Source organism: Rhamphochromis sp. 'chilingali', assembly GCF_963969265.1.
Source record: "Rhamphochromis sp. 'chilingali' genome assembly, chromosome: 6".
Classification (NCBI taxonomy): domain Eukaryota; kingdom Metazoa; phylum Chordata; class Actinopteri; order Cichliformes; family Cichlidae; genus Rhamphochromis; species Rhamphochromis sp. 'chilingali'.
In genome coordinates this window covers 29809733-29881821 of record NC_137933.1, presented here as the reverse complement: position 1 = coordinate 29881821, position 72089 = coordinate 29809733, and the positions used below count along the sequence as shown (strand labels likewise).

The 72089-nt window shown below is 39.2% G+C and overlaps 1 protein-coding gene and 1 long non-coding RNA gene across 5 annotated transcripts; one reads left to right on the top strand and one right to left on the bottom strand.

The window, feature by feature from the left end:
- Positions 1 to 38594: 38594 nt before the first annotated feature.
- Positions 38595 to 44100, top strand: LOC308398829 (uncharacterized protein). 4 transcript variants are annotated; one of them, XM_080885657.1, is made up of 13 exons: positions 38595 to 38761; positions 39499 to 39524; positions 39834 to 39919; positions 40068 to 40100; positions 40197 to 40286; positions 40698 to 40769; positions 40878 to 40966; positions 41079 to 41181; positions 41437 to 41539; positions 41613 to 41665; positions 41771 to 41849; positions 42767 to 42960; positions 43069 to 44100. In XM_080885657.1, exons 2-12 carry the CDS (start codon positions 39518 to 39520, stop codon positions 42772 to 42774), a joined length of 723 nt encoding a protein of 240 aa, XP_080741783.1. In that variant the 5' UTR covers positions 38595 to 38761; positions 39499 to 39517; the 3' UTR covers positions 42775 to 42960; positions 43069 to 44100. The 4 variants fall into 4 exon arrangements, with proteins under 4 accessions (XP_080741783.1, XP_080741782.1, XP_080741785.1 ...); XM_080885656.1 differs by lacking the exons at positions 38595 to 38761; positions 39499 to 39524 and having other exon boundaries at positions 39531 to 39919; XM_080885659.1 differs by lacking the exons at positions 38595 to 38761; positions 39499 to 39524; positions 42767 to 42960; positions 43069 to 44100 and having other exon boundaries at positions 39531 to 39919; positions 41093 to 41181; positions 41437 to 41504; positions 41771 to 41853.
- Positions 44101 to 51741: 7641 nt separating this feature from the next.
- On the bottom strand, positions 51742 to 54135 carry LOC308397854. The gene is made up of 2 exons (XR_013971851.1): positions 52530 to 54135; positions 51742 to 51897 (listed from the first exon to the last, which is right to left on the bottom strand). It is a non-coding gene; the product is annotated as an uncharacterized lncRNA (long non-coding RNA).
- Between the last annotated feature and the right edge of the window lie 17954 nt (positions 54136 to 72089).

The window sequence follows — 72089 nt, the reverse complement described above, 5'->3', positions numbered from 1 at the left end:
AAACTGCAGACATCAATTTTGCATTTGACATCAATTTAATTTTCAAGGTGATTAATTTTTATTTGCTCTCTGAACAAGACCTTGTATAAATACTAGCTTTTTATGCACAGCCATACAGCTTGTGAAACATCTGCTTATCTTGTTGAATTCAGTTGGCTAAATCCACATAGAGCAGTGAATTCGGGTGGTAGCAGCACAGATTACCTGATCACAGCCTCACAGAACTAGTTTTATAGGACATATTTCTAAGTAATCCTTTTTTTACACATGCCACCCCAGTACCTGCTAAATCCCACTTTAAACCCTGCGTAACATGATAAAAAATCCACACAAATAAAAGTTAGTGCTTGCACCTACTGGCATAACCGTGCTGTGCCCTCTTCTTGTGCAGCAGGAATTGTCTCTGAGCTCACTGATCACACCTCATGCTGCATATAAGAACAAGAAAGCACTCCCATTTTTTTTCTCCTGCGATGTACTACAAGGCAGTTTGTCTTATCATCGATTCCTAGTAGTTATTTGCGGTCACTCATGGAGCCTTCTTGTGGCAGCACAACCACAGTGCTATAGCTGAGCTGCAGTTTCATAATTAAAACACACTCACACTCACACAAAGTGGGATTTCAGTTAGACATATACCAATAAATATGTAGATAAATATGTATGAAACAGTCCTCATTACTTCTTAAAGTCTTTATCCAGAGGGCTGGTGTGACAGAACAGGATTCAAGGGATCGCATGAGATGGAAGAAGATGATCCACTGTGGTGAATCCTAAAGAGAGCAGCTGAAAGAGGACAAAAGTTTTATATCTGCATAACTACTTGAAGAAAATGTGTCAACTGCAAACTTAACAACTACAAATCCTGCGTACTTGAACAAATCAAATAATAGGCGAACTCATTACACTATTGATAGGTTACTTACTGAACTTCCAGTCGTAGCGATGGTACCCTGGTGAAAAAAATTCATTTTGACTTAATGGTTTGGTGCTTTCTCTTGACAGTTATCTCAGGAAAGTGACACATTACAAGTTGCTTAAGTGTCTCTCTCTGCTCTCACTTATCATTCATATTTTATGCAGTTGTGTTACAAATTGGTTTTCCTGGGAAAATTGTGCCACCATGCTGTGTGTGATATGAAATGATGGCATATTAGTACCTCAGTGAGGGTAACCTCTGGAATAGCTTTATCTTTTAGGAAGATGGCAAGTGGTGTCTTCTGGTGATTTGTGTCCTGGTCTCTTAACCATCACTGGGGCTAAGCTGAAAAATCGTGCTAAATGTTTTTAATTCACTTTGAGTTACGCTATAAAAATGAAGCTAAAGCCTCAGAGTTTAACTGAATACCACATGAACTTTGGTAACAAGTGCTACACAAAGAAATGTTCTTTTTGCTGGAAGCAACAGCAACACTTACACTGTCTGTGCTGATGCGTGCAGAGATATCCTCCGAAAAATCCATGACCTCAGGTATTCAGTAGCCTGGGAACTAGAGAGGTCATGATTCGTTTGGTCAGACAGAATATGTCTGACCCACCTCCTGTTAAAACAGGTTTCCATCTATTAGGCCTATCAAAACCATTTAATGTATGTAAGTATGTGTAGCAGGCTTAATACAGAGATATAACCATGTAATCTTTATAGATTTTTTAGTTGCTCAATTACATATAGTAACACATTTTCTTGCTCTGATTGGTTGGAGCTTGATTCAGTTGTGTCCAGACTCGTGTCCATCTGGAAATCCAAACAGAGCTTAAAGATTACTGATGTCACATTTTTGTAGCATTGTGAGGGGTATTTACTAATTGTAAACAAGAACATTTGGCTTTAAAGTTGAACATCACTCTACAGGTTTCGTGCCCTAGCTGGCTCTTTATAATGGAAGCCCCGCTGACTAGATTGCTTTCCTCGAGGCTTTATTATCAGTAGTTATTTTTAAAAAGACCCGACCAAGAAACTTTTTCCTTCACAGTGGCTGACTGACACCAAATTTTCCAAGTCAATTTAACATGTTAGCAGCTCAGGTTATAGAATTGTAAAAACACATTTAGAAAACCATCTTGTGACCTGCCAGGCTAAAAGTGAGACAGCCTGAGTCACCCACCAGAGCCATAAATTATACAGCATGTGGCTAGTAAATGGGATGATTTCATGCCCTGAGAGTAACCAGTGACTTTGCTTAACACATTAGAGAACATTTTATATAAATTTGAGTTTTGATTAATTTTATTTTATTAGTAAAAAGCATGTGCATGTGGTAAAACTGTCTTATTACCAAGTTACTGGACAGTTCTGAAAATGTGAAGAGCTGCAAAGGGAGAGCATCAGATCAACATCTACTTAACACATTTCCACAGATAGCAAGACACTTCAAGCTTGCTGACAGAGCTGACATGAGTCCTCTTGATAATAAGGATGTGGGCATATACTGTTGACAGGGTGTTCCATGGTTGGAAAGTTTATTTCTCTTCCACTCTGCTGTCAGCAATCGCCATCTATATTTAATATTTCCATTTCCCTCTAGTCTGCCCTCTTGACCTGTTCTTGGGTAACTTTCAAAACACCCAATCTTAAGATAATACCAACCTCTCTGGATGACAATAAAGAATCAAGTGACTAACTAATTGGTTAATAAAAAAAAAAGATTACACTCTCCTATGTTTGTATTTCTATATCTAACATATGTAAACCTAAATAACAAGTGGATGTTAGAAACACAAAAAAGCGAAACCACATTATCAGATATCTAAGCTGTTTTTTTTCCTTAAGAAAAAAACAGATGATATTTCATTCCTATGCACTGCAGTATGAAAAGAAAATGCTGCATGGCTGATCCCCCCCCCCCCCCCCCCCCCCCAACCTTATCTACTGTAGATATTCCACGATGTTACTTTTCCCCTTTTTCTATTTTGTCAGAATTTTTGTTATATTTCTTTGTGTCAAAAGTTTCAGAACATGCATTATGTCAGGCTCTGCTTACTGTCTATCTGCTGACTCCCACGGGACAAAATAGAATCTTCTGCAAGAAAATAATCCCTCTATAATCATGCTGCTTTAAGAATTTACTACGTATTTTCAACCAGCTCAAATTGAAACACTATTTTGTTTGAAGCTAAACTTCATCTTATGCATTAGTAAACTTTCTATAACATGAAGAGAAGTAAATTGGTAATAGCGCAGCAACGCTGATAAAATGACTAAAATATATGCAACTGGTTTAATGTGCTTTGGTGTAAGCTTAAATCTAACATGCAATGAGCTGGGCTATATAGATGTGAGTGCAGATGGCAGACCTAACAGAGTATGCACCTGAGAAAAGCCCATTATTGCTACATTGTGCTAATTGGGTTTTGTTTTAAGAGCCTTTCTCTGATTTATCCCCAGGGTATGCTGCCATGATGTGTTGGTATATAGGCCTGGAGAGAACAGGAAATATGAACAGCTGCTACCGCTGCTCTGCTCTAGGTCCGGTCCAAGCTGTCCTCATTCTATCTATCTGTTTCCATGTGGTTTTGTTTCTTCTTTTGCTCCTCTTCTTTCATCATTGCCACAAAAATATGCGACAGTAGATGAGAGCACTTTTAATAACAATGTTTCCTTTTAATAGAAAGACAGTACAGTCTGCACATTGTATATGCAAACAGATATGGCAATACGACATATCTGGTTATTAGCAAATTAGCTTATGCAATATAAACCCTCATTGTCCCAGTATGAGCATAGATGAGTATAGGCAGCTTTGAAGACATGATGTACAGTGATGTACTCTGATTACTCTTTTTTTTTCATCACAAAAAGAACTTAATCGTCAAAACCGCCTCCCTTAATTCTATTCTGTTCTATGTATGTCGCTCCTTTGGACATGTGAATTGGCCCCAGTTGTCTGACTGATGTGTTATTCTGGACAGGCAGCTTTGCTCTGCTCTGTATTCTGTCTTCAAACACAGTGGGGACTCCTCAGTTAGTTGCCAGCATGTGGGCCTCTGGGATAGTATTGTCCAGATGCTTCTCTCCCAAACCAGGAGGTTTCATTGCCAAAGGGAACTTGCTGCTCTAATTAAACATCACTATATGTGCCACTATGCATGTGCATGAGCACTCTGTAAAGTGTTTGGCCCATTACATCCACAGTCCTGCACCCTACACGTAATGATCTACAAAAAAGTTTGTATTTGTGAGGTTCTTTTTGGTACTATTTTGTACTTAACATAATCAAAGTACTTACAATGTGTTCTTATCAACCTAAGTACGAAGACTATATATTGCTTGACAGGTTTTACTAGTGTTGATACAATAACCTGAGTGTGGATGTGTGACTTTAAGAAATAAAATCATTATGTATATTTTAAATATTTTTACTAGAAACACGTGAATTTGTTCCTCTTAAATATCAAATGTGACCTTAGTTTATCTTTGAATACATACATGCTATTTATTTGAACTATATACATGTGATAATCACATGTTTGCTCAGTTGCTTAGTACTTAACTGAATCTTATTTACTTATCGTAAAGCGTGTTAAACATGATAAATGTGAACTCAGTTAGACTGCTGTTGTAGTCTTGGTTTGAGAATATTATCTGAAACATAGTCATTATTAAATGATCATCATGTTTCACATTCTCTATAGAAATGTCTCATTCTTGAAGTCTTTTTCCCGCCCTATTTCTGTTAAATGCATTGAAAAGAGCCCCATGGTGGATTTAACATTATTGAAGCAGTTGTCCAGGCTTTAATCTGTGACTTGAGGCCGTCATTATCCATCAGAGGAGATAGTCTGTCCCCTCCAATTTCCTTCCTGTGTCCATCTCTTCCCTTTGCGCTTCCCTCTCCTTCATAAATATTCAACATGCCAGCCCGTAATTTACACACACAGTCTGCCACTCCCCATCATTTCTACACCTGGACACATAGACACTGACATTCCCTTCTGCCCTAATCTTCTTTTGTGTCCTTTATTTCTCTCCTCTTCCTCTCTTTCTCAACCCTTATCTACTTTATACTTTTTTCATCTGCTGTCAACTCTCCTTTCCCCTCACATCCTTCATCCCATCTAACTTTGTGCCTAAAACAATTCAAACATTCCTTGTTGAAGGGCAAAGTTTCAAAGACTCGTTTAAGTAAAATGCCAAGCTTGACGATTCACTCTTGACCTTGGTACAAACAGTTTAGCGACTGAAAATTGAATGTTCTGGTTATTAACGTAATATTTTAAAAGTTAATTGTGACACAAAGTTGATATGCCGTGCCAATACTGTGCATGAAAAGAAAGAGCACAGTTAATCTATATTTTTATATTAAAATGCTGGCATTCATCCACCCAGCACTGACGTTAAACCACACTTGCATCAGGTTGGTAAACTTTCATGTTCTCGTACCAGATTCAGACTCTTTCATAAAAATGAATGATTTTAAAAGATTTTCAAAAGAAGCTCATTGAAGATGAGTTAAATAGTATAACTAAACTCAATGGAACATTTGTTGTGCTGTATTCTTTTTGTTAAATTAGGTGAGTTGTGCGTAAATAACGTTGGTCTTATTGTAAGGTCACTGTTTAAGCACTAACTGGCATATTTAGTCAGGTGGAATTGAACGTGTCTTTTTTTTTTTTCCCTAGAGGTTTTTTAAATTTCATGAAAAGCTGGGGTACAAGGAGACTTATTATATTCCAACATTCTCCCAAGTGTCTCAGGTGTAAGACGCACAAGGTTGTTCATCTTGTTAGGGTTCCTGGGTCGGTGACCCAGTGTTTTGTGTTTTTGGTTATTTGATTTTGTTATTTCTTTATATTCTAGCTTTGCTTTATGGGTTTTTCTTAAGTTAAGGTCCTCTGGGTGGGGTTTGGTTAGATTTTTAGTGTTTTGGTTTTCTGTCTGTGTTCCTTTGTTGCTGTCTCCCCTGTCTGCTGTATTTCCACGTCCAGTCAGTGTCTGTGTCTGCCCTGGTCCCACGTCTCTCTTCCCTTTGTTTTAGTGCTTGCCTGTGAGTCTGTGTTATGTTTCCTGTTTTACTTTGGAAGTCCATGTCTGATGTTAATGTGTCTGGTTTTGCTTCCCCTGGTCTCGTTAGGCCTGATTTGACCCAGCTGTGTTTCCCTCCTGTTACTCATTCCCTGATTGCTCCCTCTGTGTATTTAAGCCCTGTGTTTCTCTGTGTCCATGTCGTGATCTACCGTTTATTTTGCTGTGTATTTTGAGTTTTTTCCAGTTATGTTATGTTTGCGTTCAGCATTAAAGCTGTTTTGGTTTAAGTTTGTCTCTGGAGTCTGCATCTTGGGTCCTATCCCTGTCCGCACACAGCCGTCACCTAACAGAAGATCGCGACCAGAACATGGATCCTGCAGACTCCTTTTCCTCGGAGTTCAACAGCGAGATGAGGCGGATGGTGAGTCTGCTCGACCGCATTGCCCAGTCACAGGATCTACGGACTATGGCAGTCGGGCTGAATGCAGTGGATACCATCATTCGCCATAACCCTCAGCTGTCTCAGTTTGCTAAGGACACTAAATTGGACGACACCATTACTGCCTGGAGAGAGCAAGTCAAGGCTGGTGAGCTTGCTCTCTCACTCTCTACATCTTCCCCACCGTTACCCCAGGACAACACACACTCTCCTTCTGTCTCAACATTGCCACGGACTTCCTCTCCCTCCCCACACCAGCTGGGTTCTCGTTCACCTGCCTTTTTCCTGTGGTCAGAGGATGAGGAGGAGGTCTCTTTTTCTCCACCGGTTCCTGTTTCCTCATCCCGAAGGCCGCCGCCACAACAGAACTGTTGAGCATTCTGACTCTGGACATTCTGACATCACACCCACTTCATCTGTTCTGCAAACTGGTTCTGCTGGAGGGTCCGAGGGGCCCGTTCAGCCTCCTGTCTCCGCTGGAGGGTCCGAGGGGCCCGTTCAGCCTCTTGCCTCGTCGGCTGGGGGTCCGGGAGGACCCAGCCAGCACATTCCAGTGTCTGCTGACGGTTCGTGTGCGGCCATTCAACCACCACCGGCTCCACCTGCAACCTCTACATCAGGGGTGTCAAACTCAAATACACAGTGGGCCAAAATTCAAAACTGGAACAAAGTCGCGGGCTAACGTTAATATTTATTGAAATATATTTATTCCTCCAGATATGAGAATGAATCTTTTCTCATGGACTCAGGTGGTGTTACCCAGGGTAACACCACCCAGGGTAACACCATCCAGACCCAGGGTAACACCACCTGGGTCTGGGTGCAGTTCCCCCCCCTCCAGGGGCAAGGGTACCTAGACCCGGTTCGTAGAGTACGCTTGGGAAGTGTGATCGTGTGTACAGCGTCTCTTTATGTCTGTCTCCACGTTGGTTGAGTGTGGAGTAAGTGCATATAAGAGCATGGGGGTGGGAATGGATGTTTGTGTCTGTGTGTGCCTGTATGTCTGTGTCTATATGTCAGGTTGGGTATCAGACGCCACCTCTCTGGGGACATCTCAGGCCCTCCAAGGTTGGGAGGCCTATCTCCACCCACCACCACTTCCCCTGCCAGTGGCGGACTCCCTCAGGTGTCGGTGCGTTGGTGGTTCTTTGTGTCTGGGGGTGGGCGTCCGGGTACACACCGGCTCACTCCTTGGCGGCCACTTATCGGGGCCTGGAGCCTGGGGCTCGCTCGGGCCACTTCGGAAGTGGGGTGCCCCCGGCCTCTCGGCCTGGGGCTCGGTCACTCAGGCACGGCTGGCTGCCGGCGGAGCTCACGGGCGCGTCACTGCAACTCCCCCTGGCTTCTGCTCCGCGGCTGCTGAGTGAGCCCTCATCTGGGACTCTCCTCAGCTCTTACTGGGACAGTGGCGCGGCTGCCCCTCTGTTGGTCTTCCTTGGTCTCTTGTGTTCTGGGGGCCTCTGGATGTCTGGAGTTTTGATCTCCTCCATACCTGCTTCATACCCTGAAGGACGGGGCTATGGCTCCCCACACTCCCTAGCAGATCGTTAGATGAAGGAACCTTAAAAAAAAAAACAAAAAACAAGCGCGTCCATGCTCACAGGTGTACACACGGGTGATCACACCCACAAACTACACCCTTTTTGGCTCCTACCTCAAAGCACACTGTGTTCTGTTGATCTTATGTGCTGCACAATAATGTTTAATATTTAGTATTTACTGTCATATTCCCATATATCATTGTGATGTTGTTTATTCTATTATTCTTGTTCTCTTCTGCTTGTTTTCTTTTTTCTTTCTCAGCAGGTGACCCAGGTGATTGATATATGCATTTTTTTTCTTATTTTTGTTATTTCTTTATATTCTAGCTTTGCTTTACGGGTTTTTCTTAAGTTAAGGTCCTCTGGGTGGGGTTTGGTTAGAGTTTTAGTGTTTTGATTTTCTGTTTGTGTTCCTTTTGTTGCTGTCTCCCCTGTCTGCTGTATTTCCACGTCCAGTCAGTGTCTGTGTCTGCCCTGGTCCCACGTCTCTGTTCCCTTTGTTTTAGTGCTTTCCCGAGAGTCTGTGTTATGTTTCCTGTTTTACTTTGGAAGTCCATGTCTGATGTTAATGTGTCTGGTTTTGCTTCCCCTGGTCTCGTTAGGCCTGATTTGCCCCAGCTGTGTTTCCCTCCTGTTACTCATTCCCTGATTGCTCCCTCTGTGTATTTAAGCCCTGTGTTTCTCTGTGTCCATGTCGTGATCTACCGTTTATTTTGCTGTGTGTTTTGCCAGTCCACAGGTGTTAGTTTATTTTGAGTTTTTTCCAGTTATGTTATGTTTGTGTTCAGCATTAAAGCTGTTTTGGTTTAAGTTTGTCTCTGGAGTGTGCATCTTGGGTCCTATCCCTGTCCGCACACAGCCGTCACCTAACACATCTTAGTCTTACAAATATAACAAGGGCCTTTACATACTATTCAGCACATAATACAACATTATGACATGGTCAATGGCACATCGCCATTGACCATGTCGGACGTGATCCCCTGCAACAGTTCACAGATTTGGACTTTGCGTACGACATAGCCTTACTTGCACCAACACTCTGGGCTCTTCAGAAAACAACCTCATCTTTGGAAAGCAAAGCAGCACCGATAGGACTCAGGATCAGCGGTGAGAACTCGAAGATTATGCGAGTTGGTTACGCTACACCATCAAACACAGTGGTTACTGTGAAGGAGCAGCAGCAGCTAGAAGAGGTGGACAGGTTCATGTACCTGGGTTGCACTTTTAGCAGTGACGGGGACGTGGAGCATGACGTTAAGTGCAGAATTGGGAAAGCATGGGCAGCCTTTCAACGACTACGACCTATATGGATGACCACCGCACTGCCTTTATCAACCAAGTTGCGGCTCCTGAAGACCATTGTTATACCGAAGGCACTGTATGCAGCGGAGACTTGGAAATCAACTGCAAAGATCAACCGCCATCTTGACGTCTTCCAATAACGTTGTCTTCGATGGCGGAAGAAGTATATCGCCGTGCGGGAGTAGAGCCGCTCCATGTCCAAGTCACCAAGCGTCGGTTCAGATTTGCCGGTCACATCCTTCGGCTACCGGACCCGAGACCTGCCCGTGTCGCGGTTCTGTGGAACACAAAGAATGGAAAGAGACGGCGAGGAAGACCCAAAATGACACGGAGGAGGACTTTCCTTGAAGATTTACCTTCAGTCGAACTGTCATGGGATGAAGCAACAACTGCCGCGATAGGGCGAGTTCGATGGTGTTCCCTTGTCGCCCGATGCGCCAATCGGCGCGGGAGGATCTAAGTCTAAGTAAGTCAGCACATAATACTGATGTTCACTGCCAAATTTGATGAGAAAAAATAACCACCCCAGCCAAAAAAACCCCCAAAAAGCACCTGTTTATAACCTGTTTAAAGCAATTTATCAAAGAAAAACCCTTTTAAAGAGCCAACCGACTGTTGCAAAGTTCCTCCGCACCTTAAGATTTACAGTGCAGGACATATTGCACCATTCACTATAGCTATTGATATTTGCCACTTTATTTACAGTACCACAGTAAACCTGCAGTAAATCTGTCATTAACCACATTTTATTTACCATAACCACCATCTCTCCATATGTATGACTGCTCTGCTGCTGCCTGGTGCAGACATTTGCAGAATCATTTAATATTAGATTTTTTTTTTTGACAGTTGCATTAAAATTATAGTTAGTGTCATGCAGGAAAATGCCATTACACTTGGTATTACAGATGGCTGAGCTGCCCCAATTCAAGATTAAATATATTGCTGTATTGATAATCTTTAATTAATGGCGCATTAATTCTCAAAATGTTTGTGGTATACCACAAATTTGCCATTATTCAATTTATATAATTTGATTTATCATTATTATTTTAATTATAACAAAGTCTAATAGTACTTATTTCTTCTGAAACAAAAGGGATACATATAGAGAGCAGATTAAGAATTATGTGGTATAACACTATTTGTTACTTTTTACTGATGATGTATGTTCGTTCCAAGATAATAAAACTCTTAAAAAGTTACTAACAATGATTATTAACTACATTGTGTAAAATCTAGTTAATACTTGATGATTGTGCACTTTTAGCTCTGTCATTTCATTGCTGTCTACACCAAAAGAACAGAGAAACTGTGCATAACATCAAGATCGTTGCTCACTCTGCACTTCTGACCTTCTTCTTTCTTTTTCTATCATTTTGTCACATTAACAGCAGCGTAACTGTTATATATCTTATGTTATTTACACATATTTAAAACACATTACCAGGCAATGCAACACTGCACATGTGCAACTTCTAAAAACAGTGGTGTCAATGACTGTGACTGTAGCTTAGCATACCCAGAGGCTGAGCACATCTAACCAAGTTTTCTTGCGTATGGGTGAAGAAAATCACGGCATGGGCAGTGAGGGATCTCAGGTCAAACAAAGATAGGGTGATGGGGAAAAAAAACAGAGATAAAGAGACATGGTATCAGAGAGAGAGATAGAGGGAGAGTGGTAGGAAATATGAGTGAGGTGGAAAACACAGTATAATCAGTTTTGTTCATCTTCAGGTTTGGTCTGTTGTTTGGTCTGCTGGTCACAGGCAGGACATTTACACTCTGTATCTCACACATAAATCATGTCACATGGCTGAATGAACAGACACCGCCAGCATTTTAGCTTCAACAAAGCCCTGCTCTGTGTGGCCCACCCTGCTGTCATACACAAACACAGTGTGCAGAGGAAAAACCGTGCAGTGTATGGATTCTCATTCTATGCACAGTCATGCATTTGTGCAGAATGTATGCACGTGATCATACTAAGTCATGGGTATGAAAACAGAATCACATGAAGGCCCGTGCAGACAAACACAACCTGCATGAATCCCATGTCAGTTTGCAAGGAGTCCCTTTCATACACTGTCTAATCAACTGCAAGCCTGCTATAGAAAATATTCTTAATTTCTCTTTTTTCGCCACTATTATCCTTCATTCTTGTCGTCTTCAATTCACATTCTTCACACCTCTCTCGCTCTGTCTTAGGCAGACTGTGCCATACGGTTTCCTTCATTATTGGGAGAAAGAGATGCAGAATTTCTAAATTTCCTGTCAGGTTGTGTTTGTTGTACAGGTCGAGACAAACAAATGCCACCGTCACGCTCTCGTGGTTTATGCATTCTTGTGTCCCTCCGTGCTGGATAGATGATATCTGGCACAGGTTCCACATGCTGAAGCTCTTTCCTTTTGATGCTTGTACAAACACAGGGGGTGAGACAACAGACTCCAAATGCTTTGATGCAATTAGCCAACAGAGTGTGAAGCAGAAAACCTTTGTAGCTTTTTACACAGCTCGTGAAAACAGTGTCAACTCAAAAGGACGCAGAGATCAGTCCACAGAAGCAGAGTCTCTTTGTTGATGCCACTCCACCTCCTGTGTCTGGGACAGGCTGAGAGAGGATCTAACACTCATACAAAATGGGTAAAAGACAGAGGAGGTATGACAGAGATTCTGGTGGGAGCCAAGCTGCCCTGTGTTCAGTGGTTAGTGAACCGCGTGATCATACAAAAAAGAGTGCATGGATTTTTACGGAAACCTTTAAAATGCTTTGTTGAATACACAAGAAAGGTCAAGCAGTGATAGATCGATAAAGATAAAGCATAAAGGGAGCCACATGAGTTCTGCCATTTAAATCAAATTTTTGTCAAATGTGGTGTTCTTTGGCTATGTGGGAAATAGAGTATGGATTATTGTATTATCAGTCAACTAAACTACACCAACCCTAAAAAGACGTTCATGTATATTCTCATGCTACTTTCAATGCAGAAAAAAAATACTTTCACTGTACCAGCCGCTCATAAGCCATCAAATATATTTTCCAAGTATGTATGCAAGTTTTTCATACTGGCATATATTTGCAATTAATCAAAACATCAGTGACAAAAATGAATGTGACTGCACATTCATGGATTCTGCCAGGATGTTTTGATCTGAAAAAGTACAGAGGTACACTTTTGTACATCATGCAATCACACAACCTCCAACCAGAAGGTAAGAACTAAATAAGAATCAGCTCAATTTCCAATCAACAGCCTGTCAAGCCCATTTTTTGGGCATCTCTCCAATCTACCCCTGCAAACACTGCATGTCATTAGTGTATTATGTGACCTGCTCCCATTGTAATTACTGGGGTGCTGAACTGCACAGTTATTTGAACATAAACAATTCTTTTTAGGGCACTTGCCCCAAAATGACTGATGCTTTCGGGTTGGTTTTTACTAAACTGTTGTTTGTCTGAACAGCCTTAAACCATAGAGTGTAATCGACCAAACTCAAGAGCAATACTTTCACTGTCATGGTCCTGGGTCATTTTGACCCAGTGTTCTTAGTTTTTCTGTAGTTTTGTATTTTGTTTCTTATGTCCATTGGATTGTTTGGTTTGGTATTTGGATTCCCCCTGTGTCCATGTTTTTATTGTGGTGTTTGCTCTGGTACCGTGTTCCCATCCTATGTGTTCTGTGTTCTCCTCATCCCCTCGTATTCATCCTTCTTCTCTGCCTCTCTCTCTGCCTCTCTCTCTCCGTGCTCATCTCTGTGTACTGTGTTGTGTTTAAGGTCCACATCTTGGTGTCAGTATCGTCAGTTTCGTGTCCTCCCTGCTCGGCCATGAGTAATTGTCTTCAGCTGTGTTCCCCGTGTGTTCCCACTTCCCTCGTTACCTTCTGTGTATTTATGTCAGAGTGTCCCTTTGTTCTGTGTTGCGTCGTCCCTCTAGGTTCTGTGCAATTTCCGTGTCTTCCCAGCGCCTCAGCTTTTAGTTACTCCCAGTATAGTTTTGTATGACTTCTTATGTTCCTGTTAATAAAGACCGGCCTTTGAGTTCATCCCCGTGTGTCTAGAGCCGTGCATTTGGGTCCTCTCTTGCCTTCACACAGCCGCCGCATGACATTCAGTGTATAACATTTAAAGCAAAATAACGTGTAACTCCTTGGCTGGTTGACTCCTGTCTCTAAAGATATACGTAGAATACAGCTGACTGACATCACTGGACTTCCGTCTCTCAGTTAATTTGCCAGCAATAAAAGGACAGATGCAGAATGGGTGGACAGAGAAGAAGACTGGATATTTAACGGGAAGGAAAAGAAAGGGGAGATAAAGAAGATGGAAGAGCCTGTGAGGTTAAAGGAGGGACAAAAATGCAGATAAAGTTGGGCAGAAGAATAGAGAAGGAAATGGATGAACAGAGAAAAAGAGAGAGAGTAAGCAAAAGCAGGAAGGAGAGTGAAAACAGCGGGGCAAGAGTGTTTGGCGAGCTAATTCCCAGATATCGACTCTGCTTTGATTAGTAACTGGAGGGAACCTTTTAATGAGAGGATTCTTTAATCAAACCCCAACATAACACAGCCCACTAAGCTATCTCTTGTATGGGGGGTAGGAAGTGGGAGGGTGGTGCGAATTATTTCTCTCCGCAGACTTCTTCCCTTGTGCAAGTCAACAGATGATCCTGCTGCTCTCCCACAAACTGAGAAGGTAATCGCCTGTGCAAGTATGTTCAGACTCTCAAGTAATTTATTATCTTCAGTGGTCTTATTGCTTCAGATTAAAACCTCCTTTCTAGGAGCTTAAGGAGCTGTGTATTGATGCTTTGCTTAGCACACCGCAGCAATAATGGGGCATTGTAGAGTGCGATTGTCTCCAATACCTGGGCGTTGATTTTGTGTGTGCGCACTCACCTATGTGTGTTATAGTCTCCTGAGAAAAAGAGTAGCTTGTTGTTGTTTGAGAGTAGTGGGGGTGGGGGTCAAGCTTTACAGAGTGAAAGAAGGAGACAAAGAAAGTGAATGACAGAAAAAAAGAAGTAAGACCTTTAGGGACAAACAGTTTGAGGTACTTTAAGTGTACTTTAGGCAGAAATCTGCACTGCTGGTCTACCTAGCGAGGGTTTGTCTCACTGGTCTCCAATGCGCTCATTAGGAAGCAGGGACAGCGTCTTAGAGACACTCCCTTCCCAAGAGAAAGAAGCCAACTAATTAGAGGTCTGTCCTCCTCCCTGACACATCCATGTCCCCTCTGGAGCATCTAAGCAAACCACTCACTAGTCTAACTGAGCTTGCAGTGTGGGAGAGTTTATAGATGGATCGAAGAAGATGGCAAATACAAATAGTGTTAAATGGGAGATGCCTTTTATCACACAGAGACACACAAGTGTAGTGAAAACAGCCAATTTTAACTTCTAGCTTTTTTACAATTAATGTGCTCATAATTGACTCAAACTACTAATGATTGTTTTCATTAAGGATTTGTCATGTGACTGTTTTGTTGAGGGCTTTTTTCAGTGACAATCCAGCAAACATATATGTCAGAAAAGCCTTTTAAATGGCGAATATTTATGAAGGGTAACTGTAAAAAGATGCGCATTAACAGAGACAAAACATTTCTTTTGTGTTATGCCAGTTATCAAATCCTCTTGTTTCTCTAGGTGATTAATGAAAAGATCTTAAAAACATGTATAATTCTTTTCCTGCTCTAATTTAATTGACATTGAATAACAGATTATAATTTTTACAATAGTAGATTCATTTAATTACAATGTTATTAACACGCGGGGGAAATTTGCTCTTGATTGCATTCATTGCTCAAATAAAACTTTTTTCTTTGTTTTTCACGTTCATTTTTATATCTGAAAAGGTGAATTTTCAACACTGCGACGAGATACTTTCTCTTGTGTATGGTAATTTCTTTGTCCTTTTGCTCACTCGGCTCATTCTGAACATTTGTTTTCTTCTCAGATATTGAACAAACAAGGGGGGAACACTGGTTAATTCTGCCTTGAAATTCTGATCAATACACTGTGTTAGGATATTGGATTAGATCTCAATACACTTGCCTCTCTATTGCTTCTATTCCAAAAACGATTTTGCTTGGGTAAAGGGTGTGTGTTCGGGTTTGTCTGAGAAGAGAGTGCTGCTGCTATTTTCATTGATTGTGACGCACATTTACCATAGCACATCTCTTACGTCTTTCTCTCTCTTCCCGACGCCAATGAATCAAAAGCTGCAGTGGGAGGAAAGCAGAGCTCGTTAGAGGCGATTTCCAGTGAACCTCTCCCTCAAACATCTGACAGCCTGTCTCTGATCGATAGACGTCTTTCTGCACTGTGTCTGCCTTTGCTCAGGCTTGTGACTAAGCTAAGTGTTGCACTGTTTCAAAATAGATGGACTGAATTACTCTGTGCTCCACAGGGATGCTAGACTTTGAGCAACTGCTGACACCAACTGACATGTTTATATATATATATATATATATATATATATATATATATATATATATATTTTTTTTTTTAAGGCGAATGAGCTGTCAACCCCTCTTACCATTTCAAGAGACATTACAAAAGTTGAGAGGCACACAATGGGTGAGTTGTGCAAGAAATATTAGGACAGTGGCACATTTTTTGGCTGTGTTGGTGGTGTCCTCATTTGTATTGTGGTGTGAAATTAAAACATGATTTTTCAAGCTCATAACCCTATTTTACATTTATCATTCATATCATATTTTAGAATCACACAAAGAGCCTGTTTGAATGATTCTTGGGTCAATGTTAAGTGGCTTAACACACACACACACACAGACACACAAAAAATGGTCAGGTACAAGGATTGGAAGGAGCAAAAAGTAGGCCTTGAGAAAGCCTTAAGAACTATTGCTCAAAGTCACTTTTTAAAAATGTCAAGAAATTGTGGCTCCTTAGAGTCTTTGGTTTGTCTCCTCACAGAGTTCTGACAACCTTGGGGTCACTTATGAAATGAATGGCCCAGACTTCATCTGAAGAATCATTAAAAGTCCGGCCAAAGGGTCTTTGTTTTTTAATTTCCTCATGACATCATGAGGCAGGTTAACATAGGCAATTACAATACTGAATCAAAAATAGTTTTTTACTAATAGAGTGTGCAAAAAATACCAATTGCATGTATAAATGTGCTTAAATCTGTCATAAAAATAATCCAGGAACACAATACTGTACTCTATATGAGACGGGATTAGGATAACACTGCATATGGGGAAAAAAAATTAAATCACATGCGTTATTGTGGATACTTTGGAATGTCATTAAATTGATTGATTTAAATTTCCAGAAACTGCAGATATTTGTCATGTTCGGTTTTTAGTATCTTTGACTTCATTTCTTATCTCACACAGTGGTCGGCACGGGAAGGGTTTGAGAAAGAACAACACGAAGTGCTCGCATCTAAAGCTCCCCCACTGCAACATACCAATGCTCATATTTTTGTGCCATTTATCTGCGTCTGTGAATTTTGTTGAACATATGGTGTTAAAGTAGTGAACCACGACAGAACCAGCTCCATTTCTCTTCTGCCTCTTGCATGCTTAGTTAAGGGCTTTGTTTCACATTTTTTTTACATGTAATGTTAAAGTTAAACAGTACATTTTTATTTTAGCAATTCTGTGGTGCAATATGTTTCTCATTCGCACACATGCCCAGCCACCAGTGGCAGGTGACCTTCCTTACAAGGAACTGTGTTGAAACAGCTTGACCGAGGACACTTTTGTATGTTGAACAACCCTAGATTGAACCATAACTCTGCAATGACTGGACATGACCAGAGTCAGAGCTGTTGTTACTTGTAACCGTCCAATATATCCTTTTCAAATAACAGGTGATGCAAGTTATAAAGGCTGCAGTCAAAGTAGTGCTGGTGGGATACCCACACTGAAGCAAGACAAAACATGAAGTAATAGAAGACAAGGATGTTCTCCTTGTAAAATTCCCCTTCCACAAACATAAAGACTATCAGTGGGCAAAGTACAAGAAAGGGAATGCAATCCAACATTTATGGTGTCCGACACATAAGGCCAAAAACTTTACTCCTTCATGCGTGCATGTATGGGGAGAACGGAAGAAGAGGCCCGCGGGGTACCTCTAGTGTTGATATCCTGCTGAGCTGGCCTTGGTATGAGTCCCACTGGGCAATGTCCAAATTAGCTGTGACTTAAAGCTCCTCCTTTATATGCTTCCGACAAAGCAGGTGGGGTGGGCAGAGAGAGAATGACCAAGAGAGAGAGAAAGAGATAGATAAAGACATGGTGAGAGAGAGCAAGAGAGAGTGGGAAAACATCAGGAGGATGGGGACAATGACGAGAAAAATAAGTGGAATCAATGAAAGGAGAAAGGCTGTGTGTGTGTGTGTGTGTGTGTGTGTGTTTGTGAAAGAGAGAGAAACAAACAAACAATCACCCATGCAAAGACTGGGGAGGTATGCAGGGATAAAGGGAAAAAAGAAAGGGAAAATAACATGAAGGAGAAAGAGAGAAACAGGCAGACACAGAGAATAAGAGTGAACTTCAAGGTCTATATTGAGTTGGCGGTGGCAGCGCCAGAGGACCTGAGTAGAATAGCCTTGGCATCGCCTCCTTGGCCAATTAATGTGAAGCTGTCTGGGTCCAGGGAAGCTATTAGATTCTGGAAGAGAAAAACACATTAAAAAGAACAAGAAGAAAAGTTCACCACTGCTTCTGCACAGTGGTGCTTGTATGTAAAGCCCCCGTGTTTTTCTTGACTGAATAATAGTCTTCACCCCTCCTCCCACCCCTCCCTTTCAAAGCCTGTGGATGTGGGCAGAACATCTCTGCTTTATTAACCATCTCACTAGAGACAGGACACCCTCGCCGACAAGCAGCAGCCTTTATTAAAGATGCCGCCGTGTGGAAAGGAGTGAGCATTGAGATTCAAATTGAAGGAGAAAACACTGTGTGGCCATAGCTTTAGTTAGGCAGATGAGAGGGAGAATTTGTATTGATGTTAATCAAACAAGCATGACTCGTGTTCTTGTTTAATAAGCAATGTCAGCATTGTATTAGCACATGATGCTTGTGGACACCACCTAACAGGGATAAGAATACATGCATACAGAGTTGAATACATAACAGGTGTGTGTGTGACATGTGGAGAAAATTCATAGGTAAACATGAAAAGATTCAAGTAAAATAAACAATATTTAGCATGATGAAATACACAGATCCTAAACATTTTATTCCAGCACGCATAAATATTGCAAACAATTATATTTTATAGCAAGACATTTGTTAACAATTTATATTTCAACAAGTAAAATGCTAATTATTGAGTTGGAACTAGAAGTAGAAAACTAAGCGTCATGTCTGAACAAGGAAACAGTGAGTTTATTTACATCATACTACAGTTATAAACAGTAACTGCTGTTTAACCCTTTAAAGCCGGTCGGAGCGGCACGCTCCGTTTTGCGTAACTATTTTTAAATCCCTGTAGAACCGGAACCGTGTAAGCTAGCGCAATAATTTTTTTTGCGTATATGAAACCGGAGGAGTTGTACTTACATCTTATGCCATCAGCTTGTCCTAAGTCACGGTTTCCTTCCACACATAGCTTTGCAAAAGCTGCATAAAAAGCGCTTGCAGGAACAAAAACATAATATTCCAGAAACATACTTTGCCGATCCGATCAGCTTTTCATAACACTTCCCACATTGAAATAGACGTCAGTGCGAACGATTGTTTTTTCTGCAGTATATAAAAATTGGTGTATCTCAAAAATAAAACTATGAAGTCACTCAAAATAAATTTCCTGTTGTTGTAAACTATTTTTTGCAAGTTTTTTGTATTTAACGTTTTGAGGGATAAACCTCTTAAATTTCTCCAAGTAGAAATATATGTAAAAAAAACAAAAACAATTTTCAATTTTTTTGTAGTTTATTGCACTTTTTTGCAATTTATGTCGTTACTATGGACTTAATGCATACATATTATTAAAATGTGGGCTATAACAGTTGTAAAATATGTAAAAATATAAAGCAAGCTCTGGCGGCCTTGGTTCTGTGGTAGGTATTAAAGTATAAAACACTTTTTAAGTAGAATGAATTATAAGGTGAAGAAAAGACAAAAATGACACATCGCATGTGAGGAAATAGGGTCCCAGGAGGCTAATTTGAAAGTTTTACACTTGTCGGTGCATTACCTGCATTTGTTCTGCAGCCAGTGTTGCCAACTCCTCAGTAAGGAAAATCGCTATTGGTTGTCCTAAAAGTCGCTAGAAGACGCTAATTGACGTCATCGCCTAATTTGCATAATTGGTCATGCTAATCTAATTGTAACCTATGTTGTTGGAAATAAGAGAAATAACATCGTGGAAGAGACATAAAGTGAGTAAAAAACGTCCTAAATGCATTTAGAGTTTATTTAGGACTACAAATTTAATTTCTTTTAGCAATTATTGTTTTTTCTTAATGTCACAATTCCAACCCTGCTCCTTTACCCGGGCTTGGACCGGCAAAAGTGACCCGAAATAGGCACTCTGGTGGAGTTACTTTGTGTGTGTGTGTTTATAAGTAGTTTTAAACCTTGTGATCCACAAAACAGCATAAGAGTAAAAGAGTAAAAGAAGAACTGACTGCGTTACAGCACCCGCTGCTTGTTGAGAGTAAAAGCGAACCGCGCTTTCACGTCTTATTTTAGCAACTTTTTTTTAGAGAAAAAGTCGCTAAGGGGTCTGAAAACTCGCTAAATATAGCGACAAAGTTGCTAAGTTGGCAACACTGTCTGCAGCAATGCCAGTTTTGATTATTAACATGAAGTAAGGCAAGTTACTTGAAGCTTTTAGAGATATTTGTCCGTGGTCCCTGAATCAAAGCACAGATCAAAGGAATAAAACATGTGTTAGATTTGCCCTTCATAGAAAATGTTATTATTGGGCTGGCTTATTACTTGGAAAAAAGATCATGCACCATTGATCTATGGGTTTAAAATCAATCCAGTGAGAAGGTATTTGTTAATATTTAACTCTGTGAATTTTAGCATAAAATAGGATTCCCTTTGAGCCCACATTTGGGCTCCAAGTGAAAAATAAATTGTAATTTCCCTTCATTATATTCTTAGATCAGGTAGCTTAGCGTGGCACAGCTGCTGTGAAGTTATTTATTATTATGTAATGTAGAGGTTTATATATTTGATATATTTTATAATTATATATTTTTCTTAAAAATATACTATGTTTAATTTGCAATCATGTGAAACAAAACCAAGTGTGCTTAATGTTAAAATATATGCAGATAGGAGAATCAAACGTTGTCAGCATTTCCCACAATGCAGAAACAGCAGTGCCAGACCCTTTTGAACCACTGACAAAATCTGAGCTGTGGCTGGGCAGTACGGATGTGTTGAACCAGGTCAATCATACCACCCTCTGGATGGAAACAACACTCTTCTTTGCCCATCTGTCATTTCTGCTTGTTCTCCAATTTGCTCACAGTGTCAAGGTGAAGGGCAAAACTCATCTGCCAAACGAGTCCCATTTTTGTGCACGGTTCAGCTAGCACAACATTTCCCCTTGTGGGACTAATAAAGGTATATCAAAAACATTCTGACTTCATGATTAAAAGGAACAAAATATAAATATTTTAAAATTATTTTAATGAAGAAGCAGAAGTTTAAGAAACGTCCCAGGTATATTAAGCTGAGATACCATTGTGTGTGATAATATAAGCTATTAAAGCCATAAAATATGTGATAAGAGATCATTTGTGTGTCTGCTTTACTTCCTTTGGTTGCATATGTTTTTCTTGTATATAATGTTTCTTTAGTAAAGTTTGTCCTGTCTGAAAAAACACTGCATTGTTGAATATTGACTCCTGTAATGAAAGCCTCTCACTTCTTTCTTATCTGTCTTTATATTGCTCTGCTTGTCTTCCCACAGTTGATTGGCTCATATGTTCTCCTCTGATCACATCTTTTTCTTCCTGTTTTCATCCTGATTCTTCCAGTTATACATGGAGCTGTCACTCTGCTTCTCTAAATCTTCTTTTTTAAAAGCATTATTCTTGCCATCTGCCTCAGGCACACAAAACACACACACAAACACACACACACACACACACACACACACACACACACACACACACACACACACACACACACACACACTGTGGCTTAACACCAGATTCTGATCTTATCTGGTTAAGTGTATTTACCAACTACAGTACACCTTGAGCTTATGCTGCAAGTGCCCAATATTTTGCTGAGAGATTATTTGAGGGATTTGTGCCTCAGGTATACGATTTCCCATTTGGGGAGCACATCGGAGATAAGTGCAATCACTTAATCATTCAGCCACCTGAAATCAATGCAGCACAGCCCAAGAGGAGCAAAAAATGGACAATAAAGTAAAATCAACTGTGGTCTGTGCAGTCATTATTTTTAAAGCGTTGTCTGCTCCCTGTTAGACCACTTGGTGACTTTATGCAGTCATCTGTCTTTTTTCAGTGGCAATGAATTTTGTCATTGCAATGTATAGTGTGTTTAGTAAAACATGTACTCACAATATAATTTGATCACTATTAAAATCACTTTTTATTTTCTCAGTGTGGGAATTGTGATTGTAGTTGTTTTAGGTTTAAATATAGGTTTTGGGATTAATACAGCAATATGTACAGTAACACAGTACAGATACTGTATATTCTAAGGTAGGAGTATGACTACTTTAGAGGTGTGGGGGTATTTGGAGGGGGTTATGAAGAGCCTGACATGCCTGACAGCCTGATGAGAACTGGTGATTAAGGCCTATGCTCATGTTGATATGTTCCCTCGTGCGGGACCTGCCAGCCAGGCCCAGGCATGATGAGTCTACTGTGGTAAGGAGCTGTCAGTGCTATAGAGGCAATCCTATAAAAAGATCTATCACTGCCAGACCAGCCAAAGATTGGCCATTTCTCAGTGAAGGCTCATTGACAAATAAAGTTAGTGTGATATCTAATAAATAAATAATAAAGTGAACCTAAAATAACTCATTTTTACTGACTGGGCGTGGGAAAGAAATTTGTTTAAATAAAGGAACTTAAATTTCAAACTCTACATTTACACTCCATCCCAAGCAAAGTGAAACATTGTGGTGCACATGTACAGTATAGGAGGTGTTTTTCAAGCAACAAAAGGAATACTTTGTAGAGTAGAGGAAAAAAGCTCTCTTATGTATAGTGTTGGTGTTATTTATCTAAACACAAATTTCTGGCTTTATTAAAAATAGAATGCTTCTAACAGGCTTTTTTGTTTGCTACATTTGTGGTCAGCTCAGTAAACCTTCCCTTTATAGTCCACCATTAAATGACTACCAGTAAAAAAATATAGTAGTTCAACAGAAAAGTTGAAAAGATAAAAATAGAAGTTTTGTATACGATATTTTAATGAAGGTCAAAAAGATGCTCAATTCACTTCAAATTGTCCAGGTCAACAGTTATTGTACAGTGGTCCCTCGTTTATCGCGGGAGTTACATGCCAAAAATAACCTGCAACAGGTGAAATCTGCAAAGTAGCCAGCTTTTTTTTTTTTTTACAATAATTATAGATGTTTTAAGGCTGTAAAACCCCTCACTACACCCTTTATACACTTTTCTCAGACAGGCATGAACGTTTTCACACTTTTCTCTCTTGTTTAAATGCTCTCAAAGTTGATTGATTGATTGAATCTTTATTTTGAACATGTTGAAAAAGTATAAAAAAAATAGAATTAAAAGAGACAAATGAACAAAGCAAACAAAAGGAAAACGAGCAACCACAACTCCAAATAACGTCCATGTTCAAAAAGGAGCAGGAAGAAGCATAAGCTTATTTAATCCCACCCCTTTTCCACTATCTAGTATCAATAGACTACAGAAATACCTCCTAGCAATTACATAATATGTTATGTGTAATTTTTTTTTAAAATATATACACATATATGTTTCTATCTATCCATACATACGTATATACACACATACGCACATATACACATTTTCAATAACCCCATTAACACCTCAAGGATACACAACCTACAATTATATATATATATATATATATATATATATATATATATATATATATATATATATATATATATACCCATACCAACAAACCCGTGCATGCGCACACACATGAAAATATTAGACAAGAACACCCTATCAAATCTCTACCTTTTCCCTGTACCCTGTAAAAACCATATCCTTAAACCGCTTTTTAAACTGCGCCATGCTTGGACATTGCTTCATATCTTTACTTAGTCTGTTCCACAGCTTCACTCCACACACAGAGATGCAAAAACTTTTTAATGTTGTACAGATACGAGGATGTTTTAAATTTAATTCAAACCTTAAGTTCAAACCTTCGTAGAAAAAAAAAGTCCAGTATTATAGAATGAAAACAAAGATCAAACCCTGTTTTCAGGTCTAGAACATGGGAACAGAGCAGCAGCGAGAGAATTCAACATTAATGGTACAGAAGTGGAGGAAGCAAAAAGAATGAGTTGAGTACAGTTTGACTTATCTGACTGTTTTGTTTCGCTTAATGCGCCTCATAATGTGGTGCGCCTTATGGTCCGAAAAATACGGTAACTTCTACCTTGTCCAGAAATCCAACTTTTTGTGCGATGGTTAGGATCTTCCTCTGCCTTTTGGGTGCTACCGCAGGTACCTTTGACGGTGCAAAACGTTTCGTTGACATTGTGTTTGTTGGGAAGAAAACTTTCAAACATACAGTACAGCACTTCAGAGTCACACTGCTTGCGATCGAAGATTTATGTAAATTTGACAAGCTGAAAACATTCTGTTCTGCACAGGAAACATGGCACGGAGGAGATGGATTGACAATGGTCTACAGCCAATCAGGACGCAGAACACAATGCCCTGTTATAATAAAAAAAAAAAAGCATGCAAAATTGCACACACACAAAAAAAAAATCAGCGAAACATCGAGACCGCGTGTGTTATAGTGAGGGACCGCTGTAAAGTAAAGGCCCAACAATAATCCAGAGACAACCCCAACAATCAGACGACCTCCTAAGAGTAAACGCTTGGCAACCCTGGGAAGGAAAAACTCCTTTATAGATTAAAAAAAAAGACAACCTGTACCAGATCCAGACTCAGGGAGGGAAAGCCATCTGCAGTTCCCTGAGTGAGCATTTGTGCTACCATATGAGGGAATCTTTTGGAAGTTGCATTAGATCTATGGGTAGCAGGTTTCATAGTGATGAATAGCAACCCACAACCTGACAGTTACATTTTGCGTTGGTTTCCTCTTTAATTTGTTAACTCTTTGTATCAGGGGCATTTTTATTATTACAAGCGATGGAACTTTGTAGATAAATGACAGGATAGGAGAAATGTTCTCTCCCTCCTTCTCTCTGATGCAGGCTTTTTTGCAGCAGTCTTTCAAAAATGTTTTTGATAGACAGATGACTGCAGCGTTTGTTTTGTCTCAGCCTCTTGAATGTATATTTATGCATTGATGTATAAGTATTGTCAGATGTGGGTGGCTTTTAATAACTGCACTGACTAATCACAGCAAATGTTTAATATGACTAAAGTGTTTATCTTCAGAAGTTCAAAAAACCCCATAAAAGTAAATCTTTGATTTTCAGTTGTTATTTTTCTACTTCTTACCATGCTGTGAATGCATGTTCTTTGTTACTTGAAGGCAGAATAGAAAAGAATTTATTAGATACGTTGACAGACATATTTTTCTATTTGTAGAGAGTTTTTAATAGTGCTGCCAAAGAAGAAGAAAGAAAAAACAATATGAAATGATGGATGAAATTTATTGCTCAGGAAATGAAGAATAAATAAACCGAGCCTTTCACCAAGGTGTTTATGTTTATAGTGTTTTGCAAATACAACAAAGCTTGCAAGTGAAAGAGAGATAGGAAGGGTGTTTTTTGGCTTGATTTCACGTATGTAATGTGAAATCCAGCCAGACAAGTTCACAGACAACAAATTTACCCGTTAAAATCATTATTCATATGGAGAGTGAGTGACCTTATTCTAAAAATAGTTTCCAGCAATGCACGATCAAACTCTTTGCATAACACTGTCCTCTCTTTTTCAGGACAAGGGAGTGCAAGCACTCTGCCCAAACGGCGGTTTTCCATTTATCTGTGCCATCCGTTTGAATGTGTGTTCAAGTTTTGGGAGGCAGCACATTAAAAAAAGAGCAATCCAACAAGAAATGCACTATATTTGCTTTCAATTGAGCGCCAGTAGAGAGCTGCCCAGATGGCCCAGCCAGAAAAAAGTCTGGCAGTTGCATCTGGAACAAGTGGACCAGATGGAGAGTGGTGCAGATATGGGTTGAGTCATAAGAAGAAGAAAAACATCCAAGAGTGAAGGACAGGCACACCACCAATTGAAATGCGGTTACTTGTGTTTCCCTTTTGTCATATTATTGAATGGTGAAACCTAGCCAGATGGAGGAGAGAGCTGTGGTCAGTGGTTGCACTACAGAGTGAGTTTATTATTAACATCACTGTCTTTAATAAACAAACAATACAAAAAACAATGCAAAAAAAAAAAAAATGTTAGCACCTTTGAAATGCATTATCTTTTAACTCACGACATAAGTTTCCTACTTAAAAACCTGTACAGGAGCAGGTTCTGTTAATCCATCCCCTGTAGAGCCTGCAGAGCAGAGATTACTATCAAACGAATGCAACACAGCAAAACAGCTACTTTGTGTTGGTGCCTTGAGATAAGGGGTCACAAATCATCTGTCTTGGCCGTCTGGCAGACTGTGACAAGTCTCCAAGTATGGTACTGAGGAGGAAGTGAATTTAAAAGGGGACATGAACTGCTACAGAGAGAATAAATGTGAATATGGAGAAAAGCAGCTTTTCTGATGGAGTAAAAAAAAAAAAAGCTACATTATATACAGCAATTCAATTTATAAAAACTGTGGAAGAAAGGAGTTGTAAGATCACATTTCACTAACACACTGAAAGTATTAATGAGTAATGATGCTAATGAGTCTGGTAAAAACACTACCAATGAATCCTGCATCTACGAAAGACATGTTTTCTGCAGCTGACATCAGAGGCGGAGGCAGACATTTGATACACCCAGGGCTTAGCTCTAAAAGGTAGTATGCATGTGGGATTGGAGGGGGGGGGGGGGGGGGGGCGTTAGAAATGACTGAAAGATTAGTAGGCTCTGTTTTGAGTTTTGTTCAAAAAAGAATTACATCATATAGGGAAATATATATATATATCACTTATGGAGGACACCTTAAACTAGTTTTTTAATTAAGCAGCAAGGCAGAACAAAGTCGGGGCTGTATCAAGACACGAGGACTGAACCCCAATTCAACCAGACCCAGAACTGATCCAGAATTAAAACAGGACTACAACAGTTCAAAATCAGGACTACTTAGGACTTAACCAAGACAGAACCAGAATCAGAACTAGATGATAGTAGCACTACAAATCATCATAGACCTGCACTACACTTATTTTTTAATTTTACCAAAGTCCACTATTTAGATTCAGAAAAGTTTATATAATTATTTAGCCTCGTTGTGCAAACAAGCCTGCATAACTTAATAAATATAGAATTTGAAAAACAACAAACTAAAAAGAAACACTAGGTACGAGATACATGAGTACCTATGATACGGTGATACTTTTGGTAAACAACCATTTGACTAAGGCTACGTTCACACTGCAGGTCTTAATGCTCAATTCCAATTTTTTGATCAATGCGATTTTTTTTGTCTGTGCATTCACACTACAAATAAAATGCGACAGCAAACGCGCTCTAGTGTGAACGCTCAAAGCGGCCTGCATGCGCAAAAGAAGATGTCACACACAACGCGCTGTGTTTAGACCCAGAGCAAACAATATTGTTTGACTGATGGCCTTAATATAAATACTTTGGACTTCACGTTTCCCAGTTTTTGCTTTATTTTGTTATTTACATAATAATGTGGATAACCTAATAATTATCCTTATTGCTGTTTTAGAGAGGAGCGGTGCTTCAAAGGATAGTTGCAGGTTTCTGTCAGAATCTGCAGATTATACAGTACAAATAAAATGTTCACGTTTCTCCAACGTCGTCTTCCCAGCAGTTTCACCGGATGGCCAGGAAGCGTTCGCGATGTCTTATCGGGCGCTTCTCCAGCACTGATAATTGGCGTCTGTCTTGTGTCAGTGACGTAAAAGACGGATTTAATGCGACTTGACCATTCACACAGCAGTCGCTTTCTGAAACATCGGATATGTATCGGATTCAGTACCACATACGAAAGTGACCCAGATTGGATTTGAAAATATCGAATTTGTCATACCATGATCGGATATGGGTCGCATAGGGTCAAAAAAATCGGATTTGATGCGCTTTCGCCTGCAGTGTGAACGTAGCCTAACATGTCTGTCTCACCTGCTCTTGTTCCCTCTCTGTTTTGTCCTCATTCTCCTCTCTCTCAATCTCTGCTCCTCTCTCTCCCTCTTTGTGCTGACAATCAAGCCAAACAGCAACATTATCAAATATACAGTTGAAACCGGATATTTACATACTCTTCAGATAAAAACACAAACACTTTTTTAATTGTAACATCAAATCCGACTAAATGTTTATTTTTTTTAGATTGATAAATATAAATTTAAGCATGTAACAATTTGATTGTTTTCTAACAAAAAACAGTGGGAAACTTAAGTTAGACTTGTGTTTGTAAATGAACAAATGTTGCGTAGCTTTCTGGATTTTATACTTATTGGGCCACATATTTATTTATTATACATAGGATCAAAACTCACACGTTTTATGTAACTAAAGTGTGTAATTATGTGGGCAACAGCCAATAATTATAGATTTTATTTATATGAAAAACTTGTATACTTACTGCATTTGAATCATTTTAACCATATGTAACCACCTGCATGAGTGTTTGGGGGGGGGGGGGGGGGGGGGGGGGGGGGCTTGATTTTGCCACCCCATTTGATTTATTGCCAGCCACATGCCACCCTAAGAAAATTAGGGGCAAGCGCAAGCCTTGTGCTTTGCGCTGGGAAGAGGGGGGAGGGGCGGTAGTTACACTCGCAGTAGCACAGGAACAGAGCGGGAGGGAGAGAGAGAAAGAGAGCCAGGCACAACAAATCACATTAGAAAGGTATAGTAATCATCCACAACTATTTTCAGTTGCGGATGATAAATGATTCAGAAAGTTTATTCATGCAGGTCCATATGACAGAATATGCATGATGTTTTTCTTTTCATATTTTAATTTATATTTAATTGTGTTGTGGTTTGCAGTTTTTTGTGTTGTTTCACTTTAAATTCGTTTAAAAGGAAAAAGCTGAAAATTTAAATAGTTAAAAGCTGAACTGTGAATAGTTGGTTTTTGTAATATATGATTTATTTATTACATTTTATGTGGAGTGAATAAATAAAAGTATATTTACGGTGGCCCCTAGAGACAAAGCACGTACAAACTCCAAAACACGCACAAAACACAACAGAAGTGCTCCAGGATGCTAGGGCGAAGTGTTGAGCTTTTGTTACCTAGTGGCTACACAAGCCAGGAAGTACCAACGACCAGATTTGGTGTGTGGTAGTAACAGGTAAATGAACCTTTTTTTAAAATTATTTGAATATATATGAGTGCTTGTGTATAAATACACAAACAATACACATATGCTTTCAATTGTGTAATTTAAGTGATCTGGGTAGCTCTGTTTTGGAAGTTCAGTTAACTCTAGAAATGTGTTTTGGAATTTGTACGTGCTTTGTTTCTAGGGGCCACTGCATATATTTATATATAAACATATATAAATAAAACCACTTTTTTTTTACATTAGTAATTCCTTTTGTGCATAATTTTATATTATTGTTAATAATAAATTGTTTAAAGCAACAAGACAACCTGAAGAGCTGGTTCGGAGCCGAAAGAGCCGGCTCTTTTTAGTGAGCCGAGCCGAAAGAGCCCGTTCTCTAAAAAGAGCCGAAAATCCCATCACTAGTTCCCTCTTACCTACTGAAGGGGCCAAGATCGTTGCTGGTATTTATGCTTGTGCTGGCGCATTATTTGTTAATTACCATGTGATGTTGTTCGGGTTCCCAGCTATTTGTTGCTATCAGTTTTTTGCAGGAGCAAACATTTGTCACTTTAGATTCTCCACTTCTTTCTACATTCTGTCTTCCCTATTCCAGCTGTTTTACTGTAGCAGTTCCCCTCCAACACATGCTGACATTTGTGCGTTCTTGTGTAGATACTATAGCTATTGTCATTGACATGATGTTGGTTTTTATCTCACTGAGAGTAAAAAAAGTAGCTAGAAATAAAAAGAAATCTACTGTGACAATAGTTGCAGGGCACATCGATGTGATGTGTTGTTGCATTTCCAGGGAGGTGCATACTGGGTTATGTACGTCATTACGAATTCAGAGGGGTTTGACGTTGTGACTTAGATTTCCTGCTGGAGCATACATCTCCCTCTTTGTTTTTACACTCAGCTCCAAGAGCGACTGACGTCAGTTGCGTGAACTATTATTGTTTGTGGACTTTTGATTGGACAACATCTGTTCATGTTTAGGGTTATAATGCCAGTTGTTGCTCTGAAACGCTCTTGTTAAAACACTTGTTTTCTGTGTTTTCATGTGGACTGAGACATTTGGAAAAATCTAAGTTTGAAGCCTCCCATTTTTTCGTGTGATATGTGATTCTAGCTGTGCAACTGTCCCAGGTGTTTTCAGTACAGTAAGAGGACTTGTGTGCTACACTGCTTTAAAAGCTGGTTTAATAGATGTAGTTTAACATGGTTTCACTGAAAGATGCAAGGCCTTCCTGAAAAAAAAAAGTAATTTCGATGGGAGCATATGTTCCTCTTAAACCGGTATATATTTTTCATTAGTGATGGTTCCTTCCCAGATGTGCCATCTGCCAATTCATTAGGCACTAATGCGCTGTCATGCCATCAGAGACACAGGCTTTAGAAGTGAGTGAGAATAACAAGCCCCTCTCCTCGATGGGGTCCATGTTTTCGGAGGAACAACAACAACAAAAAATTTATGTGTCTGTCCACAGAACAGTTTTCCATTTAGCCTGAGTCCATTTAACATTAGACTTAGTCTTTTTTTAATGCACTATCACCTGAGGGCCTGGTCTCCCACGTTGATTTTCAGCATTGTCCTTTGCACACAGAGGTTTCTTAAGATTCTCTATATCTTTGATGATATTATGTGCTGTTGTTGATGAAATATTCTGTGTTCACAGTTTTATGGTGAAGTGCATTATTTAACTTGGGGGAGGGGTTGGTGAGCTTATGGTGAGCCCATCTTTGCCACGCTATCATTTGCCATAATATCAAGTTTTTGGAGACATGTTCATCCTACCATGAAACATCAAATGAGCTCATTTTTGTAAAATAATAAAATCTTTTTGGTTAAAGCATTTGATTAAAATATAAAAATGTTTTATCCCCAAATTTCAGCTACATAGCATATTGGAGATTATCACACATTAAGTAATCTTGCATAACATTCAACCACTAAAAGTAAATACCTTTCCAGTAATGCAAGTAAATAACTATATTTTCATAATCAAAAAACATATTGTGGTTTACTTTTTTCCTTTTCTTTTGTAAAACTTTGAATTTGAAATGTGAATTTGGACAACAACAATCGTTTTATTTTAGCATTAAAATTTTCATTTCAGTTATAGAGCTTGGACATACTTGTGGATTAAGCATTCCATTACAAAAACATTAAAAGGAAAAGGTTTTGGTCATTACCAATACTAATACTAATTTAGTGAAGCTGTGGGATAAACTTACACTGGGTGATGATTTATTACATTTGTTAAGAACCGTATGTTGTTATATTTTCTATGTTGTACTTTGTATAAAATATGGGTTTCAAATCATTGAAAATCATTGCATTACAATTTTCTTTTTAAAACAGACAAACAAAATATTATATGCTTAGATGTGAATGTGTGTGTGAATGGTTGTCTGTCTCTGAGTATTAGCCTTGAGTCAGATTGGTGACCCTGTTCAGGGTGTACCCCACCTGTCCAATGGAAGCTGGGATAGGCTGTTTAATTTTACTGGAAGTTATGGTAACTTTGCTTTAAGCTTCCTCTTTAGCATAAAAACCTGATTTTGTGTAAAGACTCTTGGCGAGAAAACAAGAAAACACGATATAACATATACACAGTTGTTCTCATCAGACAAAACTACACATGCAGACTCATGCAGTATGACGAGAGCTTGCACCCACTTGGGAAAACAGCAGCTTTTCCCCCCTCCAGGGATTGCTTCATCATAACTAGTATTTTTCTTTACGTTAGCCTAAAAAGGTCAAGGCCCAACTTGATGTGTTACACACCCACAATAATACTTCTAGAGCATGTTGCAACATCAGCTAAACCACAACCTAATTAATCTAACCTATCTTACAACCTACCTGTCAAGGATTTCATCAGCCTTGGTCAGTAGCTGTGGTAAGGGGTCAGTGGCTCCCAAACAGCCAGGGCATTGAAGCGTGAACATACTGCAGTGGAAGTGATTGCCAGCAAAGAAAGAGGTGAATGTCATGGTGGGTTTTTTATACACATTCTTGTACACACTGTTGTATTTATAGACCAGATAAACTGGGTGATTTTACAGAGAATGTGTTTGTTTTTATGTAGTTGAGCCCAAGTTTTTATTTTTTCTTTCACTTTATGTGTTTTTCTTCAAAAATACCGAAATAATTTAATACAAAAACTGCTGGCAGATAAAATGGAAATCTATATAAGAAATCGATTAAATAGAATTTATAGATTTAGTCTTATAAGTAGTGAAAAGCCCATGCTCAATTAGACATGAAAATCGTGTTGCATTGTATGTTTTAAGACAAAAAAAGTGCCACAAAATAAACTAATTTTCCAAGAAGCATAACACAAAATAGAGGACACAGCTAGTTAAAATGATCAATGATAAATATTAATCTACCATTTATTTAAGCCACCATCATCTCTAAAGTTCTTTGGCATAAAAAACCAAACAAGCAACTAATAAATTAAGTTGAAATATTTCCCCCAGGTGTCTTTGGTTTAAGGAGCTATTGAGGCTACAGGCTACCTTAGTAGATGCACTACAGTATGATGAGGATAGACTGCCCTGCTAAACAAGCTCAAGGATTATCGCAGGTGGTAGTTTTCTGTGTCTTGCTTTTTGTGGCCCATCGATTGTTGTCTCATTCCAGCACCTGCGAGATCTCTATCAGCGATTTTATTAGGGGTTTAAAAGGAGACGTCTCTTTTGTGCGTTGGAATAGATTTTTTTCTTCACAGTTTATCATGTCCTATAAATCCTTTATGGGAACTCTGGAAACATTTAGCAACTGATTCAATAACCAAGAAGACAAACAAACAAAAAACAAAACACATATGTGTTCTACTGCTTACAAATTAAAACAATATCCCTTTAAATGACGAGCAACAGATGAATACCCTTATTGTGTCTTTCAAAATTAGAAGAAAGATCAGAAATACACTTCATGTTTATTTCTGCATGTCTTTTTTTCAGGTACAGCTGTGATATTGAATGGTTTTGAGAACTGCTTTATTCTGCTCTGAGCTGTAAATCCAGTAATGACAGAAGCACACGTGCACGCCGACGCACACATGCACGCTGACAAGGCATTATACAGCCTGGGGTACCTGGCCTTCTATGCAGAGCCATTATGCAGGATTTCTGCCTCCTGCTGAATGCAGGTGGGATATGGGGCCTACTTATTACAGCCCAGATGTGCATGTAATCCATCACTGTCTCCTCTGCCCTCATCGTACTCTGGAGGATGTCTGGAACATGGCCCCAAAGTGTGTGTGTGTGTGTGTGTGTGTGTGAATGTGAATATGTGTACATGTGTGTTATATGTTGGTCTATCTTTTAGTGACATGTCCAAAAAGGAATTGTCAATCTATTTTTCGGTGTGCATGCACATTTCATATGAATTCATATATGTAGTCAGTGAATGCCTTTATCGTGTCTCAGCTCTGCAGTTTATACAATATTAATTTAAGTAATTAAGTGTCTCTAAGAGTACTGTAAATATTAATACTGTTCATATTGATCATCTTTAGTCCACCTATTTTCGCCAGACTCTCTAAAACTAGGTGAATAATAAATGTGAGAGATGTAAATGAAACTCACCCTTGCCTCAGGCAATGCTTTAGTAACTGTGTTTCAGATGGTCTAGTGATGGTATTCACTATATTCCAGCAGCTCATTATTTGCTTGTTATATATTATGAATATTATATTAGTGAAATATATAATATATGTTGCTTTTTCTACTGATTCAGTAGAAAAAGTTACTTTTTAAGAGAATATTTTAAAGCGCAATGGAATCAATATTCTCAGTTTTGATTGTGTGTGATAGGAGTCTACTACTTCTTTTCTTACGGATTCATTTTCTAAAAACAAAGCTAAAATTCGCTCTTTAAATGCTGCTCATTTATCTCAAGCGCTGTTAACACACAGGCAATTAAAACATCGAGTTAATTCCCTTTTTTATATTTGGCGCAGTCCTTTCACTACAGGCCTCTGGAGAGTTGATATAGAGCAATGCAGTTCTGTCTCCCTCCCTCATACGATCCACTCTCTGTGATACAGTGACAACACGAGCCGATTTAAGACACTATTTGCAGCAATTGTTGTTTTTAATTGGTGAACAATGCTTCTTGCAACTTTTATCACACAAATACCTAAAGGTCCAGGATGTGAGGAATGAGCTACAGCTCTCTGTATATCTGCAAATCCACATGAATACTGATCAGTTTGGCAGACTTTCGGGGTCTTTTGAGAATAGACCGAGCTGTTTTCTAAACACAGAGCAATTAAGCCCTTTCTTATTAAACAGCTTTGCTTCTCTTGGTTTACATGGCACTTTACAGAGAAAGGCTATACATACCCCACTTCAAATCAATACTCGGATGTAACAGTATATTGCTTACTACTGCTGCTGGTCACACTAATGAACAAGTCGTTTAGCTGAGGATGAGGATTGATTTTTATTATTTTCCAGTACACCTTTTACTTATTTAATTTTCTTTAAATTTGTGTGTTTTGGGAATAATATTCCATTTTTATCCCGAGGAGGGAGTATGTGCTCATGCCTCTGTGCACAAGGTGTAGCTGCTGCTCAAAAGAGAATATTTTCCTGGTGCTATAACAACACATTTACAGATGCTCCTCCTATTCCAACCCCTCTGATCCCAGCTGTCTCAAGTGTTGCAATAATTGCCCAATCAATACACCCTATGTCAACTGCATCATGCCAAGAAACCCAGAAATGAAAACAAGAAACACACACAATCTGCCAATACTGCTCCCCGTGGGAGTAATCTGTCACTGAATCAATATAGACGATGACACTGTATGACAACAGAACGGGTGAGATCATCTTTCATCCAGACTCACCATAGAAGCCTTGGTCTTTGATATGTGATTGCTATAGTGGACAACAGTTACTGATTCTGCCACCATTCTTTATTGTGATCAGCAAGGTTTGAGATCTCTGAGGCAATTCCTAAAGTGCTATGTGCAGCAGGTGTGCTATCGGTTATCTATAGCCATTAAAAAAACATGAAAAAATAAATATTTAATTGTTGTCATCTATTAGTGTAAAAAAAACTAACACAAACATCTGGCAGCATTAATATGTACTGAATTTTCTACTTAAAAACTTCTATACATACAGTGTGTTTTTGTGTTAATCATACATTCTTAATAAAAAAAAATATGGGAGTGTGAAGCAGACAAAATTCAACTCAACTGGAGCTGCCTCACTCGCACACCAAAGCAGCTTGACAATTCATATGACCTCAGTCACATAGGCCCGATGGGTGATCCAACAGTGAAAAAATGTGTATTCCTTGGTGGTTAGCAAATAGTTGCTGGAGGTTGCTGGTTTTCTGTGAGACTGATTACTGAAGCCCCAGTCAGGAAGGCCTTGAAGCCAGTCAGTGACCCCTTGGCAACCACAGTGCATTATAGAAAAATCTGTAAGTCATACCAAAGCATCTCAGTCTGATTTAAATCTGGACTGTGACAAGGTCTCAACAAAACCTCTATTTTGCTTTATTTTTGCAGAACTTTCTCCCTCAGGATTTTCTGGTAGAGAGCAGAATTCATACTTCCAAAAATAATGCCAAGTTGTCCGGGTCCTGAAGCAGGAAAGCCCCAGACCATTACTTTATTGCCACCATGTTTGACACTTGGTATGATGTACTTTTTATGAAATGCTGAGTTAATTTGATGCCAGATGTAACAGGACTCAAGCTCCCAAAAAGTTCAAATTTTGTCTCATCAGTCCAAAATGTTTTTTTATTTTTTGAAAAAGTGAGGAAAAGCTTTGTGTTATTTTTGGTCTTTAGGAAAAAAAAATAGCCAACATTTCTTTAGATGCTGTTCTGGGTTCTTTTGTGATCTTCCAGATAATTTGTTGATGCAGTCTTCAACTAATTTTGGTAGGCTGGACACCTCTAGGAAGGGAGGTTTTCTTCACTTGCGGACAATGGGTCACCATAGTTCGCAGTCCACATCCTCAGCTGTTTCTTTGAGTCATGGTGTGTTGCTTTTTGAGCTCTTTTAACATACTTTACTTCATCAGACAGCTGTTGTTTTGATTCTTCATATCTACCAGCAATCATGCCTGGGTGTGCCAAAAAATGTTTAATAATAGTTAATTTACGATTCAACAAGAGGTGACTATTACTTTTTCAACATAAAGCCAAGTAGATTTGGATGTTTTTTTCCCTCAACAAGTAGTATCATCATTTAAGAACTGCATTTTGTATTTACTTGGGTTGCCCTTGCTTAATATTCAAATGTGTTTGATGATCTGAACCATGTAAGTGGGAAAAATACACAGAAAAACTAAGAACTCAAGAAGGGCCAAATGCTTTTTCTTGGCACAGGATATACACATTCAGTGTATCCTTTGAGTGTTATTGCTCTATCTGCAACAGTCTCCTTAGAGATGCCAGTCCCAACTACACACTGCATGAACACAGTTAGTCAATATTTTTCTTGATATTAAAACCATGTCCCAGTTGTTTATTAACTGACATATTACTGGCTGTGCGCATTTTTCCTGAGATAAACTAATAGATTACAAGTTTGTTAACCTAGAAGCTGTGGTTTATTTGGTATTTGGGAGCATTGCATTTTTGCCAAACAACAACCTCTGGAGCTCGAAAAGAAAGCCAGTTTATAAATAGGCCTACCACAAACTGCAGTTCCTGGAGTGGCCACCTGAGGTTTGTGCCAAAAGCATGACAATCCCTATAGACTCTTATACCTCACTTAACGGCATTAAAAGGTATATTTGTACCCTAGGAAAAAAAGTTTTGTTCTCTATGGATATACCCCCCCCTCATAATAACACACACTGTTCTCCATTCTTTAAAACTCAGTGCTGTTCTGCTATTCTGCAAGCCATCATTCATCAACATACCACCAGCCCATCGCCATCTTATCCTGGACATTCAGCAAGTCTCATCCAAGTCTCCATCTGCCATCTGCTCCACCACCACAGCATCAAGACTCTGGGGGTTCTGTCCTATTTCCTTCCTTCATTTGAGATGCTACTCAGCTATGTCTCTTCATGTGAGTCTATTGCAAAATTACATTTGTTACTCATGCTCTCTGTACATCAATAAATCATTGTTTTTACTTCTAAATGATCTCTCCACATTGAAATGCAGTCAGAACTGCTCTTTTCTTTATATCAACAAATATTACTTTTATAATTTTATCATACTTACTCTGATATGAAAATACACAGTATATGGAATGGGACTGCACGAGACTATCAGAGAACAGTTGTGGACTGGGCAAAGAAGTCACCTGACTTAATCAGCCCAACTGAAAATGCATTCATCTGTGGAGCACTAGATTTTCATAAAGATGGGCAATGACCTAATGAATTGAACACAACATAGCTTAGGACTTTTCTGTGACTTATTTTGTGAAATACAAATTGAGTCATTAAATATTAAAAGACCATGAAAAGTAAAATATCCCGTCTTGCCAGATTGCAAATTATAAATCAGGTCTTTTTCAAACCTTAATTGTCACTATCTTGCACAGTCAGCACACAGCGAGATTGGGGATGTTACAAAAGAATAAAAGAGAAGTGTGCTGCTTTTTCTTTCATTAAATTGCCTGCTGATTTACTGATGCCTCATTTAGCTAAAATTCTACTTGTGGCCATACAGTGTGAAGGAATCCTAGTTGCAAATTGTTAAGTTATCTGGATGACAAAAGGAATCACATCACTGATTCTACATTGCCTCTAGCAAAGTCTTGGAGAGAGAGGGTGAGAGAGAAAGAGAGAGAGAGGTGATGAGGTTGAGTACACCTGATTATTCTTGAATGAGGTGAATGGGTAATGGGCAGACAGAAATATTCAATTTGTCATACACTGGTCGAATGACTGACTGGCTGATGGATTGATTGACTGCCTTAATGGTTGGTTGGCTGACTGGTTTGCTTTTAGAATCTGAATGAGCTATAACTGCTCATATTTGACTGATATCTCTGCAGTAAAACTTCCAGCATTGTAAAAAATGTGTCCAGAACTGCACAGTTTAATCTTTGCCCATTACAGTACAGTCAAAAATGGATTGAGGGCTAAACTGTGTTTGTTTATCATGTCAGCTTGTGTAACACGTTTATTTAATTCTGTTTAGTCTATGTCAGGGGTCAGCAACCTTTAACACCCAAAGAGCCATTAGGACGCGATTACCACGCAAAAGAAAACACTGGGAGTCGCAAACACTTTTTGACATCTAAAATGAAGATAACACTGTATATATTGTTTTTTACCTTTATGCTTTGTGTGAACAACTAAGGTCTATTGCTTATGAAATCCATGAAGTGCTACTGAGAAAATTACATTTTATTTATGTAATTAACACATTTTGAACTCTTAAAAGAAATATAACAAAAGGAAAGACACCCAGCTGAACTAAAATGATCCATGTAGCAAACAAAAACTGCTGTGAGCCGCCACCCTCATATCGCCTTTGGGCTTTTGGAGCCTTGACCTGACTTTTAACAAAATAATTGGAAAAAAAGCACTATGCTGCTAAAAAAAAAAAAAGAAAAATAGATATTTGCAAAATGCTGCCTAAATATGTATTTTAACTGGTTAATGTGTGTGGCGGGGCCGCTGCAGGGGAGGCGGATGCACCTGAGCGGCACCCGCAATCACGCCTCGCCGCCTTAACGTCTGTGCTATCTATGCTGTTGTGTTGGTGTGTGTCGGGCGGACGATCTGATTTCCTCGTGTCAGCATTGTTCCCACATCATCATAATTAATGTTGTTCCAGGTTCAACATTGCAAGTGACCAATCACCTTCTTGTGACGTCATTCCTTTGCGACTTCGAAATACCCGCCTTCGATTATTTCGAAATACAAGTGAAGAAGCGAAAAACCGCCGCCTGTCCGCCGAATTTGAAGTCAATTCGCCTGTCCGCCGAATTTGAAGTCAATTTAGGATACTTTCCTTTAATAAACGGTAAGCATTATACATATGTTCCTCACTTGGCTTGCTGTTTGTTTGCTAGCGATAGGCTACTTGACGACAGCATTAGCTAACCAGTGTTCTCTAGACCAGCGTTCCCCAACTTTTTGGGTGTTTCGTGGCCCGGGGCTTGGGTCAGGCAAAATTGCAGTAGCTTCCCTGATCATTTTACAAACATAAGTGAAGAGAATCTGGACTAAAAGGCCTAGACTTATGGTTGTGTGCTGAATCTATGAATCAAACTATCACCTGGAAACATAATTAACTGGTCCATAGCTGTGAAACTGGACATGAGTTCTTGATTCTATGGAGATTAACAGTAATCCAGAAATTTACAAATTTGTCCTGGTACATCGCGTAAATGTTGTCCCAGGGACATCGCGTAAATGTTGTCCCTGGGACATCGTGTAAATGTTGTCCCTGGGACATCATGTAGAAGTTGCCCTGGGACATCGTGTAGATGTTGTCCCTGGGACATCGTGTAAATGTTGTCCCTGGGACATCGTTTAAATGTTGTCCCTGGGACATCGTGTAAATGTTGTCCCTGGGACATCATGTAAATGTTGTCCCTGGGACATCATGTAAATGTTGTCCCAGGGACATCGTGTAGATGTTGTCCCTGGGACATCGTGTGATAGCTTGTAAATAATGGAATGAAAATTATTGATTGTTATTAACTTGTGAAAAAGAAGTGTAACAAATCCACATGTTATGTTCTTACACCCTTACAGAAACTGTGACTCCTTCACAATGTCAGGTAAATGTCAACTCATGTTGAATAATCAACCAATCAAGCCTTTTATTATCACATGCAATGTTACACGTACAACTGCAATGAAAATTTCACCCCCTTCTGACCATACATATATTGCTTAAACATCACATTGGGAAGACAGGTCGGAAACAGTTAGGAAGGTCAGAAAACAATTTAATTAATAGATGAGGGGAGAGGAGGAGAAAAAAGAACTACAACCAGACAAAGCTCCTAGAAGACTGAAATGGATGATGGTTGCAGCATGCAAAAAGAAAATGATATCTGTTGACTACAGCATATGCTTTCTCACAGATTACCTTGTGGGAGTAGCTGGACCAAACTCTATTGGTATTTCAAGTTTGAAATCCCTGTTTGACCAGACTAACATTTCAGATGAGGTACCTCTTGACATAAAAATCCTTTTATGTTGTCATAAAACTAATGTTAAATTCTGCTTTAAATACACTTTATTGTACAATTTACTTAATGAATCGTATTCCTTAGTTCTGTTTTTATTTATATGTATTTATTTATTTGTTTTATAAGGTAATAGATGGCCTAATCTATTTGCAGTGTGAGGTATGTTGAAAAGCTTGTTTGATCATAATGACATAGCATGTTTACGTTTTTTGTAATGTATTTGAAAACATAGGTGTATTTATGTTATTTTTATAGAATTTCCCTCACATTTATCCAATACCAAGCCAAATCACTGGAAAAATTTTGGATGGGTCCACAAGAGCACAAAGTGCATACTTTTTGAAGGTATGACTTGGACTGTGGTAACTATGTTCTTATCACAAAGGGTTTATAAGTTGCCACTATAAACAAACAGCATTTTCCAAAATTGAAGCCTTGTCAGAAGAACCTGAAAAATACCTTTCTGAAACCTTTTCTGTGTAAAGACTTGTTCAAAAGCAATGCACACAGATTAAAACATTTCTGTCTTGGCCAACTGATAAAGAACACCAAAAATTGAGTGGTGCGTGTTGAGTCTGTGGTCTTGATTTGTTTTGTACACACTATAGAAATTAATTAATGTAAACCAAAAATGACACTTTCTATATGTTTGTGTATCTGCAGAATTAATTACAAGTCTCACCTGACAAGCTTTTGCAGTTTTGCAGTGTCATTCTTGACAGAAAAACATACTTGTCACATTATTTTTATTTCCAGAAAAACATCTTTCAGATGTATGAGAAATTGATTGGAGCCTGTCTGGAAAACGGCAGCCACTGGACCTTGTTTGTAAGTTGCACAGATTTTGCACTCTCTCTAGTGCATGATACTTTTCAGTGTCCCTCATTAGGAAAGCTCAAGGCCCAAGCCTACCATATCCATCTTTTTACAAAACAGTTTTGTGACATACCCAAGAGGACCATAGTCTATATGAATTCATTTGGCGAGTCGGAGGTCAGAAAAAGTGCGGTGTTGAAAAACTGGAGGTAATTAATTAACATATTTAACATAACATATTTAATTTAATTGAAATGATTACCGAACGTGGTTATTGATTTCTCTATATGCTTTTTATTTGTAATAACTGCGATCTCTCAGCTCATTTGCTTCAGCAAGAGGCTGCGCTGGAGAGTGGACCTTGTCACATGTGAGCCACCCACATCAACAGGATGGGAACTCATGTGGAGTGCATGTCATAATGGTACTGAAAACTATAGCTTTAACCTATATAAGTAATGTTTACATTTTTGCCTATTCAGTTTTTAAAGCCTTAGAGGCAGGATGGTAAAATCTCAATTTTTTTTGTAGATTGAACCATTTCAGCAGTAATGCTTTGCTTTGGTTGCTCTGTTTTTTTTTTTTCTCGGGGGGGGGTTTAAAAACAAACAAACATTTCTTTGTTAATCTAATTCTTTTTGTTCTTTTTTTTTTTTTTTTCTTCTTCGTCAATTATTAGTTTGCCCAATCTCTCATTGACGGTAAAACACAAGTGGAGGAGTACAACACTGAAATCACAAAGCTCAGGTCTCGACTTTGCCACTACTTATTTTCCTCAATAGGTAAAGATAAAATTAGCTGCCTTCTTTTTCTCTAACATTGGAAAATGTAACTTGTACAAATTATATTTTGCAGATCGAACTAGGAAGTGCAGTCAGTGCTGGTGTGTGATTGCAGCCAAAGACCGGGTACACTATGACATGTCCTTAGCCATATAGATTGTTTATTTAATGGACTTTGTTCATTTGTTTTTTGTTTGTTTATTTCTTCTTTTTTTTTTTTTAAATTCACAGGTGCAGTGCCAGAAATGTGGTGCATACAAGCACATGCGTTGTTCAAAGTCTGTTTGTGGCATCTGTATCTTCTGTGAGAGTAAGTCACAATATAACTAAACAATGTCCAAAAATGTTTAAAGTGAAATTTTTTTTCGTAATTTTGCCTTTGCACACCAGGACTGTGTAATTAAAGTGGACGTTTCAAGATCCAGTTTTTACACAAAACTATTTTAGACATAACTGTGTCGTATTGTGGGGATTTCTCTTCACAATTAAATTGATATAGTGCTGTTTATATCATTCTTCTTTATGTAACAGCACAGTGCAGCACAGCAGAGGGAAAGGAGTTGTGCAGCATAGTGGGTGGCTATACAGGAGGAGCAATAGAAGTAGCCAGTGAAGAATGTCATCAGGGAAAGCACCAGGCAGCGAATGACAAAGGAAAAGTTCCTAAGGGAGAGAACATCTGCAGCAAATCGACAAGTAACAGTGAGATAGGAAGACTGACAGTCAGAGATGAAGGTACACAGACTGAAAGAGATGAAGGTACACAGACTGAAGACAACGAAAAAGAAGCAGAAGTATACGGCACAAGTCTGAGTACAGATAATGCTGCTGCTGATGATGTTGACAGGATCGATGCAGATACAGAATTCCAAACTGATTCAGAAGGAACTAGTACAGTTTACAGAGTGCATGGTCGCTTATCTGTACCAAGCTCAAAAAAGAAAACCTACACAATAACAGAAGACGAGATCAAGCGCAGAATCAACGCAGAGAACATGTCAGTTCATGTTTTCAGAGGTTTGATTGGGGTAGGTATACATTTCGTGATTTTGATGTCACCTGAAATAAATCCGGGTTACTCGTATCAATGAAGTGACAATGTGGCTGGAAATTGTGCATTTGCTGCAACATATACACAATTACACCATGTAAACAAAAGCATTTAACTTTGTGCGCGTGTGTGTGTCTCTCTCTGCTCTTTTGGTGTTTGCACTTTTTCTTTTTTAGGGCCGTAAAGCCAAACTGCCCGCAATGATTCTTGACAGGCCTAAGAAGGCCAAAACTAAAGTAACAGTGTTTAGTGTTCTGAGTGAAGAGGAGGCTGGGGAGCTAGCCCTCGGGTTTGCCGGAAGATTGGCCTGCGATGTCACAACAGACATGGTCTGTAAAGGCATCGACCATTCAAGTGCTGATATGACAAAGTAAGTTAGTAAAACAATATGAAAGTTGTATCTTTTTTGGTATTATTTGTCATTTCCCTGTATTTGGGTTATTGGTGTAACATTGTTAATCTTACTTTCTAATAACAGACAGACTCTTCTCAAAATCCAACACAATCTTAAACATGAGCTGACTGATTCCTCAACCTTCAGTTTGCTGACACACACCTTTGGCCCCGCTGCACTGGATTCTGTCATTTCATTCCTGTGTGAAAAACTTGATCTTGTCTCTTAAATAATGAAACCTTTTGTGTCAGGGGTAGACATTTGTTCAAACACAAGTAAGAGAAATGAGACAACTGCAGACCGACTCAGAGAGTAATTAGAAAACGTGCGCACGGGTGAATGTCTCTGAGAAGACACACACACTGAGCGCAGGCTTGGTTCTTTATTTATAGTGAAAGTAAGTTACATAGTACTTCCTCTTTTAACTGAAAAGGGAGAGGTCAGGCATTATCTCAGCTTATCTGACCTTGCACACATACTGAAAATAACAATGCAGAAGTATATCATGCTTATCTGACATCACACACTAAGGTAAGGAATGCATTATGTTCTCTTTAACAATAAGCTTGGTTATGTGAAAATATATGAACACACAAAATATAAGGCATACTTGGTTAGAATATAAGGCACACTTGATTATATTGTATTATAGAGATTTGGTTATAATGTATAATGTAGAAAATCTCTAACATTTTGTGACTTTTGTTTGTTCTGTAAATCAGAATCTTGAAAATTGTTCATTGTTGTTCTAAGTTTGTGTTAACTATTTGGCAAAAATGATTGGTTCCTAATCCAAACAGCATAATGACTGTTCTAACACATATCTTAAAAATGCTACAAAGAAAGAAAATTATCACATATGTTTCAATATGAATGTAATTGTGTCACACTCGGTTTGTAGTAGCTTTCCTGTTTTATTTTGAGTTTTGGTATGTTTACACTGTTATTTTTATTTCCCGTGTGTTCGTCTTCCCTTATTAGTTTTACTGTATTTAATTAGTCTGATTTAATAACTTATAATTATTTACTCTCCAGTGTGTATATATGCTCCTCGTTTGGATTATTGTTTGTTTGAGTTCTGCCTGTCTTTTCTATTAAAGATTTGGACTTTTGGACTATTAGTGGACCTCGTAGGTTTTTATTCTGTTCAATTGGTAATTGACTGGGTTTAATTTAGTGGCCTGGAAAACAGGCCGGAGGGGTCTGGTCATTTTAACCCCCTAAGACCCGAAATCTTCCATGGCATGCATTTTTAATTTCTCTTTGATATTTGGGCCGATTGGAACCCGATGAATGTAAAAAGAAAGAATTACCAGGTTTTGTTTTTTTTACCTAATTTTTGTTTCTGAGAAAAATGAGAGCCACATATGAGGACATTAATTTGAAATTTCGATAGAACAGTTGCAGTATAATGTCCTCATAACTGTATATCAGGCACTTGTTGATCAAGATTTAGTATTTTGGTCTAAATAACCCAAAATGTGATGTCCACATGTGTGGACGCCAGGCTGGAGTAAAGTGTTAGAGCTATTTATACCTATGTAAACTTTTATACACTGGTTTTTACCTGTCTTGTTTCAGAAAGGTTTAAAAGGGTAATGTCCACAGTTTATTTGTTTATTTATTTGTTTGAATTCAACATATTTTATTAAAGTAATTGAGCTTGAACACAGAAAAAACTGAATCAAATAATCATAAAATCAAATCACTTGCACTATACTGAAGTCTAATCTACTCTGAGCTAATGCCGGTTTCCAACACTAATGATCGGGTGAAGGAGAGAGATGAGGGTGTGCACGGCCACTCGTGCTCTTATCCCTGTTCTTTGTGATACAATCCAACAGGAAAGCAGTCAAACCCTTGGACATTAGCCAAGTTAACGTTCACAAATATATACACACAGAGGAACTCTGAGCCCCAATGTCAGCATTAGCACAAACATGCCACTTCATACCAAATCTCAGTGTGAGGTCAGGTGTTAGTCTCATTCCATTATTCTGGCTATATTTTCTTACTCATTACTATTAAACTTATACTTAAGACTAACTATTAACAAAATCACACCCCAATAACTCTGTTATTACACTTTGTATTTAATCATAAAAAGGCTGGATGTTGAAACCTTTTACTTCTATTTTGTATGAGCCAGGATTCTCAACAGCTGATACTCTATGTCCAAAAAGTGACAGGTATCGTTTTATGGAGCAAAAAACTTAAGAGCGCATATTTTATAAATAATACCAACAATTACAAATGCAGACCTTTAATAGTAATAAGTAATCCTTTATTTATAATGCATAGCAATATAAAAATAGTAACATATGAAAATATTACAATGGGCACAGATGAATTTGTATCAAAAACAGCAACCAAGCCAAAGTAATGAATAACACACATAAATAACAACTGCTTGAGAGACCAAACAATTTCTTTTCATCTGTTCCTTGGCAGAAAGTTAAGACAGCTATTCAGCTTTAGGTTTCAATAAGCAGAAGTAATGGATGCAGTCCCTTTGAAATGTCACACAAAAGTCTACTTGTGCATATACTTAGCTTTAACTCTTCTCTTTTTTGTTTTGTATTCCAAAAGGTTTTCATTTTCTCCAGAGGATGTCTCTCTTTCAGTGGTTATCGACTGTTCACATTCATTTTCAGACTGTTGGAATGTCGATGCTGGCCGAACGTTTCTTGCTAGAATACAATGGCCTAATTTTGCGTGCATTATCTGTCGTCTTTATTTCGTACTGGCATATACTTTTGCCTACTTGTTTTGTTTTTAAGACATTTGTATGCAGTTCATCTATCATTGCAGTAATACCCTCTGGAATGAATGCCCACTGTTTAACTGTGTCTAAAACAGCATTTAGTTTTCCAACTGCATCTTCTGTGCATTTTTTGTCTGTGCTTTCAACTACAGGAGTGTCATTCAAAGTTGATAGAGGACTTTTCAGAGAGTTTTTCATTTGTTTAAAATGGCTACAAGCCACCTTCAGGCAAGCACATGTGTTATAGTGAGAGAACGTACAACAAGTGCACTGAAGTGTTTCAGCCGATGCAAAAAAACACAGATTTCCAAACAAACTTGGCATTTTTATCACTTTCAAGTCCTCACAGTGTACAAAGTAATGCCTTTCTTTCACTGCAATTCTTGCCAAGGTCTGTTTCCATGTTTGGATAGATGTCATTGTCAGCCTCTGCTAATTTTGCAAGTAACACTAGATGCTTGCAAAGAAGTCCTCGTAAGCCATATGTACAGTTGCAGTAGGACTCAACAGGGCAGACATCATACACCATGTCTTCTCTTGACTCAGATGGGACTTGATATGCATTAACTCCATGGCTGTTCTTGACTGTAATTTTAAGAGCCCAACCACTTTCCATCAGTCTTGAAGCAGAGTCTGAAACTTGAGACAAGGTGTCAGCAAACCTGTTTTTCATGCGGCCCAAATTGAAGGAAATTGCCATCCCGGGTTTCCTCCGTGGCGTGAGCGATAAGCAGAGTTTTGTCCTTTCCTTCTAAGATTCCTAATTATTTAAAGTAACACTCAGGTATGCCATTCAGCGTGTTAGTACGAGCTCGGGAGCAGCTTGGGAGAACAAGAAAACAGAGACTGCTTTAGGTTGCCTTCCCAATCGACTCAAAGGTTTATTTGATACACAGCAGTTTATATAGAGGAAAAAAAGGTTCGTGTGTCAGCAAGTTCTCAGTTCAAACCAGTACAGACCAAATAAGGAAACGTCTTCCTGCCTTGTGAGCAAAGAAGTATCCTGTGTGTAGTTTATCAGTTCAGCTACAATTTATGATCATCCCAGCAAAATACACAGAATACAGAGTTCTTTCATTAGTGAATTCTGAAACAAACCACCTGGCCTTTAACGAGCCTTTTTCTAAGAGATAAGGAAGGGAGGATGGGAGTAAGGAAGTGGTCTCGTCTCTGTGGTGTTTTCGACCTTGGGGTACCAGCCTGTGAGTCTTACACCTTAATTCTTGGGTCAGAGAGAAAGAGAAAAACAACTAGTAGATGGACCTTATTGAGTAACAGTTTTCCTGTATAAAACAATCTTCTGTAAATGCTAACCGTGGTATCAAAATATCATAACAGTTCTCCCCTTTTATCATGAAATGATAACATAGTATAAAGACAGAATGTAATAACATAATATAAAGACAAATCATAAATGTGAAACAAATCATAAATGTAACTAGTCCTTTGAGGAAGCTTAATATCAAAAATTCTGAGAGCGTATACATGGTATCACACAACAGACAATAATCATCGAAAACATGCTGCAACGGTTACAAAGGCTACAATTAGTTCCTTCCATCTTCCAAACGTGTCCTGTAGCCACTTGTCTAGCCACTGACCGTGGCCTGTATTGGCAATTAGTTCTATCTGCAATGCTTCAAGTTTATTCATAGCTTGTGTGAATGAACCGTTAGGGGCGGTGTTATTGGGAATGAAAGTACAGCATACATCAACGGTTACTAGACCACAGGTACCGGTCCAATTAACAGGTAAAGCTAATCTAAGAGTATTATTGCACATCCAATAAGCATTAGGGATTGCTCTAGTTAGGCGCGTGACCATATGTGATTTAACTAACTCCCCCCCAGTCAGTATCATTTAAGACACCCTCTGGGGGAACAATGATCGATTCTCTGCTCGAACTTGAACTGTGTGTGTGTTCCTCCAGATATGATACAACTTCAGCCACAGAGACAGCTAGCCATGTCTCATTACAGCGTGCACCTGGGGAGTCAGAGAAGAATGTATAGTTATCCTTTGTATAATCTATGTGTGTGTCTGGGCCAGTTAACTTTAGTCTGCGCAGACATATCATACTAGTATTAAAATGGAGAGGGATCTGTCCTAAGGGCAGTGAGGGCTTTAACCTATTCTTAGGGCGTTTCATTTGGGCGCAGGTCCCTGCGGTGTCATTAGATAACTTCAATAATTCGCCTAATGGAGTCTCAGGGTTAGTTGGTGTGTGTGTGTGTCTAAGTAAGCAGTCGAGAGGGCTCAGAGTCAACTGTAAAGCGTCTTTAAGGAGAGCATTATCTCCGCCGATTTCTTCTAGTCCCTCAGTGAGGGGGAAACCGGATATGGGGTATCCTACTATTACCTGTTCTGGATTAGCCTTTGAACAGACATAACAGTTACTGTTTCCTAAATCACGAGCGGCTGTTCTGGCATTTTCATACCAGGCGTTAGCTCCTGTTCTAGAGGGCGCATAAGATGGTTTATTAGTGGCGTCTATGTTGCTATTTACTGATTTTAGGGAACGTGAGGAGTGCATTAAGTAGGTGTCTTGCAAAATGGAGCATGAGGTATAGTCAGCAAAATATGACCTGCAGAAATGTGAACATGGTTGCAGTTTACAATACAAAATAGCAAAGAGAAATCCTAAGGTTAATGCGATAGATGTGATAAATAACCTAAATATATAAGAAAAACAGTTCTTCAGTCGTCTCCTGGCCTGGTCCCAGGTTCGAGAGACACAGAATAAGCGTCGTGTGATGACAATGGGCATTTCATTTTCTCCATTATCAGGATGGAATGAGTCTAGCTTTATCAGGTTAGACATCATGTGGTACTTTTGGCTTTCTGTTCCTGCTGGATGTTTGAGTACCTTCTTGTTGTTCTTTCAGACGTTGTGTGTTAATCAGTGATTGTGTGTGTGTATGTACATTGGATCCTGGCGCTGGCTCGCCGGAGATGTCATCTACCCGTGTGTGTTTATTTGCTCTAGTTCCGGGCGCTGGCTCGCCGGAGATGTCGTCTGCTTGATCCGACGCCTGAGATGGTCCGATTGGGCTGGTCTTAACCCTGCTGGCATGAATCCACTGAGGTTGTCCGTCCGTAAGGATGCTGGTTCTTCGTCACTGCCAGTACAGTCTGGGGCTGGAACACGCGCGGCCTCCCAGAGAGTCCTTGGTTTTAGTGGCTTCTCCAACATGCATCTCCTTGTCTCCACTGGTGGAACTGTGGAGGGGAAAGGCTGAGAGAGACAAACTTTCTGATAGTTATTATTCAGTTTTTCTACCAGGTTGTGAACATCAGTGGACAATGCAATATACATCACCTTCTACTAGCGGTGCCCCTCTGGAAGCTGACCATGGTGTTGGAAATAGTCTTATTTCAAATGGAAATAATTTGGTTACTGTAGATTGAGTCATTCTAATCTCACACAGGACTTGAGTACGTAATTTGACCCAGGTCATTAAAGTTTTAGCACACTTTTGAATTACTTCTGATGTGAATGAAGATCCTCTATCACTGTTAATCTGGTGAGGTATTCCGAATCTGGGTATTATTTCATTGCACAACTTTTGACAGACTACTTCTGCAGTTTCTTTTGAGGTTGGATAAGCTTCTACTCATTTACTAAATTGATCCACTATTACCAGTAAGTACTTGATGCTTCCTTGCGCTGGCATATGTGTAAAATCAATTTGTAATGTATGAAATGGAAAATCTGGTTGTGGTAAATGCTGATGTTTCGCTTTTGAGCTACCTACATTAGTTCGTGCACATGTTAGACAGGTTGCTAATATGCTTTTTACTGCATGCAATGTTTTCTCAATTACAAATCTTGATTTTATTGCCCCTATTACCCCTCTTTGTCCGACATGACTCACACAGTGAAAATGTCGGGCAAGGACTGGCATCAGGGAATATGGGAGGGCAATGAAACCCTTAAGATTTTGTATAAGCCATCTCTGTCATCTAAGGTACAGTCATTATTCTCCCAATAGGTGTAATCACATGCAGAGGCTTGCTCTTGTATGAATTTTAAATCAACATTTGTTCCTAAATAGTCTGGGAGTTTAACAAGTGGCAGCTGTAGGGGCACAGATAATACTTCCTGCGGAGGTGGGAGCTGTGATGCAGCTGCAGCCTTGGCTGTCACGTCTGCTAAGGCATTACCTGTTGCTTCGTCTGTGTCAGCTGTACTGTGTCCTTTCGTTTTTACAACTGCAACGGCCGATGGTAGCTGTATAGCCTGAAAAAGTCTTTGAACAAAATCAGAATTTAGCAATTTATTTTCCATCAGCAGATCTAAATCCTCTCTGTCTCCACAATGTGCCAAAGTCATGCACAACGCCAAATGCATAGCGGCTGTCTGCGTAAATTGTCACATGCTTATCCAAATGTAGCTCACAGGCGCGTATTAAAGCCATGAGCTCTGCTTTTTGTGCTGAGTGAAATGGTAATGAGTGAGCCTCTAGTATGATGTCAGGCACTGTTACCACTGAATAGCCACAAAGAAATGAGTTGTCACTCGGCCTTGAACAGGACCCGTCCACATAAACCGTGGCTGAGTCTGGGATAGGTGTCTGCTCTAAATCTGGACGTGGTGCTGTCGATTCCTGTATACGTGTCATGCAGTCATGATCGTCAAGCCTGTCTGAGCCATCCTGTCGGTCAGAAGAACACAGCATAGGATCAATAAATGTGCTGGCGAATCAGGTGTGCTGCTCGCTTTTATAGTGAGATTTGCATATGTTGTGTAGTTATGTTTGCTAGAATGGTCGTGACCTGGTGATTGGTGTGTAGAATAGTGTCATGTGAGAGTGTAAGCTTCTCGCAGTCCCTTATCATGATAGAGCAAGCTGCTACTGCCCTCAGGCAGGCCGGCATTCCTGAACAATTCAGGCAGCACCTTTGAGTGGCGGAGGTCAGCACTCCCTGTAATGCATTGAAAGAGGCAGTCATTTCTGTGGACCACAGTATTCGAGGAGGCTTGTCTTTTTTTTACAACAGTCACGCAGAATGTGGTCATGAAAAGAACAGTCTGGTATCCACTGTCTGCAATAGTTCACCATGCCCAGGAAGGACAACATTTCCTTCTGTGTAGTGGGCCGAGGGACAGAGGTCACAGCTTTGACCCTGTCTGCAGTCATGGAACGTTTTCCGTGAGACAGTGTGAATCCCAAATATTGAACAGAAGTCTGACAGTACTGCATTTTCTTTGCAGATGCTTTGTGGCCAGTCTTTTGGAGGTGCTGGAGAAGCATGTGTGTAGCAGTTTGACATAGTTTTTCACTCGGAGCACAGAGGAGGAGGTCATCCACATGTGGATCAGGGTGCAGCCCTGGAGGAGTGAAGCACCATTGAGAAAGCAGCAGAGCTGTCTATCATGCCTTGGGGCAAACGAGTCCAAGTGTACTGCTTATTTCTATGTGTGAATGCAAATAACGGCTGTGTGTCTTCATGCACAGAGAAAAAGGAGCGGAGCATAAATCCACCACGGTGAAATGTGTATGCAATGCATGTCAATATGCTGTGAACATCTGAAACGAGAGGTGGCAGAGGAATGTTGACTGCATTAATTTGCCTTAAGTCTTGTATGAAACGCCATACGCCAGGTTTGTTAGGCTTTGGCACAGGATTGACAGGAGTATTATATGGAGATACTGTAGGGTTTATTACTCCTGTAGTCTCTAAATCTCCTATCATGACATCTAGGGCTGCGGCTTTTTCGGCAGAAATGGGATGTTGCTTGACATATACTGGCTTGTTGTGTTTTAGCTGTGCGTGATAAGGTATGCAGTCAATAAATCCTATATCATTCTCACTTTTTGACCATAATGTCATATTCTGGTATTCAGCTGGCAACGTAAGTGCAGAAATAGTACAGTCGATAGGGTAGGTTAGATGTATGTGACGACATATTTCGTAACCTATGTCTGAGTTATGTAACAAAATCACTGTTTGACCTTCACTTGTGTGAGCAGTTATCATGTTGTTGAACAGTGTGAGAGAAACAAAAGTGTGGCTCCCAGTCATGGGATTACCTGTTAGTGGCGTCTGTACACGTTTTTTTGGCACAGTGTGTGACATAGAGTACCGGACAAAAAGGATGTTGAGTTCATTCTCTGCTGAGGGTCCAGCTGACACAGAGGATGTTCCTTCTCCATCATGTCGGTACATAGGGCAGAGAAAACATAAGCTGTTATCAGTGTCAGCAAACATTTCACACTTTGTGTTAAATTAAATACACAAATTCATTTTTGCTCTGGGTGTCTGCGGCTGCTGGAAAACTGAGCTAAATTTGCACCTCTAGCTTGTCCAACAGTGCATAAAGCGTTTTATGAATACTAGGATAGATTCATCAGGCTTCTGTTTACACATAGTTACTGCATTTAAGTCAATTTTGTCTCTGGACATTGTTAGCAGGAATTTCTTTAGATTCTTAAAGAAATTGGTGATTTTGTCATTATTTACCCACAAAAACTCTGCAGTTGTGGATGCTTTATCATGCTTTGGGTCTAATTCACCTATCTCTCTTATGAGTTGTGACTCGGTTACTCCAGGAATGCATTGCATGCAAGACTAGCTTTTCCCGCAGTAGATTTATTTTCTTTGCTAGAGCCTGCACTAGTTTTATTTGATGTTAAAGTATCTACGCCTGGTTCCGGTCCTTTTGTCCATAGCGGTAACATTTGATGCATCACGTCGCGGCATTCTATCATATTTTCTACAGGACTTTTTAAGCAGACTACTTTTCTTATCACAAATGATATTCAACATTTCTACTGACCTGTTTTCTGGCGATAATCGTTCGGGATAAGGCTCCGGAAATAAATTAGAATGCATTGAACTTCTTAAGTTGTAAACAAAGTCAGTCACATAAGCACTCCCGCATGTTCTGGATACGTGATCATGGACGTCTTCACCGATTCGCGGACGTAGGTTACACGTAACCGGAAATGGGAGTTATACTGAGCCGTTATTTGAGACTTTATTTTGTATTTTATTAATTTTTGGTTTTACAGGTACTTTAGATTTTTTATCGGACCTGTCTGTGGTCTTTGAATAATTCTGACCCATGTTCAGTGATTTCCAGAGGGGTTTACACGCTAGGAGGATTTATGTTAGTATTTTCGCTGCGGCACAGCTGAGGTCACTTTAAATTTATTGCTAGCAATTTTTTGTTTGTGTGAGCAACTCTCACTTAGCGAGCAACTTCTCGCTTAACGAGCAACTTCTCGTAAAACAACAGGCAACTTCCTGTGTCTTTCTGCTTTTAATTTACTGCTTTTAACCCTTGTATGGTAATCGGGTCTGTGAGACCCGTTCAACTTCTCCCTGTGTCACTCTTTGGTGAGCAACTTCTCACTTAACGAGAAGTATTTAAGACAACAGGCAACTTCCTGTGTCACTCTTTGGTGAGCAACTTCTCACTTAACGAGAAGTATTTAAGACAACAGGCAACTTCCTGTGTCACTCTTTCTGAGTGAGCAACTTAAACAAAATTAAAATATTCAAGACAACAGGCAACTTCCTGTGTCCACCAACACCACACAAGGGTTAATTTACTTTATTCGGGGACTGAGGAAGTCAGTCAGTGTATCTCTCTGGATCACTAAGTGAAACTTCGTCAGCATATCCCGTTTTTTTATGGATCGATCACTGAGAGAGGTATAATAGGTCTCTATATAAATATGAAAGACGCATATTTACCTTCTGTCAGTCATCCCACTTCTGACACCAAAATTGAAGGAAATTGCCATCCCGGGTTTCCTCCGTGGCGTGAGCGATAAGCAGAGTTTTGTCCTTTCCTTCTAAGATTCCTAATTATTTAAAGTAACACTCAGGTATGCCATTCAGCGTGTTAGTACGAGCTCGGGAGCAGCTTGGGAGAACAAGAAAACAGAGACTGCTTTAGGTTGCCTTCCCAATCGACTCAAAGGTTTATTTGATACACAGCAGTTTATATAGAGGAAAAAAAGGTTCGTGTGTCAGCAAGTTCTCAGTTCAAACCAGTACAGACCAAATAAGGAAACGTCTTCCTGCCTTGTGAGCAAAGAAGTATCCTGTGTGTAGTTTATCAGTTCAGCTACAATTTATGATCATCCCAGCAAAATACACAGAATACAGAGTTCTTTCATTAGTGAATTCTGAAACAAACCACCTGGCCTTTAACGAGCCTTTTTCTAAGAGATAAGGAAGGGAGGATGGGAGTAAGGAAGTGGTCTCGTCTCTGTGGTGTTTTCGACCTTGGGGTACCAGCCTGTGAGTCTTACACCTTAATTCTTGGGTCAGAGAGAAAGAGAAAAACAACTAGTAGATGGACCTTATTGAGTAACAGTTTTCCTGTATAAAACAATCTTCTGTAAATGCTAACCGTGGTATCAAAATATCATAACACACATCTTGCAGGGTTTTTATGACTGAGAAGTAGTCGTCGGCCTTCCCTAGGAGCACTTCAACCAGATCATCCAGACGCCTATTCTTGTAGCCAGATAAAAACTGGTATTTCAGGCGGTGGAAAAATCTGAAAAACAGTTATTTGAAATGATTAGTAACTGTAATTGAAGGAATTTAAAGTTTTAATCAAGACTGTATTATTTTTTAAAAAATTGGAATACCTATTGCGCACGTCTTTTATAAAGGAATGCTCTGTGCCGGTTTAGCTGATTTAGGCAAATCCACCTACTCTGTTTTTTGTTGTGATAACATAAAAAACGCTGCTAGAATTTAAAGGATTTGCCTAAAACCTGTTCTGGCAATGACATGACGAACCTACTCAGTTTAGCCTCTTGGATTAAAGCATAATATCTTTTTTTCAGCAATACAATTGAATGAGGTCAAAATAATAAATCATACCTTTCAATCACATTGTTTGTTTCAGAACGAGCGTGACTGAAGCGACGGCCGTAGTCACACCACATGTGGCCAATGCCTTCCCAGTGCTTCTGAAAATACTGGCACACCAAAGGGTATTGCTTAAATGTCTGGCAGAACTCTGCTGATGTGGCTTTAAAGTCGTCCTCCTAAGAGAATTGGATGCAACAGAATATATTTCAATCCATTTAACAGACCTATTGAAATCTTTAATATTATGTATTGAAGCCCTTTTCCTTTTATTGAATAACATTAAGAATTTTAAGTTATTAATAATATGTCGTGTTTTTGTATTAAGAAGCAATTATTTCTTCCCTTACAATGGCTAAGAAGGAACACTAAACCTATAAGCATATTTGGTTTCAGCATCTGTCTGTGAAAGAATCCCACTCACAAGTTCTACTGCACAGTGGGTGACACAATGATGTTCTGCACAGCTTAAGTACTTGTTTTGATAAGCAAGATAAGAAGCCAGTTTTAGAAATTGTTTCAAAAATCTATTTTGTATCTCTCTGTAACTTTTTTTAGCAACTGAAAGTTATTATGCTCTTAGTGTAATCAAGAAATCAAAATGTGAAATAGACAAATTACACTTACAGATGTGCAAGCTTTCAGCTTACAAAAGAAAGAAATGATTTCATTTCTCTTTTGGGTGTTAGAAAGCCCATGGACCCCGGACTCTGATTTTGAAAGCCATCGATTAACAGCCTGTGAATGTAAGAGAAAAAAAGTTAATCTGGAGAGAGAGACAGAGGAGCAGCTGTACAAAAAGCATAAAAGAAAGCTGACGTCCAAAAATAACTTTGTCACTCACTGGACAAGAGGACCTGTGCATTACAGAAATCAACCAGGCAAACATATTTTTAAATGTCAAAAAGAGCTTTGGGAAGCAGCCACCAGAAGATGAGTGCACTGTGGTCTTAAATGGATGGACATAGTCACTCAACATTTTATCCCTTTATATTCATTAACCTGAGTAGGTGAATATCACAATGAGGCAAATCATAACAACAGGACCCTGTTGTAAAAATGTGTTTCAGGTGCATCTTAGACAACGTGAAAAGAAAACAATGTGGTTTACCTGCAAGACATGGTACCAGCATAGAAGGATAGCTGACTCTGGAAAAACCTTCTGCAAAGCATTTATTTCCGCAAAGTCTTTGTCAACCATAAATGCTCTACAGAAAAAAAGAAAACACTAAATGAGATTAAACAGTATGAAAATGTTTTTGCTATCTCAAAGCACCACTTCAATGCCAAATTAAACATTTCAACTCACAAGTAGATATATAAAATACTGCATACAGCCTATAGGAATAACTTTAACAACTGGAAAGGAAAGTTTTTTGCAGCCCATGCTGCAGCTATAGCATTAGATTCTGGCATGTTATAACTTTTTTGAAAAGGAATTATTTCAAAATTAATAGCTGTCAATGTATTATTTACCTCGGGGAAGTTGGGAAATGCTCACAAACTATTCCAAGAACAGTTTCCAGGGTTTTCTGACTTTCGTTGCTGACAATAGCATAGGCCACAGGGACTCCATGCCCATGATCATCTCTTACAACAAGTGTGAATAAGGGAAATGAATACTGGTTAACGCAGTGCGTGGTGTCAACAAATACTAACTGTTTTGCATAGTTCTCCATGTTTGATTTCATTACAGGTGTCTGCAAAACAATCATTAGTTCTTGGTCAGATGTGTATGGTTGATAGAAGAGAACATGTTCTTGATGTTTTCCATTAAGTAAGGTATGTACACTTTGACTGTCTCCACAGTTAAAGTGCTTCTTCCTCATCATGCAGGTTCTAAAACTGTCAATGTCACGTGGTGTGACAAAATGCTCTCTGTTGTGAAGATCTCTGTGTCCATGTTCTTTGGCCCATTTATGACATTCGGTTAGTATGATGGCTGGCTTAGTTCCAAGGGAAAGCAGTTCCTCAATCTTCCTCCTCAAATCACTGGAAATATTGTTGAAATGTGCGTCTTTTGGGTCCGAAGGATCATGCCCATCATGCTTATCATATGTACGCTGCACGATGACTGTGTGGTCTTTCCAACATTTGAGTACTTTAAATGAAACATAGGCCTTACAGCCCACTGCTCTGTAGCTGTTTCGACTTTTTTCCCCAGCTCTGATGCAGTTGAATTTGTAATAGTCTCTTTTCCTGTCTTTACCTGAGGCAACATTTAAACATTTATAATGTCCATGAAGGGTTAATGAGTTCAATTTTTCTAACACAACACTGAATGGGTCCTCCTGGCATTGTGACACATGCACACAAAGTTGTGTGTCTTTTCCAGTTCTTTTTTTTTCGTCATTCAGAACACTTCTTCTAATTATGTCGTCCATTTCTGGTGGAAAAATAACGAAGGTTTAATTAGTCAATATTCATTAATTCATTTTAACTTGTTTTGGGGTTTTTTGCAATACAATGTAAATATTAAATATAATATTAAAAATATATATATATAAAATAATATAAAACAAACAGGGGCTAAAAGAAGCTAAACTTTCATATGGTATGTCTCTGGCAACTTTAACATGATGTCCCAGGGACAACATCTACACGATGTCCCAGGGCAACTTCTACATGATGTCCCAGGGACAACATTTACGCGATGTCCCAGGGACAACATTTACGCGATGTCCCAGGGACAACATTTACGCGATGTCTCAGGGACAACATCTACGCGATGTCCCTGGGACAAATTTGTAAATTTCTGGATTACTGTTAATCTCCATAGAATCAAGAACTCATGTCCAGTTTCACAGCTATGGACCAGTTAATTATGTTTCCAGGTGATAGTTTGATTCATAGATTCAGCACACAACCATAAGTCTAGGCCTTTTAGTCCAGATTCTCTTCACTTATGTTTGTAAAATGATCAGGGAAGCTACTGCAATTTTGCCTGACCCAACCCCCGGGCCACGAAACACCCAAAAAGTTGGGGAACGCTGGTCTAGAGAACACTGGTTAGCTAATGCTGTTGTCAAGTAGCCTATCGCTAGCAAACAAACAGCAAGCCAAGTGAGGAACATATGTATAATGCTTACCGTTTATTAAAGGAAAGTATCCTAAATTGACTTCAAATTCGGCGGACAGGCGAATTGACTTCAAATTCGGCGGACAGGCGGCGGTTTTTCGCTTCTTCACTTGTATTTCGAAATACTCGAAGGCGGGTATTTCGAAGTCGCAAAGGAATGACGTCACAAGAAGGTGATTGGTCACTTGCAATGTTGAACCTGGAACAACATTAATTATGATGATGTGGGAACAATGCTGACACGAGGAAATCAGATCGTCCGTGTCGGGCTGTGAGCTGAAAAGCTGCAGCCGGCTGTATGCATACAGCAACCGTGTGTGAAAAGTGGTAGATGCTGAAAAGCATGTTCATGGAAACATCATCGGGTCTGCCGTGATATGTTTACAATGGGACTTCTGCTCCTGAACCTCTGCGCACAGCGTCTGCAAATCGGGGCTGTACGAAGTCACTTTCATCTTTACGCAGGACTGTAAGCTGTCGTCTGTGAGGCGTGAGCGGTGTTTGTTTTTAACATAGTTCACAGTGGAGAACAGCTGCTGACATAATGTGGATCCGAAGATCCATAATTGGCCTACCTGGGGTTGAAAGTCTCGATAAAGGCACGGCGTTTCGGCAGGTATGCCGGCTTCCACGAGTGTGACGCTTATTTTGAGCGATCAAAGTAATGACAGAATATAATTTTATATTTCAATATCACATTACTCTTCCAATTTAGAACTACAAGTTAAAAAGAACATAAATAAAATACACTTCAGCTAAATACTTAAAAAAAACCAAATTTATTTTCCCAAACCATGCGGAGCCGCAGTATAAGGACTAAAGAGCCGCATGCGGTTCCGGAGCCGCAGGTTGCCGATCCCTGGACTATGTGATGCCTATTGTCTACGTGGGCACAAGGGAGATATTTTAATTTGAAAAACTCATGGATTATTGGTTTTGGGGCAAATCTCATAATAAGCATGTTAAATAATAATGGGTCTGTATACAAACCTCTATCTAAAATAAAATACAATAAATGATTAATATAACATTAAGGAAGAAAAGACTATATCCAGGTTCATGTATGGATTTATGCTGGATTTTGTTTGAGGCCTGTATGATCACAAATGTGCTCTAATGAATGAAAGCTGTAGCCTTGTCCTTTTGTTTCTCCAGCTGGTCACTGGTCAGGTTATTCAAAATCATCATCGAACATCACAAAGATCAAATCATCCACAAAAGTAGCATCAAAATACTTTAAAACAAAATGAGACTGGAAAATTACTAAACAACAAACAGGTATCAAGAGTTATGAAGTGGCGTTCTTCTGAACTCGCTCAGCTTCCTGTTATTAATATTGCATGTGTTCCACTCTCTTTGACTCCCCACTGATGAAAGTGACACAACAGAAGCTGTTTTTATTAGACAGGTGACTTTCTTCTGCTTTCTTCTTCTTTTCTTTAATTGCTCCTGCTAAGAAAACACTTTTCACATTTTTTGCTGTTAGATCATTTTTCCAAACTCACCATGTTAGACAGAGACTGATCACACTAAAGTTTCTGCTGAAATATACCTATATATGCACACTCTATATAGCTAACTATATATCTATAGTTGAGACACTGATTTGTGTGAGCAAATTACATATGCCAGATTGAGGTCTTTTACCACCCTCATACCTCAACAAACGTTTTACTAAACCTAATCTCACTGTTATAAGATAAAATGCTGATATTAATAATCAGTAGGATACCCTCTTCCTATTCACATTTAAATGATGACCACCCAACTAACATCATCCATTGGCTCCAGTACATGAATGACTTTCTACCGATCTAAGTTCTTTATTTTCAATCCAGATGCATGTCCAAAACCAGAAATGATATACACTGCTTCAGCTGTGTTTTGGGTCTTGCCCAGGTTCTGGATTGAGATACATTTCCCCAGGCTTTTTTCCACTTTGTGCTCCCTTCCATGTCCCCGAGGGGACACAAAAATCGGCTCATTTTGATCTCGTTTTTTCTGTTTTTCTGTCTTTACCTAGCACTTATAATCAAAGGATAGGGCTCAACAGATCAGCTGGCAAACTGAGTGTTCACCTTCTCTTTACCAGGATAGTCCTCATAACAGACAAATACAGTGGTCCCTCACTATAACGTGGCTCACCTTTCGCTGCTTTTTTGTGTGCAATTTTGCATGCTTTTTTTTCAGGGCATTGCGTTTTGCGTCCTGATTGGCTGTAGACCATTGTAAATCAATCTCCTCCATGGCGTGTCTCCTGTACAGCACAGAATGCAATCAATTTGCATAAATCTTCGATCACTAGCAGAGTGACTGTGAAGTGCTGAACTGTATGTTTGTAAGTTTTCTCCCCAACAAACACAACCATGTCGACGAAACGTTTTGCACCATCAAAGGCATCAAAGGCCCATAAGGCAGAGGAAGATGCCAACCACCGCATAAAAAGCTGGACTTCTGCATATGCTAAAGGACCATAAGGCGCACCGGATTGTAAGGCGCATTAAGCGACACAAAACAGTCAAATAAGTCAAACTTTACTCAACTCTATTACACTGTAATAGAGAAATTGCACTGATCACATCACTTGACCCTCTTGATCATCTGACAACCTTGATGCAGTCTTGAAGCCCAAACTCAAAGGATCAACCCACCAATTTAATAATCAAGATGATGATCAAGATGATGTAAGCAATACTTTTGATTTACAACCACTTCTGTTACATGTGGTCTTACAGACTGTTAGACATACAAAAGCTCGATACAATGCTACTGGTCATCAGTGGTGGTATATAATGGTAAAGTGAGTTCATTAGAGCAATAACTGTCATAAGCCCTTTCAGGATTTATAGATTTCTGGTACATTAGTATGCATCTCATTACTAATAATTAAGGTCAGCCAGCTCTTTGGTCAGAGACTAATCCACAAATTTTGCTGATACGGGAGGAGCCTCAGTGCGTTCGCATTAAAACTCAGTTACAGTATGTGGCTGGCCAATTACAGACACATCCCTTCCCCATAACTGGGGCCAAAGGGATAAAATCCAAAGTCTAATCTATGTTGTGTTTTAACAAGCAAAACTTTAAACTTCCCAAGTACAGCATTTTACTCATATCTGCACAACCCTTTACTGAAGTTGTTGACTAATTTATCTGACAAGTCCAAGTTCCTGTAGTCTTCATATTGCACACCAACACACAGACACAGCTACTGTGAAACGATAAGAAAACTGCACAACGGCATTCAGACAAAGTAAACATAACTTTCTGAAATGTTGTTTGCCAAACACACACATGGCTAACAGCGTATACATCCACTTGTTATGCTCCGTAACAGCTCTGTCAACTCCATGAAATGTAATCAAACGTCTTTTATCCACATGCAAGGAACATGGCAGGTGTGAAACTCCAGTGTTTTGTCCTAACTTCTGAACTCTACAATGGAAAATAAATGTCTTGCATTTTTAATCAGTTGTGGAAGCTTTTCTGTAATAGTCTCTTTCGATGAATTTTTCATGTCTTTAGGGGAGCCCATCTGAGATCGAATGTAAAGGCAATATGCCACTAAACTGATAATAAACATGAGATCTGAGGCGACAGAAAAGGAAAAGAAGTATAGAGGATATGAAGAGAAACTGAGTAGGTAAGAAGCAAAGAGTGAACGAAGGAGAGGGTTTAGGAAAGTAAGAGAAGCAAAAGGAAGATAGTAGCTAGAATGATGGCTACCCATACACTCTTCTAATATAAGGCACAAATAGATCTGCCTTTTATCCTGGCAATGCACACATCATCCATAAAGCTCTGTCAAACCAAAGAGGTTTACTCATGTATGCTGCAAACATATATATCTGCACACCCACCCAGACACACACACACACACACACACACACACACACACACACACTGGTGCTCAGTTCATTTATGTTGCTGTTTATTACCATTATCACCAGACTCGAGGAAGCAAGCGAGAACCAGGCTGCATTTCGCTCCTTGACGCCCATCATCATTGTCTGAGTCTCAGGTGTTTATCGAGCTGTCACTTTGGAGGAAGCCCAGCAGGCATCCCCACACTCCTTTGCCCACTCTGTCTGTTGCAAACATTCATTGTTTTTTTTTATCACTTTTTGTGTTTGTTTCTCAGGTCCGTACTGCCCTTATCTACTTCTCTTCTTTTCTCTTTTCATCTTTTTTAGTTTTATTTTCACGCAGCCTCCACTCCACACATAAGTTTTTTTTTTTACATTCTTTCTTCTTCCACTCTATTCGTTCGCTGTGATGACAATTGCCTCCTTATGTCACGGCTGATGGAAGGTATGGACTCAAGCGCGGAGCTCTGGGTTGAAGCAGACAGTGCGTTTATTTAAAGTGCGTGAAAGATAGTCCTTAAACATCAATATATCCAATAATTGTCCTTTTCTTTTCAGTTCCCAGAAGTGGTGAAGGTGAGTTTTCCCGTGAGGTCTGTATGCGCTCCTTCCGTGTGAGCTCCTCCTCCCGCAACACCAGTGAATCCTTTACTCCACTCCTCCGTCCCGTACTTCTCCAATCTGAAAGTCGAGCAAACACAACAATGGATGAGAAGGCTTGCCTGGCCACGCGGGTGACAAGATCACGCGCACACTTAGCTACCGAGCTCCAAGTACAATCCAGCGTCGACTGCCGTCTGGACACATCGTTAAATACCTCCGTCTAGTGAGGAAAGATTAGCGGCAGCTGGAGCCGAAGATTACACTTCCGGGTCAGAGATCGGCCTTTCTCACTCTCTCGGAGACGCCGTTCCTCGGCAGCCAGACCCGCAGAGTAGGGAGGGAGAGAGAAAGAGAGGAGGGCATACACACACACATCACAAACAAACAAGCAGGTCGTCCGGGAAGACCATCCGACCGTGACACCTTACTTCATTATTATTTGTCCAAATTTTAATTTAGAGACTTCCTGGCCTTGTTCATGTGGTTTCAAAGGAAAACTGCTCCACTTAAGCATTTAATGATCTCGGAATCTGTTTTTCCTGTGGTTTAATCACTCCCTTGTGCATTTTTATCACTCAGGTAAAACATCATGGGTCTAAATTAGGTGTTGAGCTTATCAAAATTCAGCTACTGGGCCATTTTGGTGCCCATTATTTTAAAAGGCAATTACTGTGTGTGATAATTACGTTAATGGACAATTAAGAGAGACTAACTTTATCATGGTATAATTGGGGATCGACAGAGCTTTCTGCATTAGCAGCTATTAGGGGAAAAGCTTGTGCTTGCGGCGGTACACCATAACTTCACTTCATTTGATATGCTGCTTCAAAAGGTTTGACTGTTTTAAATTACAGTTCTACTTAGACAGACATGCAGTACAAGGATGAAAAACTTTTACAAGCCAAATTAAGCATTAATCTCCGACGCACATTACTTCCTGTGCTATACGTGGTGCTAGCATAAATGTCATATCAGCTTTTGATAACAGATTATCCATTTAAAAATAAAATAAATAAATAGTAAATAAATGTGCACAAACTGATACATTTTTATATTTGGATAATCTCCTCTTTTCTTGCTGTTGTCCAGCATGTTTACTTCAAAATTGAACCTTTACCACAATTGAACCACTTTGAGTACAGTAAACTTAATGTCATGTTAAAAATACATTTTCCTGCTGGAAACAGCCACGAGATGTGTGCCCAGAAAATATCCCCAACACCATCACACCACCACAACTAGCCTGAACTGTTCATACAACACATAATGGATCCATAGTTTTATGTTGTTTACACCAAATTCTGACCATACCAGGACAAATCGAGACTAATCACACCAGACAATGTTTTTCCAGTTTTGGTAAGAAGGTTCAACATGCTGTGCATTCAGACAAGCATACCTTGGTTGTAACAAGTGGTTAGTTGAGCTACTGTTGTCTTCCAATCAGCTCAAAGCAGTCTGGCCATCTTCCTCTGTCTTCTGGCTTCCACGAGGCATTTTCGCCCAGGGGACAGTTGCTCACTGGATAATTTCCCTTTTCTGGCACATTCTCTGTAAACCCTAGAGATGTTTGTGGATGAAAGTCTCAGTACATCAGCAGTTTGTGAAATAGTCAGACCAGCCCATCTGGTATCAACAACCACGCCACATTAAAAGTCACTTAAATGATCTTTCTTCCTCATTATGATCCTTAGTTTGAACTTCAGTGGGTTGTGTTGCCTAAACGCACTGATTTGCTGTCATGCAGCCAGTGTTTTTCTTTCAAATGTGTTTTTTAATCATTCCTACATTGTTTTTCTGTTTGGCCTCACTACGCTTTTAATGTATGAGCCTCTAGCCTCAATGTCCGCCTTCCTTTTCATCTTTTCAGCTTGACTTGATTTTCCTGTTTAACTTTTCTTTCTTCTCTCACAGGCTTTAGGAAAAGCTACATTTTTTCCCAAACCTAATTTTTGTTGAAAATTATTACCCCTCAAAACATTAATTTCTTAATTTTTTCGGTCCTTTTCTCATTTTCATTATGTCTCAAACAGGTATGCTGTTGATCTCATTTTCATCTCCTGTCTACAGCTAGTTCTCCTGTTCTGTAATCAACTTTTAAGTTTCCCTTTGTCTCCATCTGTTCTTCTGCCTCGTTTCCTTTTTAGCTTCCATCTGTGTGGGTCCTGAACAGCTCATGTGGGGACACAGCATTTGCTGATAATGTCTCTCTTTCACTTAGTCCCAGACTCTTTCCTCTATATTCTCTCAATCCCAGAGGTTTCAGATTCTCATCTTCCTCTTCCTTCTTGGTCCCCCTGTTTGTATCCCTCCCTTACCGTTCCCTCTCCCTCCTCTTTCCCTCTACTCTCCTTCCCTCTCTGTTGCCACGCTCCCATGGGTGCAGGTGGTAGAGGATGACGTTTCGCTTTGATTGCTGCATGGCTGCAGGCGTTCCCGGGGCAGAGTAGCTGTGAAGCTTCAGTCTGCTGGATGTAGTGGTAAATAATCCCAACTGGGGAGAGAGAAACAGAGAGACACTGGAGGGGAAGCAGGAAGGAAAGGAGCGAATGTGTGTGCATGAGTGTGTGTGTGTATGGGTGGGAATTGTCTGTATATCTGTGGATATGGATTTTGGTTTGGAAGGGATGCGTTATCACCCTTTGCCTTTTGGGACAGATGATAGCACATTTGGACTGTTTTATAGGCTTCAAATATTTATATGTTTTTAAACTATTATGTTTAAGGGACAGTCTTGACTAGAATATGCCTGAATATGCTGACAATACGTGTAAATATTATTATACATGAAATGGTCTAAACCCCATATTTATATACAGGCTGCAGTGTTAGCGCTCAGAAGTGGAAACAAACTTTTCCTCAAAATGTGACATAGCCGTACTGATTAACATTCACAACAGTGCTGTTTGGGACCCACAAACAAATGTTTTATTCATCAGTGACTCGCAACCAGAGCCATTTTAACAAGACAAAATTTCTTCTGCATTACTAGAATATTCACAGGGTGGGTACCTGCCGCCTTTTCATAATCATTTTGGACTTTTAATGAGACACAATGTTTGTAGTTAAGAAGTTCAAATAAATTTATGTTCAGTTGTGGGGTTACCTTCTAAATTAAGATAGAAATGAGTTGTTCAGATAAACACTGTAAGACTTCGCAAATGGTATAAGCCAAGTTTTTTCTTTAAAATCTCTAAATAACAGTCATGCAGCACAGATGCAGAAGCTGACAGTCTATATATGAGATTGTGGCTGTTCTTCCCAAATGCATAGCTAATTATTTTTTAAAAATACATATTTTTGAGTTGTGACAAAAGTCAAGTAAAAGTTTGTGTGAGTTTATTGCCATGTTTGGCTAACGGCAATAGTGAAAAGCAACAGGTACATTTGCAAGTGCTACATATAAGTACATTTTAGAAGTAGCATATAAATATGTTTTATTTTGGGGCACTTGTAGAAGTGAATAATGGTGTCCTGATTTTGATTGCATGTAATCAGCTTTTAAAATTCTCTCCACTACAACAGTCATGCATTTTTATTGGGTGCTCTTACAGTTTATCGTGTTTTTGTTCCACTACCATTAAACCTACACACAACATGTGGTTAGGTAATATCCAGAAGTATGAAATTAATAAATATTCAGAATCATATTTGTCTGTTTTATTTCATCCTGCAATACTTATGTGTAATGCAATCTCCTAAATTTTACTACATGCTCTTTAAAAACAGATTTAAATCAGAATATAAAAAGGACAAGCAATAAGCACAATTAGGGTTAGATGTGCAACTACTTCTCCCTCTCTCTCATGCACACACACACACACACACACACACACACACACACACACACACACACACACACACACACACACACACACACACACACACTAGTTAAATCCTGGTATCTTCTTGGAAGTACTTTAGAGAGAATGTTCATTAAAAGAGAGCTTTGGTCAGAATTAGGAAAATTACTGGATCCTTTTCCAGAAATGTTTGCAGTACATTGCATAGACATCGTATGTATAATAGGGAATAGGATATTCAAATGTTTGCCTTTATAAAAAAAATGTAATCACACAGTATGACATCATACCTACAGATAAGGGACTTTGCTGACCCAATTTTGGAAGGAGCAACAAAGTAAGATGAATTTGTATAAAATGTAATGTAGATGTAATGAAACTTCATTTTAGGTAAGAAGTCACATTGGGGGATTAGAAGCTGGCCCTAGTCTATATCATACAGTATATTTACAGTTTTATCTGATGCAGATATCACATATAATATAACGCTGATGACCACCATGGTTATTTTGACTATTCATGCACAATGGTACAGTTTTGCTGTACAGAAATTTATAAAGTGCAAAAAACTCAAATGTATATGAATAGCAGAAATAAATGACAGCGCTCTGGTGCTTAATCATCACAAGTCAGCTTAATGTTCTGCTATATTTGCTGAAGGTCTTTACTTACTTTCCTAAGTGAAACAAATTTCGTTAGTTCCTCGCAGTCTCAAAAGTGTCCTTTCCTTAAAAGGTTTAACAGGGCTGAATATGAGTAAAATGAAATTTAGGGATAAGTGTCATATGGTGAGAGATCCACCTTTAATGAAAATTGGAGATTGTGTTGCAGAAAGGATTTATCTTGTCATTTTTATTGAATGACGGTAAATTTGTGGGCTTTTGAGTGACAGTTGGCAACTCCACGATTAATAACAGAAATAAACAAAATATAGCTTCAAGCAATTGCTTGATATATTCTGACCCGACATCTATGATGAATCCTCAGAAGGTATTGTCAAAACACAAGAGAGAAGTGTCTGTTTAAGCACTTCAGCTCACTACATTTAATTGATTTAGAGGAGGTATGCTAAGGACTTTAAGGGTTTGGAGGTCACTAAGAGAGATTAGATTTTATAGACATTTATTTATATAATACCAAAGAGTATAAAAACTTAACAACTACAGGACTCTTGATTGTGTCATATTATAATATATGCTGACCTGATGTCTGCAGCAAGCTCTGTGGAGTTTCTCATGTCAGTATTGCTTTCTTTTTATTTATTGGATTCTTTACATGTTTTATGGTTTGATCCACTTTTTTATGCTTCAGTGAGACATGCTGAGGGTGTATCCCACCTCTTATCACGATCACCTCAGGTAAGCTCAAGTTCCACTCAGGTTTGGGTTGGATACGCTGCAAGAAAACAGATGCAGGGATGATTACTGAATCTTTTAGTGATAAGTAGGGTAGGAAGGCCAGCCTTCAAATGTTAAGCCAAGCATGCCTCCATTCCTGAATATCCTTTCTGCCAACACAGGGTCAAGTATCACCACAACAGGAGATATTTCAAGATCTATGGTGAACTCCAGTTGGTTTCAGTATGGTTGATAAAGGAAACTAAATAGATTTTGTCAATGAACACGTAAACAAAAAGCTTTCAATGCCAATGCAAACTGCCTGTAGCTTTACAAAGCATGCAGTTTTTACATAAATTCGTTAAAATTCTGCATTAACTCTTTTGGCCAGTATCACTGCTGAGAAAAGAATCTATTTATTTTCAAACCAAATGCGACACATAAATAAATGGCCTATAACACTGGCAATATCTAAGCCAATGTTTCCCAACCATCGTGCTGCAGCACATAGGTGTGCCGTGAGAAATGATCAGGTGTGCTGTGGAAGATTATCTGGTTCCACCTGATTAGTACTCTAAGCGATCAGGGTGAGTAAAGGGCAGAATGATTACATTCTCTTCCACTAGAGGGCGATACAAATACTGCTCTAATTAAATGGGTTACCAACTGCCAGTAAAACAGAAGAAGACGATGAAGAAATTACATGCTGTGATACAAACAGCTTAATAACAACAGATAAGTATTTGAAAAGAAAAGGTAGTCAATCTGACCTGGGTCCTGGAGAAAATTCCAACCCAAATGAAGGCCCTAGCATGAATAGTGGTCAGAAGAAAGCAAAAAAGGTATACTGGGGACAAACCGAACCAATTCCTCTGTACCTGTTGTGCGGGGACAAATTATCAATATGCTTTTTGCTTGGTGGTGTGCCGTGTGTTTTTTCTAATGTGAAAAATGTGCCATGGCTCCAAAAGGTTGGGAAACACTGACCTAAGGCATAGCTAGAGGTAACTTAATATATTACCTCATTCACAGTTTAGATGAATTACCACATATAGACTGTAAACAAATAGTTCATTAAGCCTTCCTAAAAAGTTTTTAAAACAATAAAATGACAGGTCTCTATTTTAGGACTGAGACCAGCTGATATACACTAGAGATGGCACGATACCACTTTTTTATGTCCGATACCGATACCGATATCATAAATTTGGATATCTGCCGATACCGATATGAATCCGATATAGTGTTTTTTAATAAACAAAACTGTTTTTTTAAATATCTTGCTGCATTTTGTATAAGTTCATACTCAAGTTTAAAACAACAACTACACTAAAGCTATTCTGTTATACCTGTATGCAAAAAAAAATATTTCATAGTTCAGCAATACTGATCAATCTAATAAACTTAAACCTACACCATCCTCCCTATTCTGGTATTTTAAAGAGTACTTAGCGTAAATATTAAGCAACCTAACTAATAGGGTTCCAACTCCCAGCAACAACAAAAAATAAATAAATAAAAAATAGGGAACCACTCCTCACGCTCCACCTCATGATGCTTAATCGACGTAATCAACCTTAATTTGATGCAGTGTGAAAAAAAATGCACAGAAATCAATTATTTTTCAAGAAATATTAAATAGATTCAACATCTTTCTTCAACAAAATTGCAGACTGCACAGATGGTACCTTCCCAAAGGAAAAAAGTACTATAGCTTACTAGGGTATATATATTAGACTTAATAGTCACTATATACAGTAATTGACTTCTATTCCTTTTACATCAAATTAAAACTTTGGGTGTCAGATAATTACTTATTAAAAGCTAGAAATTTTAAATGAGAATAAGAAAGAAAAGTATTTCTTTGTGCCCCCTTTTCCCTGTTAATGCCCTATCGGCCCCCCTGGCTAAACTTTGCTAGATCCGCCCCTGCACAGTTACCAGCGTCAGCTACGTAGAAAAAGATCCTCGAGTAGAAAGTAATATTAAATACATTCTAACAATAGCTGATCAAGCTTAAACGTGCTTCTGTTGTTCAGCCGCTGGTTTCCTCTTTCTGGTGCAAAGTGGGCCAAAAACAAACAAGAGAGACGGACTCGCGACAGAAAAGCCGATCAGCTGATCATTAAGCAGTTTCATGATTGAAGTAGCAGCAGGAGAGGCAGTCGCTTGTTAAGCTTAACGCAGGAATGCTTTACAAACATTCAGAGATGGACTTACACACTTGCTTTACTTCTCTCGGGGATAACTTTGTCGGAGATGAAATGCCGGGTTGCTAGCGAAGCTCCAAATGCTATCCAGACCACCGACAGGTCCCGCATGCCACAGCCGCTCTATCACGTGATGCATACTGCTCCGACGTGCTAACGTTCTGAGGTGAGTTACGGCGTGTTGCAAGTTTTGTGAGGTGCTTTCGTGATATTTAATGGATCGGATTACATTTTTTATTTTTCTCCGATATCCGATCCAGTAATTTAGGTCAGTATCGGACCGATACCGATACGTAATATCGGATCGGTCCATCTCTAATATACACATTTGATGAGAATATCAACCACCTTCTTTCTTACTGTGTTGCCCCTATACAGCATGTCATACATATTGCATTTCATTCTGTCTAGTCATTTACAAATGATTTCAAAGTTTGGCTTTCTCTGATACCAACAACTCTACATTGTCCTCACAATTATCGATTAGATCATTTCAAGAAAACTGGCTGCCAAGCCACATTTTCTAGGAATTTCATAGTCCCTCCAACCATAGTGTTCTGCACACTGACTAATCCATCTTTACCTGATTACCAGCCTGCTAGCAACTCAAATACACATGTGAAGTTTGCAGATGATTCTAAATACACGACTCATTTTTAACAGTGATGAGGCTGTATTAATAAAGATTCATCCATTATAAAGTAAAGCTGAACAAAATGTAGCTAATCAGTTACAAATGTGCTACTATTATCCTGAATTAAATCAATTTTAAATGGCTCTAAGAATTCGCTCTTTCTATATACAGAAATGGTCAGGTGAATAATGCAACGTTGACAACTGAGAAAAACTGTTCTCATGTGGTCTCTGTAACATGAGCGATGACTGTATTTACTCTTTGTTTTGCTTAAAGAATAATTGAACTGCTTTTAGTGCAGGCTGAAAATAATAGACTGTCTGTGTGTTTGTTCACTGAACACAGCGGTTTATATATGGGTCATTTTAGAGCAGTCCTCAAATCAACTTTAGTTGCTCTTGGCAGTGTCAGGGAATAACACCAGGTAGAAGCATACACGACCCTATTTCTGCTCTGAGGAAATGGCGTTATAAACCTTGTAGACTGAACATTAATTATTATATTAAGAGACCAAGAGCACCTGCTGCTTATTTAGTTGATTTTCTTTTCAGGAGCTCATTATTATTTGAAAATATTGCTTATTTTTTCCAAATCCCAACGATATTTTGTATAATAGAGCCTTGAGGCGACTGTTGTTATCATTAGTAACTACATAAATAAAACTGAACTGGATTGTAATATTATGTATGAAGTGGGAAGCTGGGATATGGGCATATTTGATGTTAAGTTAATTGCTAAATTATTGCTAAATGATATTCTTCTGGTCAGCTAATTGATGTAAATGTACCACTCTTGTCTGGTTTCTGTGGTCTTTAGCGGTCTTGGTTTAGACTGTAACACAATCTCAGATAACTTCACACTATTGTAAAAGATTACTTTTTTGTTGCCACCTTTTCATTTTTTTTTTTTCAAAAATAAATACTGGTTACCTTTGCACTCCTACTGCACTTCAGCAAACAGAGGTTCAAAGAATCTCAGAAACCTTAAGTGTAAAGAAGGGGAGCCACAGCTGGCATCTCATTGGCAAACGTCACACAAATACATTTTCAACTTTTGTCACAGGTAAGTAGATCATGAGAAACAATATTAGTAATACTTAGCTGTTCATCATCTCGTCTATATTTAGATTCTGACCAATGACAGACCTGCTTTGAGTAGTCTCCTTCCTTCTCACTGATTACAGAATATTTTAGTTTCGGTCATTAGACAAAACATTTACATCTTGGCACATCAATAATCATAAATCAAAAATGTAAGAGAAAAGTGAGAGAATTTTTGTCTATGATTCATTATTTGCTGTATTTTAGCACCAGTGAAAGTGCCTAGTTTCTTCTTGTTCTGCTCAATATGTACAGCAGATGTTTAGATTAGGCTATTAAAGACACACACACACACACACACACACACACACACACACACACACACACACACACACACACACACACACACACACACACACACATCTATATATATAAAACAGAGGTAAATATTCTTATGATATGCATTTGTTATTAATCAACACTTGTTATTAATCTCTGGCTCTCTTCCACAGCATGTCTTTATCCCGTTTTCCTTCTCTCACCCTAACTGGTCGCAGCAGATGGCCCCGCCCCTCCCTGAGCCTGGTTCTGCTGGAGGTTTCTTCCTGTTAAAAGGGAGTTTTTCCTTCCCACTGTCACCAAAGTGCTTGCTCATAGGGGGTCATATGATTGTTGTTGTTTTTTTTCTCTGTATGTATTAGTGTAGGTCTACCTTGCAATACAAAGCGCCTTGAGGTGAGTGTTGTTATGATTTGGCGCTGTGCATCTACACACTGATCGTCGCAAGTCTGGCAAGAGTAGCAACGTAGCAACGTGCCGTCCGACAGCCAAGCCAGAGAAAAAGTTCTCACTAGAACAGCGGTGAAGCTCCAGACGTAGACGGCGAGAGCTAAGCTCCCCTCGCCAGCCAGTCAGCAGTGGTCAGGGACCGCAG

What these genes read in the sequence shown, in the direction of transcription:
- LOC308398829 (XM_080885656.1), top strand. Translation starts at nt 39,707, where the DNA reads ATGAGGGGAGAGGAGGAGAAAAAAGAACTACAACCAGACAAAGCTCCT. An exon ending in TAATCTATTTGCAGTGTGAG is followed by an intron (nt 40,101 to 40,196) that starts GTATGTTGAAAA and finishes TTATTTTTATAG; the next exon opens with AATTTCCCTCACATTTATCC. An exon ending in GCAGCCACTGGACCTTGTTT is followed by an intron (nt 40,770 to 40,877) that starts GTAAGTTGCACA and finishes TTTACAAAACAG; the next exon opens with TTTTGTGACATACCCAAGAG.